The following is a 72089-nucleotide window of genomic DNA, read 5'->3' on the forward strand; positions in this document are numbered from 1 at the left end:
GTACTGACATCACATGGCTGTGGAAATAAGAGCCAAGTCGACCTCTCGGAAAATTCAAAGTGTCGTAGAAATAGTTAACGGTCGCTTTTATAGGAGCTTTCGTCATGTTTCAACTGGCCTGCATGGAAAGTCTTGTCCTAACAAGACCTGTTTACGAAAATCGCCCGAGTAACACCGAATGCATTCTTCCTGATGATCCTAACGGGACAGCCCATCTCTAAATAAATTAACCAGTCAAAGTGCAGCTGCTTCCAGTCTTGGAGCTCTGTCTGCCTTCTCTTTTACAAACGAGACTTTCAGCAGCAGGAAACTACTTTGTACAGATCGCCATATTGCCCTGACAATTAAACCCTGTAAAATGTGGTCTACAGATCGTCAAATACATCCCATGTACTCACCTTGCTGCAGTGCAGCGCCGACGGATGAGATTGCCGCCGTAAGCACAGCCGATGACTGCAGCCACAGAAGCGCATGTCAGCCAGAGAGATGCCAGTCCGCCGTGGACTAGTGCCCACTCCAGGAGGACCTAAGTGGTAGGAGTTCGAACGCTAGCAATACTCCCAGCGCAAACACTCTACTTATTGAATCTTCTCAAATTTCCGCAGAGTATACACGTGACATACGCGGTCGCGAAGGTAATTGGGTATTAGTTCACTATTCACCCACTCAAGGGGAGCCGAGAGCCACATCGTCAAATTGGAAGCTTTCTCTGACTCTCTGAACTGGTGTACAAAGGAAGGGCAAGCACCAGCTCGGAACAAAGGTGTCCACTGAGATGCTGTTTCTGGCCCTGACCTTCTTCCTTGCCGCTACACTTTCCACTGCCATATCAAGACTCACAGGAATATTGGGAACCAGGCACATATTTATCAGTGTAACTACAATGTAATAGGATTGCTGCTGCAGTCTGACTTAGAGTAATGTACTGGAAATGTCTCCTCTTGATAGCCATGGTTCTGGGACGAATCTCAATATCTATAGCGCACATAATGTTCCGTGTAAAAAAAATCTTTCATTCCCCTTACGGGTATCGAAGTGCTGAATCTATAACTTCCCCACGATAGGACACAAAGTCATTTTCTCTGGACATGCTGGAACATAAGCCACAGTAACTTTACATTGCAACATATACAAAAAAAAAAAAAAAATGGCATGCCCACGTTCACACCAGCTACGTGTCTCGATTCTCTTCAGTCCTAGGAAAGTATCTGAAGTTTAAGTTTTCCAGTCAGTGCTTCCGGAAAAGCTGCATCCTCTCAAGACTCTCTCAAACAAGTGCTATAAAGCACAGGCGTCTGGCACTATGTGATAATCAACAACGTCCCCGCGGTCGAAAGGGTTGGAAAGATATCACCGATACGGGTTTTTGAACTGTAATCAGCATCATTGTCGACAATGCGACAAGGAAAACGCGAGGATATGGATGGGGTCCCGGCGGAGGTTCGAGTCCTCCCTCGGGCATGGTTGTGTGTGTTTGTCCTTAGGATAATTTAGGTTAAGTAGTGTGTAATCTTAGGGATTGATGACCTTAGCAGTTAAGTCCCATAAGATTTCACACATTTGAACATTTTGATACGGATGTGGGGTGGCGATGATGGGACGTTGTTTTACAACGATATTACCCGTCCTATTTGTGCACTACAGCAGGTCCAGTTGAGCCGTTGAACTGTTATATTGTGCAGCCGTTTACGAAATGAATCTATCACCCCTTACGTTGGATATATTCATCAATGCGTTGAAGTCACACTTCAACACGTCAGATGTATCCATCCCTTACGACTACACATTCGTAATTTTCTTTTTTACGTGAATTGTAGTATGATTACGTTCCACAAACGTCTGGTGATACATCGGAACATGAGCCACAGTCCCTTTACGTTCAAGCAGCAGCATTACATTTCTGACTATCAGTTATAGTTGTATAAAAGAAGTATGATATGTCCACACTTGCACAAAGCTGGGTGTCGTTTTCGCACTGAAAAAAAAAGCCTCTAGCCATCACATATTTGTCGATGTATAAATGATGTAATACCAGTTTAAAAAAAAGGCCTAGAGTCTTTTCGGCTTAGAGATCTCACCACTTCCACGAAACCTTTTGGTATTTTCGATACTTGTAAATCCAGCCAACACACAGTGGCGTCTTTTATATATTCAGACCGCCAAGTCGGGGTTTGTGTCAGTGCGATCCATGCATAGCTTCCACCAACCAGATCACACAATTTTCCCCTTATTAAGAAATCAATGTGAGAGCCAAGTATACAAAAGTACGTTCATTCGGAGTTAATTTTCACGGGCGGAGTGGCTGGAAAACCGCAAAACTGTTGTAGTCTGAGCGCATTTTTAAGTTCATGTTGGTAAGCACAGTAATTGTTTAACACTTTGGAGCAGGAGGAGGATCATTGAGAGACGTATCTGTTGTTTCAGATGGCGAAATTGAGTTTGTTATTACGAAAAAACAAAAGAGCCTGTTAGAGCATAATACAAAGAGTTTGTTTGTTACATGTGCGAGAAACGGTGACTTAGTGATACAGCTGTGTTTAGATCCTATAAAGTTTGTGTGCGAGCTGAATTTTCAGAAATGAATATCATGTTATGTAGAAACCTCCTGTATACCTGCATGCAAAGATTTCTTTATTACAAGCGTGTAATAGCCTTTTGTTTGTCTCTTTCAGCGCACTAGCTTTATGTAGCTGGATCATCATTATGAATCCATCGTCCCTCAGTTATTCAACTTCAAGTGCGACCTTAATGCGTGTGAATAAGGTAATGTCGTAGTTCTGAGTAGCGGTAGTGAGTGTAGTGTGCAAAGTATGGTCATGCTTTAGCTATCGCTATTAAAGGGGGATAGTGTCTGTGTGCCTCTGCTTGTTCAACAACAGAGCTGTAGCCACACATTAGAAAAACATATTCCATAGTTCTTTCTTCCTTAATATGTTAGTGGCCAAGCGGTTCTAGGCGCGTCAGTCCGAAACCGCGCGACTGCTACGGTCGCAGGTTCGAATCCTGCCTCGGGCATGGATGTGTGCGGTGTCCTTAGGTTAGTTAGGTTTAAGTAGTTCTAAGTTCTATGGGACTGATGACCTCAGATGTTAAGTACCATAGTGCTCAGCGCCAGCCAGCCTTAATATGTTAGGACAATTAACCTTGGGAAATACAGATTAAAGGGAAAAGAGAATGTTACTGCTTACAGCGTGTTTGAGCTTTTAAAATCATGAAAAGCATGTAATGTGCCCTTGGATATTTACATGAAACTGATAACGAGTCGTCGTCAACTGAAAGGTTTTGATTATTACATGTTCCCTACACAACTTGTACCATTACTACGTGATATATATTGTATTTGCCACCTGACGTTTTTCAAAGTATGAGCCACGCTTTAAGCACAATGACTGGAATGCACGATGCCACACTGATGGGCCGCCATCAATTAAGATGTATTGTATTGAGTGTATAGCTGAAAAGATCAATAATAATAATGCCTGTTATCTAGCCAAGTGAGATGGTATTACTTTTTTAATGGCCTATTTTTTACTTCATGGTATCCATGACGATGAGCGTATACAGATAATATTTAAAGATGTAGCGTACACAGAAGATGCAGGAATGATGGAGAGATTGTAAGAAAACATTGCATCACCGACGTCTTTCAAGTATGTGAAGTGTGCTAAGACACGGAATTGTGCAAAGTGGTTAAGATATTTCTACCAAGGAATTCACTGGGATGATCCCGGCATACACCATAAAGGTATGGTGACGTCACTTCAAAAATTCAACCATACGAATACCATCATCTATATGAAGGGGCAGGAGAAGATCTCATGGGTGCGTCGAATCTTTAAGTTTGCTGCTATTCAAGACCTGGAATTCTACATGTGTCCTCCTCTCCATCGACCCGAGAAGAAAAAGGTGTGTGAAAATAGTGTTGCTATGTCTTCTTATGAAAATGTAAAGTTACTTTTAAGTTGGATAAGAAATAAATGAATTTTTACCTCACAACCGCTGTGTTCTTTTTTTTTTTCAATCCTGTTCCCACTTTGACAGTGTACAGTTTCAACCACATTCTATGTCTGCGGTTTTCTATAGGCACAGGATATATTTTGGATGTGTCCGCTATATATCTTTGGAAGCGGACACGGTCGTGCTACTCGACAGAGGTAATTCCATGCAACCATTCTATGTATTTTGTTATGTTCCATCTTAAACTTCACCTCCTTAAGACCACTCATCTTCAACTAAACTAATGTCATTTGAGACCTTTACAGAGCTTATATACTTATACATACATTATTCAATAGGGGATAGGGTTTTTTGTAAATAACAACAACAAAGACGTATGGTGTCTAGTTTTTTCCTTCATTCATTAAGTTCATACATACACAATATAGTACTCATGAGGTATAAATTTACTCTGCTATTCCAATTCAGAAATACTTTTAATTTACACTCTACAACAGTAACACTGGTAGGGAACTTTTTTTTATGAATCTACACTCCTGGAAATGGAAAAAAGAACACATTGACACCGTTGTGTCAGACCCACCATACTTGCTCCGGACACTGCGAGAGGGCTGTACAAGCAATGATCACACGCACGGCACAGCGGAAACACCAGGAACCGCGGTGTTGGCCGTCGAATGGCGCTAGCTGCGCAGCATTTGTGCACCGCCGCCGTCAGTGTCAGCCAGTTTGCCGTGGCATACGAAGCTCCATCGCAGTCTTTAACACTGGTAGCATGCCGCGACAGCGTGGACGTGAACCGTATGTGCAGTTGACGGACTTTGAGCGAGGGCGTATAGTGGGCATGCGGGAGGCCGGGTGGACGTACCGCCGAGTTGCTCAACACGTGGGGCTTGAGGTCTCCACAGTACATCGATGTTGTCGCCAGTGGTCGGCGGAAGGTGTACGTGCCCGTCGACCTGGGACCGGACCGCAGCGACGCGCGGATGCACGCCAAGACCGTAGGATCCTACGCAGTGCCGTAGGGGACCGCACCGCCACTTCCCAGCAAATTAGGGACACTGTTGCTCCTGGGGTATCGGCGAGGACCATTCGCAACCGTCTCCATGAAGCTGGGCTACGGTCCCGCACACCGTTAGGCCGTCTTCCGCTCACGCCCCAACATCGTGCAGCCCGCCTCCAGTGGTGTCGCGACAGGCGTGAATGGAGGGACGAATGGAGACGTGTCGTCTTCAGCGATGAGAGTCGCTTCTGCCTTGGTGCCAATGATGGTCGTATGCGTGTTTGGCGCCGTGCAGGTGAGCGCCACAATCAGGACTGCATACGACCGAGGCACACAGGGCCAACACCCGGCATCATGGTGTGGGGAGCGATCTCCTACACTGGCCGTACACCACTGGTGATCGTCGAGGGGACACTGAATAGTGCACGGTACATCCAAACCGTCATCGAACCCATCGTTCTACCATTCCTAGACCGGCAAGGGAACTTGCTGTTCTAACAGGACAATGCACGTCCGCATGTATCCCGTGCCAACCAAGGTGCTCTAGAAGGTGTAAGTCAACTACCCTGGCCAGCAAGATCTCCGGATCTGTCCCCCATTGAGCATGTTTGGGACTGGATGAATCGTCGTCTCACGCGGTCTGCACGTCCAGCACGAACGCTGGTCCAACTGAGGCGCCAGGTGGAAGTGGCATGGCAAGCCGTTCCACAGGACTACATCCAGCATCTCTACGATCGTCTCCATGGGAGAATAGCAGCCTGCATTGCTGCGAAAGGTGGATATACACTGTACTAGTGCCGACATTGTGCATGCTCTGTTGCCTGTGTCTATGTGCCTGTGGTTCTGTCAGTGTGATCATGTGATGTATCTGACCCCAGGAATGTGTCAATAAAGTTTCCCCTTCCTGGGACAATGAATTCACGGTGTTCTTATTTCAATTTCCAGGAGTGTATAATAAAAACTAATGCGGGGATATTTTCATCACTACAACTAAATTCCACAGCCCCAGTAGCATAGCTTTTACAATAATTGTGATGCACTGTGAAACGCTTAGAATCTGATATCAACGGTCCCCAATAGCAAAGGTTTTTACAATAACATTTCTGATGGACTGTGAGCTATATAGATGTACATACACTTAGAAACTATTCTGACTTGGATGGCTAGAGGCAGGTAAAAAACTTAACTAACTGTTCCATTTACAAGATGCACATGGTGCATATATATATATATATATATATATATATATATATATATATATATATATATATATACAGGGTGAGTCACCTAACATTACCGCTGGATATATTTCGTAAACCTCATCAAATACTGAAATACTGACGAATCGATTGCACAGACCGAACGTGAGGAGAGGGGCTAGTGTAATTGGTTAATACAAACCATAAAAAATGCACGGAAGTATGTTTTTTAACACAAACCTACATTTTTAAAATGGAACGCCGTTAGTTTTGTTAGCACATCTGAACATATAAAGAAATACTTAATCAGTGCCGTTTGTTGCACTGTAAAATGTTAATTACATCCGGAGATATTGTAACCTAAAGTTGACGCTTGAGTACCACTCCTCCGCTGTTCGATCGTGTGTATCAGAGAGCACCGAATTACGTAGGGATCCAAAGGGAGCGGTGATGGACCTTGGGTACAGAAGAGACTGGAACAGCACATTACGTCCACATGCTAAAACCTTTTTATTGGTCTTTCTCACTGACGCACATGTACATTATCATGAGGGGTGAGGTACACGTACACACGTGGTTTCCGTTTTCAATTATGGAGTGGAATAGAGTGTGTCTCGACATATCAGGCCAACAGATGTTCAATGTGGCGGTCATCATTTGCTGCACACAATGGCAATCTCTGGCGTAATGAATGCCGTACACGCCGCAGTACATCTGGTGTAATGTCGCCACAGGCAGACACAATACGTTGTTTCATATCCTCTGGGGTTGTATGCTTATCACGGTACACATTCTCCTTCAACATACCCTACAGAAAGAAGTCAAGAGGTGTAAGATCAGGAGAACGGGCTGGCCAATTTATGCGTCCTCCACGTCCTATGAAACGCCCGTCGAACATCCTGTCAAGGGTCAGCCTAGTGTTAATTGCGGAATGTGCAGGTGCACCATCATGCTGATACCACATACGTCGACGCGTTTCCAGTGGGACATTTTCGAGCAACGTTGGCAGATCATTCTGTAGAAACGCGATGTATGTTGCAGCTGTTTGGGCCCCTGCAATGAAGTGAGGACAATGTTTCAAGCATCAACTTTAGGTTACAATATCTCCGGATGTAATTAACATTTTACAATGCAACAAACGGCACTGATTACGTATTTGTTTATATGTACAGATGTGCTAACAAAACTAACGGGGTTCCATTTAAAAAACGTAGGTTTGTGTTAAAAAACATACTTCCGTGCATTTTTTTATGGTTTGTATTAACCAGTTACACTAGCGCCTCTCCTCACGTTCGGCCTGTGGAATCGATTCGTCAGTATTTGATGTGGTTTACGAAATATATCCAGCGGTAATGTTAGGTGACTCACCCTGTATATATACTACACATACGTTGTGTATTAACAATTAACTCACTACTTAATTTTTTTCTATTTTTGCCTTTCTAATATTTTTTGTTTCTGCTTCTTTTTAATTTATTCCCTTCGTTCACATACATGGTGTGAATATTTATACTTTTTTCCCTTTCTTTTCCACACATACCCTCTATGTAAGTATGTATATACATGTGTACATAATTCACAAAAATATTTACACGAGACACACACACACACACACACACACACACACACACACACACATATATATATATATATATATATACCATGATAAAAGGGTCATACTACTACTCTGCAACTCTCTCTCTCTCCCTCTCTCTCTCTCTCTCTTATTCTCTCTCACTTTTACTCAATCAGAGCCCCCACCTCCTCTCTCACTACAAGTGAGTAGTGTGGGTACGTGAAAGTTTCAATCATGTCATTACAAATGACCCTTTTATCCTCATGAGGCGACAGACCGATTTTAGACTGCAGTACAGTGTACACCTCGTGTCCTCTCAATCGAATACTGGTCTGCCGTACCATATGCGGTGGCTGCGGTGCAGCACTGTGAACACCACTGCACAGGCACTGCAAATAGTATTCAGTAGAGAGGGCTCTCGATGCCATGCGACGAACACCCTTAGCACCTTCAAATGTGTGGTACGCATGCATTTTTGAGCGTAGACCTACAAGCTCCACAATTGGCTATCCATTCGCGCCGTTCTTCATAAGACCGATAACCTTCTTGTTCTGTGGAATAATACCATCAGGATTATCGGCCGTGTATCAGGACGTGTCAAGTTCATTACTGTTGTACATCTTTACTTCATATGGATCGCAGTTCTTCGCTCAATAGACGAAGCTGTCTATATCCATACAAAGTAATTTAGGATCTGCGAAATGAGTTTTCGCAAACTCATAATGAAAGGGGTACATGTGAAGTTTGGACAGGTCTAGTATGCACATCCCCACATAAATAGGTTTCGTAAACTCTACTGCAGTTTTCGCCATCTCCACAGCAACAAAGCTCTTATTGAACATGATGACCAGCTTAAAATTTGGTCTGGCAATGTATTTTCTTACTCCATAACGCTTATCCCATTCGGTTCTAATCAAAATTTCACGTAGTTCCCTCAAATTCTCCATTGTTTTACCAAAAATTGGATTATTCATTGATTTATAAAAATCTTTTTCAAAGTGACACGTCGCGGAAGCTCTCTGTCTCGTATTCAGAGCAATATACTCCTCCGATTAGGGGGACTGCTTGAAGGAGATAGCTTGGGTGATTCTAAGCAACTTCATACCCAAGCTGAGACACTGATGGAGATTACGATAATGAATAATGTTTCTCTGCTTATCCCCCAGCGTTGTCATCAGTTTTGGCAAGGAGCCTCCTCGCGAAACTAGTTGCTCTGGACACAGCGGCAAATCGGCGTGAGCATCATGCAAACTGTGGTAATAGGATATGTGAGTTCTGCCTACACCAGATACCCTACATCAGAATCATCTGCCATACTCGCCATGATTTTTCCACCTAATCCCTTGCATTCATCTTGGGGCACCCGTTGAAACTCACCAATTGGTAGTGATTGTTGCATGGCGTATCCGTATAATTTATTTAGATCCAAGCACATTATGTAACTCGAATCAAGACATGCATTGAACCTGTCACCCTTCCACGGGTTATTTGCATTTGTGTGCCTATGGACACATTGGCAAAGTCCCTCACGGATCTCTCGCTCAAAGAAAAGAAGCGTGTCAGCATTGGTCAATAATTCAATGCTGCACTTTGTTGTCTTGAGCATTGCATCTCAAGACAACCCAGGCACCGTCCGGAATTTCTCGAAAACGTCTGCAAGAAAGGCGCGCCTGTGTCCCTGTAAAGCCGTGCATAGTTTTCTAAAGTAGAGATGTTGAATTCTCGCCAGACATTCACGGCATGCTCATACTCTGCATCCATTATGGCATCGCCTGTAAGGTTGTTGGAGAACGCAGTTATGTCGAGTAGCCTGGTTCCGCTGAGTTTGGCCATAGTATCCACATACTCATTTGGGAGAACCCCCTTCCTAATCACAAGTTGAAACTTTTCCTCGTCGAGAAATGCAGCTCGAGTGATATGCATATCCTCCCGTGGTAGAGTTTCAAAGAGTTTCTAGAGTGGCGCCTGCATAAAATGTAGCGCATCAACGAAACGGAGCGTAATTCTTGGCGTCATTCATTTGGAGAATGAAATGTATTTCTCGACGCTCTCAGGTACGACACTGACCTGATTTTTCTCCCAAGCAAAATCAGCCAAATGCTCAGCTAGAAAGTGAGCCTTAATCCCCTCTCAAATTATGAAAGAAAATGGATGTGTGTCTTGGTAACTGATACTTAAAATTGCACGCATTGTGAGCTGCGCCACAGAACTTCCCCATAAGATGACAGTGGTTCCTACGAGGAGCTTCCACTTTTCTGTCTAACCACAGTCCACAAATATGACAATCAACCGCGTTATTATACAAATCTACATTTCCCTTCGATTTGGTCATGGGAACATTGTTGCTATAAAGATAATCAACCTACATCTACATCTACATTTATACTCAGCAAGCCACCCAACGGTGTGTGGCGGAGGGCACTTAACGTGCCACTGTCATTACCTCCCTTTTCTGTTCCAGTCACGTATGGTTCGCGGGAAGAACGACTGTCTGAAAGCCTCCGTGCGCGCTCAAATCTCTCTAATTTTACATTCGTGTTCTCCTCGGGAGGTATAAGTAGGGGGAAGCAATATATTCGATACCTCATCCAGAAACGCACCCTCTCGAAACCTGGACAGCAAACTACACCGCGATGCAGAGCGCCTCTCTTGCAGAGTATGCCACTTGAGTTTGCTAAACATCTCCGTCACACTATCACGGTTACCAAATAACCCTGTGACGAAACGCGCCGCTCTTCTTTGGATCTTCTCTATCTCCTCCGTCAGACCGATCTGGTACGGATCCCACACTGATGAGCAATACTCAAGTATAGGTCGAACGAGTGTTTTGTAAGCCACCTCCTTTGTTGATGGACTACATTTTCTAAGGACTCTCCCAATGAACCTTAACCTGGTACCCGCCTTACCAACAATTAATTTTATATGATCATTCCACTTCAAATCGTTCCGCACGCATACTCCCAGATATTTTATAGAAGTAACTGCTACCAGTGTTTGTTCCGCTATCATATAATCATACAATAAAGGATCCTTCTTTCTATGTATTCGCAATACATTACATTTGTCTATGTTAAGGGTCAGTTGCCACTCCCTGCACCAAGTGCCTATCCGCTGCAGACCTTCCTGCATTTCGCTACAATTTTCTAATGCCCGTGAAAATTTTTCGATCTCAGTGAGCAACCAAACCACAGGATTATCCCCAACATAAGATTTGTAGTGTTTAAGACTGGAATCATAGGACGATACAGTTTGGTATGCTGACGAATATGGTACGTGATTTTCTGTAAAGGTGGTATGTGAGGCTGTAGAGTCACCTTCACAGCGGGTCACAGGAGGGAGGAGGCATTCAAAGTCAGCGTTCACTACGAACGGGCATCACTCCTGATGGTGAGCATTCTTAAACTTTATGAATTTGATTTCCTCAGTAGGCATAATAACATGTAATGGGTCCTTGGAAGCTGCTTACCACTATGACTACTCAGTTGGGCAGAACGGAGTCTGGACTTGTCTTTGATCCAAACATAGTGATAATTATCACGTTCAAAGAAGAACAGCATTTTTACATGCAACTCACCCTCACCGGTAAATTTTGAGAAATGGAGGGGCCCAATGACAACATGCTTGTCTTGCTCATCTGACCTGGTTTTCTTCTCCAGGCTATAAACATGAACCGATTTTCCGATATTCTGCGCCTCAAATTTAGGTATGTCCTGGATCTTGACGGGGAAATCAATACCATCAAAGTTATAACACTTATGAATGTCAAGGTATCTGCCGTACTGAGTTGTGTGTTGCGGATCTTTTGTCTAATTTCTCTCGCATGCCAGGACTGACCTTGCAAAACAAGCATGATCCTTTCTATCTTCGACTTTAATACATGCTTGCTTATTAGCTATATTTTTAGGTAGCTTGATATAGCTAGACCCTCCATTTACCAGATCATATATATGTGTATGAATGTCCAGATGTAGTATTCGGCTGAGTGCTTTAGCTGACCCTCTAATTTCCACCTTGGAAAACCAGGCTAGTATAGCACTCAAGTTGGATTTATGAGACCACTCGGTGATTGACAGGCTCCGCATTATCACGCCATCCCCCCCCCCCCCCCCACCAAAGATAATGAAGAGTTGTCTCTTCTACACGAGAATCAACTTTGCAGGGGGCGGGGGGGGGGGGGGGGGGAGGGTTCGATAGTTCGATGCAGAGCATAGCACTGCATTTAATGGCAGGATATTGTTGATCATTGACTACCTTGGCTAAAAATGGCTCTGAGCACTATGGGACTTAACTTCTGAGGTCATCAGTCCCCTAGAACTTAGAACTACTTAAACCTAACTAACCTAAGGACATCACACACATCCATGCCCGAGGCAGGATTCGAACCAGCGACCGTAGCGGTCGCGCGGTTCCAGACTTTAGCGCCTAGGACCACTCGGCCACCCCGACCGGCCATTGACTACCTTGAGGAGCTCTGTTTCCACGACAGGAAGGCACGCCCTTAGAAAACCAACAGGGCCGCGGTACCCTCCTGCCGGGTTCGCGATCCTCGTGAACCGGATTCGCTCCTCAAAGGCGTCTGCAATCACCGAGTTCTCTTACTGTAGTATGGTGTCACTGACCTGATGTCCTTCACTAAAAGGATGGGAGAGGAAACTGACACTGGCCATAGGATCTTCTCTATTACTAATACTATAACTATAACTAGTCGATGGAGTTGGCGAAGTGGACAGGGGTATCTAATGCACCTCACGTGATCGGCGAGGAAGGGACGGCGGAGGAGGAGGATACGCTGTGGAATCGGGCCGCTGCGAGTTGCCCGGTTGCTGCAGCCCTGACCCACTAGCTGCTAGCCTGAGGGAGGGCAGCCCATGGACGTCAGAGCGATGCTGTGGTGGCGGCGGCCGGAGCAGGGTTGGGAGCGCGGCAGCGATGGCGGCGGCATCGGCGGCGGCGGCGGGGGAGGCGGCGGTCGCTTCCCGCGCGGCGACTAGCGGCGCTCTTGCCGGCGAAGTATGCCGCACGCGACCTCGTTTAGATGTTATAGTCTTCGCTGCCCCCTGTACCCGAGCAACAGAGTACTTCGGGAATTGTTCCCCAGACGCAACTGCTGCAGAATAATGAAAAAAAAGCACAAGTTCTAGACATCGCCTGCTGTCGCTACTACTGCAGGGAAAGAAAGAAATTTAATTGCCTGTTCACTGTACTATGGAGATGAAAAAAATTAATGGATATATATGCCCTTTTCTTCGAGAGAGGGATCTGTGGGGGACTTTTCCAATGTGTCCATAAGAACATGAAGGGAAATAACCTGTGGAAGGGTGACAGGTTCAATGCATCTCTTGATTCGAGTTACATAAGGTACTTGGATGTAAATAACTTATACGGATACGCCATGCAATAATCACTACCAATTGGTGAGTTTCAATGGGTGCCCAATGCAAGGGATTAGGTGGAAAAATCATGGGGGGTATGGCAGATGATTCTGATGTAGGGTATCTGGTGGAGGCACAACTCACATATGCTGTTAGTTTGCATGATGCGGACTCGGATTTGCCGCTGTGTCCAGAGCAACTAGTTCCGCGAGGAAGCTCCATGCCAAAACTGATGACAAAGCTGTGGGATAAGCGGAGAAACATTTTCATTATCGTAATCTCCAGCAGTGTATCAACTTGGGTATAGAGTTGGTTAGAATCACGTGGGCTATCTCCTCACGCAGTTCCCCTGGTTGAAGGAGTATATTGATTTGAATACGAGACAGAGAACTTCTGCGACGTGTCACTTAGAAAAAGAATTTTATAAATCAATGAACAATTCAATTTTTGGTAAAACAATGGAGAATTTGAGGGAACGACGTGAAATTTGGTTTGAACCGAATGGGATGGGTGTAATGGCGTACGAAAATACATTGCCAGACCAATATATATACTCAAACAATACGAACTTATTAGTCAAATGAAAAAAGAAGCAACGTTTTATCGCTTTCGATCCTCGAAATCATCTACAACCAGCGACAACATATTACGTAAACGATGAAATTTCTTTAGAAAGAAGGTACGTATAAACAAATTATACTACAACAGTACGAAATTCTTAGTCAAAACGTAACATTTATCGATTTTGGTCCCTCTAAATCATCTACAACAACGTCAGCTTCGTTGGTCACAATACATTACATATACAATGAAAGACATGTATACTAATAACGATGATATTTCTGCTGTTCCTGCAGCTGCAGCCACTGCTGCTGCAGCTGCAGCCACTGCTGATGCAGCTGCAACTCCTGTTGTTGCTGCCATTGCTGTTGCTGTTTTGTTCTCAGCTTCATAAATTACCCGCTGGATATATGCTGAAACAATAAGACGTGTATTCATTACGAAATACTAAGTGAGAAGGAAATTACTGTTATCGATTTTGATCTCTCGAAATCATCTACAGACTCGCTGGTCACACCAGTACTACAAAGATCGAATATATAATTACAATGCTGCCGATGCTGCTGCTGTTGCTGCTGCCACTGTTTCTGCTGTTGCAGCACAGGGTTCATTTCACCCATGCTTTGGTGTTGGTGGATATGCGCTGAAACAATAAGAAGAAGGAGAAGAAATGTATTCAATACTACGAAATTCTTAGTGGAAGAGAGAAGATACAGTTACCGACTCGAATTTGTACTTACAAGGTAATTCCACATCGTGCTCGAACGGTCTCTGCCGTTTGCCGCCACTGGCACTGCCGACGGTGCTTGATGCTGCTGCTGAACGTTTCAGTTTTTTCACCTAAACCGGTAGCACGGACGCAAAAAAGGAGCAAATCGACGCTCTCGAACGAGAGAAAGACAATCGATCTCACACTACTGTGGATGACGACAGAGTGAGAGCGACTAGGGTTGGAGTGGTCTTTATATGCCTTCTGCCCCCTCCACTCATCACTTCCCTCAGGGAGCCAATAGGAACGCAGCATTCCAACCCACCACCAGGTGAATGGTGGTCTGAGCACGCTGGACCTGTAGGTGCCGGTCTAACCACGCTGAACAAGTCCGTGGCAGTCTGTGAGCATTGACTATGTTCTGCTCGTTCTGGGATTTTTGCTGTTCGACTAAACGGGACGTAAGATTAAATGTAGCCAATGCTCGCCCCCATTTCGTGATAACTTTATGTTCAGCTTTCAATGTATCTAGGGTGACACAATTACTGTTTGACAAATCGCGACATTTCCATCAAATTGACTAAAAGTGGACGTAATTTGGGAAGAAAGATTGGAGCAAATGCTTCTTTCTGTTACGAACAGCTGCAGCTACGTATTTGTTTACCAGTGTCGCGCGCTAACAATTATTTTACAATTGCTGTTCATTTTGTTATGCCCAACGTCACGCTTTTTGCGGCTTTGGAAACATTGAACAGTTTGGCACTTAGCGTCAAAGTATAGCTCACCGATTTCAATGACATGATGATTTTTAACGGTATGACGGTACATTGCTAATTTCGCTGCTGTTACTAACTGCCCCCACCCCCATTTGAATGAATTTGAAACAAAGTAACTGTCCATTTCCTTAAGTGCCTCCAGATTGAGCTTTACGTCAGTTAAATGATACTTAATATATGCTATTTCCCCAACCACATGCTGCTTCATAGTCATGCCTCCCTCCTTTTAGGTAGAAACATTAGTGTGAATGTTTTTTCTTAGAATGAAAACTTCTGCTTACGCACATTCAGCCGGCTGGAGTGGCCGTGCGGTTCTAGGCGCTACAGTCTGGAGCCGAGCGCCCGCTACGGTCGTAGGTTCGAATCCTGTCTCGGGCATGGATGTGTGTCCTTAGGTTAGTTAGGTTTAATTAGTTCTAAGTTCTAGGCGACTGATGATGGTGGTGGTGGTTGTTGGTATGTTTAAGGGGGACTAAAAAGCGAAGGTCATCAGTCCCCCGCGACTGATGACCTTAGAAGTTAAGTCGCATAGTGCTCAGAGCCATTTGAACCATCTGAACGCACCTTCAGTTTACTTGAAGCAGCCTAACACGTTATTCACAAATTAACCGCTACATATCTCAGAAAACAGAGAATCACGTTGTGTAAAGCTTAAACTAAAGTGACATAAGGGTCGCTGATGGCGTCCCACCAGTGTAGCAACACGCATTCCAGTCATAGTGCTTAAAGCGTGGCTCATACTTTGACAAACGTCAGGTGGCAAATAAAATATATATCACGTAATAATGGTACAAGTTGTGTGGGGAACATGTAACAATCAAAAGCGTTCAGGTGGTCACGAACCTTTATCAGTTTCATATAAATATCCAAGAGCACATTACATGCATTTCTTCATTTTAAAAGCTGAAACACGCTGTAAGCAGTAACATTCTCTTTTCCCTTGAATCTGTACTTCTCAAGGTTAATTGTAGTAACATATTAAGAAAGAAAGAGCTTTGGAATATGTTTTTCTAATTTTTGGCTGCAGCACTGTTGTCGAACAAGCAGATTCGCGAAGATACTATCCCCCTTTAATAGCGGTAGCTAAAGCATGACCATACTTTGCACACTACACTCCCTACCGCTCCTCAGAACTGCGGCAGAACATTAAGCTCACACTTGAAGTTGAATAACTGAATGACGATGTATTCATAGGGATTATTCAGTTACATACAGCTAGTGCGCTGAAAGAGACAAACAAAAGTCTAATACACGCTTGTAATAAAGCATTCTTTCCATTCAGGCGTATAGGAGGTTTCTACATAACATGATATTCCTTTCTGAAAATTCAGCTCCCGCACAGACTTTATAGGATCTAAACAGGGCTGTATCCCTAAGTCACCACTTCCTGCTCATGTAACAAACAAAATCCTTGTATTATGCTATAGCAGGCTCTTTTGTTTTTTCGTAACAAGAGATCCGCCTCACGGTGATCCTCCTCTTGCTCCAAAGTGTTAAACAGATATGGTGCTTAGAAATATGAAATTAAAAATGCGTAGGGACTGATTACCTTAGCAGTTAAGTCCCATAGGAGTTCACACACATTTTAATATTTAAAAATGCGCTTAGACTACAACAGTTTTGCGGTTTCTCCGCCCGCCTGCTACGCCCGTGAAAATTAACTCCGAATGAACGTATTCTAGTATATTTTGCACGCACAATGATTTCTTAATCTGGGGAAAATTGTGTGATCTGACACAAACCCCGACTTGGCGTTCTGAATATATAGAAGACACCACTGTGTGTTGGCTGGATTGACAAGTATCGAAAATACCAAAAGGTTTCGTGGAAATGGTGAAATCGATAAACCGAAAAGACTCTAGGGTTTATTTGAAATAGTAATTATAGAATTTATTCATCGGCAAGTATGTGATGGCTGGAGACTTTTTTTCAGTCCGAAAATGACACCCAGTTAGTGCAAATGTGGACGTATCATAATTCCTTTATACAACTATAACTGATAATCAGAAATGTTATGCTGCTGCTTGAACATAAAGGGATTGCGGCTTATGTTCCGACATATCGCCAGACGTTTGTGGGACGTAACAATACTACAATTCACGTAAAAAGCCAATTACGTATGTCTAGTCGTAAGGGAAGGATACATTTGACGTCTTGAATTGTGATTTCAACCTACTGAGGAATATATCGGAACGTAAGGGATCGTAGATTCATTTCGTAAACGGCTGCACAATACAGCAATGCAGGACGAGCAATATGGTTGTGAAAAAACGTCCGCTCATCGGCACTCCCTAACAATGATGCTGATTACAGTACTCCAACCCTTATCGGTGATATCTTTCCAACCCTTTCAACCACGGGGGCGCTGTTGATTATCACATAGTGCCAGACGCCTTTGCTTTATAGCACTTATTTGAGAGAGTCTTGACAGAATGCAGCTTCTTCCGGAAGCATTGACTGCAAAACTTAAACTTCAGATACTTTCCTAGGACTGAAGAGAATCGAGACACAGAGCTGGTGTGAATGTCGGCATGCCATATTTTTTTGGGTGCTGTACACGTATCAAACTATAACTGCACTGTTTGTCTGTAGTGCGTATATGTTGCAGTGTAACGATACTGTGGCTTATGTTCCAGCATGTCCAGAGAAAATGACTTCGTGTCCTATCGTGAAGGACGTATAGATTCAGCACTTCGATAGCCGTAAGGGGAATGAAAGATTTTTTTTACATGGAAGATTATGTGCGCTATAGATATTGATATTTGTTCCATAATCATGGCTATCAAGGGGAGACATTTCCACCACATTACTCTATGTCACACTGCAACAGCAATCCTATTCCATTGTAATTACACTGATAAATGCTGATGTGCCTAGTTCCCATTATTCCAGTGAGTCTTGAGATGGCCGTAGAAAGAGTAGCAGCAAGCAAGGAGGTCAGGGCCAGAAACAGCATCTCATTGGACGCCTTTGTTCCGAGATGGTGCTTGTCCATCCTTTGTACACCACTTCAGAGAGTCAGAGAAAGCTTCCGGCATATGACGATTTGGCACGCGGCTCCACTTAGGTGGGTGAATAGTGAACTAATATCCAGTTGTCTTCAGGACTACGTGTGTCGCGTGTATACCCTGCGGAAATTTGAGAAGATTCAACACGAGAAGTGTTAGCACTGGGAGTATTGATAGCGTTCGAACTCCTATCACTTAGGTCCTCCTGGGTGGGCACCAGTCCACATCTGGTGGCATCTCTCTGGCTGACACACACTTCTGCGGATGTGGTAATGTTTATGGTGGCAGTCTCCTCCGTCGGCGCTGCACTGTGGCATGGTGAGTAAGTGGGATGTGTTTGACGATCTGCAGACCACTTTTTTCAGGGCTTCATTGTAAGTGCAATATGGCGATCTGTAAAAAAATAGTTTTTTTTCCGCTGAAAGTCCCGTCTGAAAAAAAAGGCGGACAGTGCTCCCACACTGGCAGCAGCAGCAGTTTGACGGGTCAATTCATTAAGAGAAGGGCTTCTCCATTAGGATCATCAGGAGGAACGCATTTAATATTATTCAGGCTAGTTTCGTAAACAGGTCAGGTTAGGACAAGAATTTCCATGCAGGCAAGTTGAGACATCACGAACGCTTGTTCCAAAGTGACAATTAACTATTTGTACAACACTTTGTAATTTCCATGAGGTTGACTCGGCTCTAATTTACATAGCCATGTGATGGCAGTACAAGATTGAGAACCTTTCAGATGCACCTGCAATGGTGAATCACTACACTAACATTTCATGTAGATGCGTCAGCCACGCTGGGCAGGTAAACACGCGTGCACGGCTAGACGCAGCTCGCATGTCCCGTTACGATCGCTAGGAACAATGCACCCTGAGCTATTCTGCGAACATTGCAACAGATATCTATAGCGCTGGACACACAGCTCTGCATCAGCTCACCAAGAACGGTGGCTAGGCGAACATCTACTTCGATATGTATTTCTCAGGTGTCATGTATCAAAGGGATGCCGCCGTCTCATCTTTGTAAACCTAAACTGACACCAGCGCGTGGTTTGGCACCTGACGTCACTTTGCGGGGGCCGCCGGTGCATCCCGACCCCCGGGAGCATGTGTGGTAGCATTCTGTGCAGTCCAGTGGACAGAGGACGGCGGGTGGTGCGATCGAAAGATTTATAACTGTGTGTATTTACGTGTGATGTGTTTCATGACGGTATTCCTTGGACAATTGGAATAAAAAAATAAATGCAAGCGATGTAATTACTTCTCACAAGACTTGCATCTTTCGAAACAGCAGCGAATCATGAGCAAGGGAAACCCAAGCCCTGTAAACTGACTTTTTTATAAAAAAGAAATTTACCCTTGAATTTCCCTTTGTGGGATCCTTCCTTTCCGCCACAAAGCCGCCAATTTCCAGGTAGAGGAGGGTGAGAGAGTTGGAGGATTGTGGGGCAGCGATGAGGTAGCGGGGGTGGTGATCGATTTCCTGAAAAATTCGTTAAAAAAACAAACTGCATTCCATACACTGCCTTGAATCCCCTAAACTGTTTAAATAAAACAATATACTACACATTGCCTAGATTGTTTAAACAATATTCCATACACAGCACTCAGTTTTCAGACAAATTCTGTAACTAAATAAATAAACAATATTCCATACTCTGCTATAAATAACTACACCATATTCTGTACATTGTCTAAATATTTTAAATAATATTCCATACACTACAATCGAATTTTTTTCCAAATGACCGATCAACTGAGTCTTTTTCCAACCAATTTCTGGGAGGGAGGGTGGGATGGGAATGGGGTTTTCCTGGAGAGGGGGGGGGGGGAATGGGACGAATAACAAAAAGTTAAGGACCTGTCAACAAAAAGGATGGATCCTTTTAGCAGAACAATAAGTTAAGGACCTGTCAGTCAGAGGAGAACAAAAGGTTAATGACCTGCCAATCAAAGGAGAACAACATGTTTGAGCCTGAGTGCATACCTGCACCTGATGCAGGCAACCCGCACCAACAAAATGTGCTTGCTCTCTCTTTGTCTTACTACTAACATGTCGCCCCAGCATGCACAATTGAAGTTTGCGTTGAAATGCTCAGTAAAGACAACACTGCGTAGCCTAAGTTGCTTTGGCCTTATTCAAATGTGAGTGCTGGCAAAGGACATGAGACTGATGCCCGTGATTTGCAAACAATTGTATGTCACATACGACTAAGAAAACAGCATATCTTCTTTTGAAGGTTTTTGTTCAGAATCACCAATATTATCATCCCTCAACGCATGTACCACGCTTCCTGATTGACACCGTACATGTGGAGCAGAGACAAACAGGAACCATTCAAGTCATGATACCACAAAATCCACTGACGCAAGCAACTGTGACAAAGGATGGGTTCTTATGATCGCATACCTGGGCTGAGCATCTCAGAATCTGTCGAACTGATCGTTGTTTGAGTCCTATAGTCATGGTCACGTATGGAATGCTGTTGAAGGATGGGGGAATCATGAGTCAGCAATAAGGTACTGGACGTTTCTGCTGTGTCAGAGAAAGCGGACCTGGGGTGCTAGCTGACTCTGTAAAGTATAATGGATGGGACAAGTGTCCCATAACACAAAAAATGACCCCTAAATAATCTTTTGATACCACTGTACTCAGGACTGCAGGAGGCATTTGATCATCGAGTTTGGCCTGTGAATCAATAGAAATGTGTCACCTGGTCTGACAAATCACATTTCTTATTACACCAGGTCAATGGTCATGCCTGGCTAAGCCGCCTGTAGGCGAACGGCTGCTCGAAGCATATATTGCACGATGGACGCAAGATGGAGGGGCAGTACACGCTATGAGGGACATTCAAAAAATGGTTCAAATGGCTCTGAGCACTATGGGACTCAACTGCTGAGGTCATTAGTCCCCTAGAACTTAGAACTACTTAAACCTAACTAACCTAAGGACATCACAAACATCCATGCCCGAGGCAGGATTCGAACCTGCGACCATAGCGGTCTTGCGGTTCCAGACTGCAGCGCCTTTAACCGTATGGCCACTTCGGCCGGCTGAGGGACAGTCACCTGGGCCTCCATGGAACCTGCAGATGAATCGAAGGTACGATGACAGCAGTGGACTACGTGAATATCTTTTGCACCATGTGCATCCATTCATAGTTGATGTCTTCCATGATGGCAATGGCATCTACTAGCAGGATGACTGCTCCCGTCACGACATTGGAATCATGTTAAAGTGCTTTGATCAGCATGACAGTAGACTCAAATTGATGTCTTGGCAATCAACCAGCCTGCAGTGTTCAGGAACAGTACATGATCTCTGTGTAGGCATCTAGTGCCAAATGTCTACCAACATGCTGTATTGCTTCCTGAAGGTGTACCATCAATGTGTGTGTGTGTGTGTGTGTGTGTGTGTGTGTGTGTGTGTGTGCCGGAATGTAAAGGGCATTTTGGAAGAAATTTGCACTTTGGAGACCTTGAAAACGGGAAGGCTGCGGGTGGGTTGCATACATTCATTAGCAGCCTGCATTCAGCGACAAACTTGTTTGATTTATGACCTTCACCTATAGTTATGTCAACTGATTTACGACCCCCTGGGCGTTAATTTATGACTCCCTGTTAATAATCTGTTATTCTTAGAGCCCCCCCCCCCTCCACACTTCCTCCTCCCTCTCCTCCACTCCCAGCACTCTGGGAAGTCCTCTTGCTGAAACAAACACACTTTAGATATCAAGTTAATCGATTAAGTAATTAAATCGATAAATTATATAACCATCCACTCTGTTGGAAATCCCTCAGACTTCCCCTCACATCCAGCACTCCCCCTCCTCTCCCTCATCTGGAAATTGGTACGAGAAGGACTGTGTTTGTGATGGAGAGGAAGGATCCCATAGTACGAAATTGAAGTCAAATTTCAATCACATAGTGGAGGCTATAATGTTTATTAAATAAAATTCAGTTTTCAGTGGCGGCATTCTCTTGATCAGGAAATTGCAGACTTGTTAACTTTCTCTCTCTCAAGAAACTATTTCCTCTTCATGTGGCTGAACACTTCGTGTTTCCTTAAATAACGTAACTATCCGGCGAGCGGTCCGGACACTTACATGATGTCGTCCAGGATACCAAGCAGCCTACATAGCACTCGCCCGTTGGGCATTATGATCACAATAGCAGTACATCAACACGATATCGACCTTTTCCGCAATTGGTAAACGGTCCATTTTAACAGGGCCATCTATCACAAAGCGAAAAAAGTGGTCCAACTAAAACATTCATATTTCTTTACACACTACACGAATATGTAATAAAAATGGGGGTTTCTATTTAAAAAAACCCAGTTGATATCCGTTTAACCTATGACAGCGCCATCTAGCGGGCCAACCATAGCGCCATCTGGTTTCCCCCTTCAAGCTAGACAAGTTTCGTTCTTTGTAATTTTTTCGTTTGACGCTTATTTGGTGAGATATTTGGCCTGGTCACGATCAGTGGACCACTATGTATACTGTAGGAGGACCATATACCAATGACTATCAGTCGCAATGCAGCGTTCCTGGGTACTTCTTTCATAATCATTTTGATACATTGTTTTTCTGCTGCAACACATCCAAGCAGTGTATGACTCCAGCTTTGTACATCACATCACCATACATCTTGTTTTTCTACCATGTCTCTGAAGTCTGTGACAAGTGCGTGGTATTAACACGTTTCGATCGACCAGCTCCCACAGGTAGCCAGAGACTGCATGGTATAAGTTAAGCTGCTCCCACAACACACAGTGTAGCTGAAATAAAGGACAGGGGTGATGTTTCTTTTTTAAAAAAATGTGGAAGACATGACAAAATATATGGAAACTGGAAGAGTTTGTGGCATTGTGCACTGCTTTCAAACAGTTATCTTACCCTACATGTAATCTTATCTTCCACGGTGACAAGGCAGCAGATGTCTCGGTGTCCTGTTTTTGAAGAGACTCAGATCACTGATTCGTCACGTTGGTGTTGCATATTGGACACAGGTATGTGTATTGCTGTTTTAGTCTCCCAGATGGTAGTCATACTGATGCCCAAATCTTTGAACACTTCACAGAATGACAGTTACAGTATTGGAATGAGAATACAGGTCTATATCACTGGTCAGCACAAGTTTGGAACACTTGTTATACTCTTGTGAAAGTAAAATATTGAAGTGTGTTGAATATATTTAACTCAGCTCTGTTCCTTCGAATGTAGTGGGTATAGTATCTTCCTGCTTCTGGTTGGTTCCAAATTAAATCGGAGACCAAGTTGCAGAGAGGGTTGGTGAAAGACAGAGGAAGAGTTATGAGATGCATAGAGAGAAGCCATCTATAGTTTTCTCAGGGTCATTAGCTGATAGATTCAACTAAAGGGTAGCTGCTTCCGAAATAGTGGACAGAGTCTGTGACTTCATCCTAAGAATGTGAGACTACCTTGTGACTCCTATCCACATACATGTAGAGGTAAATTATTTTAAATTTAAAAATTTAAAAATGTGTTTCGTCTAAGGAACGTAATTTTTGCCTCTCCTCTCTGCTGATGGCTACTTCCTACAATAACAAAGAGTATTTGTGTGATGTAATGTATGTGGTGAAACAGGATTTATGTTACATCCACATGTATATGACTCTTGTAAAGTTATTGAGGTGGTGGTTTAGCAATGATACATAAATTAGGAACCACGCTGCAGTATCACTGGCTGATACATCATGGGATCGATGTGATGAGACATTTTGTTGGCATGACATCTCGTCAAGAGGGGTGGTTTCAAGTTCTAGTAATTGAGTAAAATGTTTTGAAATTGTGCAAAACCTAGAAAAATTACGAAAATTTATGGAAAATACCTAAAAATCGATGAACATACGACAAAAAAGTGTAAGGTTGAGAGTAAATACATTATGTGATCAAAAGTATCCAGACACTTACAAGTCCGTGGCGCCTTCCATCGATAATGCTGGAATTCGGTATGGTTGATGACAGCTTCCACTCTCATAGGCATATGTTCAATCAGGTGTTGGAAGATTTTTTTGGGAATGGCAGCCCATTCTTCACGGAGTGCTGCACTGTGGCGAGGTATCGATGTCAGTTGGTGAGGCCTGGAACGAAGTCGGCGTTCTAAAACATACCAAAGATGTTCAATAGGACTCTGATGAGGACTCTGTGCAGGCCAGTCGATTACAGGCCGTGCATTATGAACAGGTGCTCGATCTTGTTGAAAGATGCAGTCGCCATCCTCAAATTGCCCTTCAACAGTGGGAAGCAAGAAGGTGCTTAAAACATCAACGTAGGTCTATGCTATGATAGTGCCACGCAAAACAACAAGGGGTGCAAGCCCTCTCCATGATAAACATGACCACACCAAAACACCACTGCCTCCGAATTTTACTGTTCGCACTACACACTCTGGCAGATGACGTTCACCGGGCATTCGTCATACCCACACCCTGCCATCGGATCACCACATTGTGTACCATCTTACAACAAGCGAGGTGTCGTCTGGCATTTACCTACGTGATGTGTGTCTTAGAGCAACTGCTAGACCATGAAATCCAAGTTTTCTCACCTCCCACCTAACTGTCATCCTACTTGCAGTGGATCCTGACGCAGTGTGGAATTCCTATGTGATGGTCTGGATAGACATCTGCCTAATACACATTGCGACCATCTTCAACAGTTGGCGGTCTGTGTCAGTCAACAGATGAGGTCAGCCTGTACGCTCTTGTGCTGTGTGCGTCTCTTTACGTTTCCACTTCACTATCACATCGGAAACAAAGGACCTAGGGATGTATAGGTGTGTGGAAATCTCGTATACAGACATATGACACAAGTGACACCCAATCACCTGACCACTTTCGAAGTCCGTTCCACAGAGCACCCCATTCAATTTTCTCTGCTGAGAGGCCAGAAAAAAAAAGGTTCAAATGGCTCTGAGCACTATGGGACTTAACATCTATGGTCATCAGTCCCCTAGAACTTAGAACTACTTAAACCTAACTAAGCTAAGGACATCACACAACACCAAGTCATCACGAGGCAGAGAAAATCCCTGACCCCGCCGGGAATCCAACCCGGGAACCCGGGCGCGGGAAGCGAGAACGCTACCGTACAACCACGAGCTGCGGACGCCACACAAACGTGTGGTTCCTGAAGAGGGGCAGCAGCCTTTTCAGTAATTGCAGGGGCAACAGTCTGGATGATTGACTGCTCTGGCATTGCAACACTAACTAAAACGGCCTTGCTGTGCTGGTACTGCGAACGGCTGAAATCAAGGGGAAACTACAGCCCTATAGCCGTCATTTTTCCCGAGGGCATGCAGCTTTACTGTATGGTTAAATGATGATGGCGTCCTCTTGGTTAAAATATTCCGGAGGTAAAATAGTCCCCCAATCGGATCTCCAGGAGGGGACTATTCAAAAGGACGTCGTTATCATGATAAAGAAAACTGGCGTTCTACGGATCGGAGCGTGGAATGTCAGTTGCCTTAATCGGGCAGGTAGGTTAGAAAATTTAAAAAGAGAAATAGATAGGTTAAAGTTAGATATAGTAGGAATTAGTGACGTTCGGTGGCAGGAGAACAAGACTTTTGATCAGGCGAATACAGGGTTATAAATACAAAATCAAATAGAGGTAATGCAGGAGTAGGTTTAATAATGAATAAAAAATAGGAGTGCGAGTAAGCTACTACAAACAGCATAGTGAACGCATTATTGTGGCCAAGATAGACACGAAGTCCACGCCTACTACAGTAGTACAAGTTTATATGCCAACTAGCTCTGCAGATTACGAAGAAATTGATGAAATGCATGATGAGATAAAAGAAACTATTCAGATAGTGAAGGGAGACGAAAATTTAATAGTTATGGGTGACTGCAATTCGATAGTAGGGAAAGGAAGAGAAGGAAACGCAGTAGGTGAATGTGGATTGGGGGTAAGAAATGAAAGAGGAAGCCGCCTGGTAGAATTTTGCACAGAGCATATCTTAATCATAGCTAACACTTGGTTCAAGAATCATGATAGAAGGTTGTACACGTGGAAGAAGCCTGGAGATACTAGAAAGTATCAGATAGATTATATAATGGTAAGACAGAGATTTAGGAACCAGGTTTTAAATTGTAAGACATTTCCAGGGGCAGATGTGGACTCTGACCAAAATCTATTGGTTATGAACTATTGACTAAAACTGAAGAAACTGCAAAAAGGTGGGAATTTAAGGAGATGGGACCTGGATAAACTGACAAAGCCAGAGGTTGTAGAGAGATTCAAGGAGAGGATAAGGGAATATCTGACAGGGATGGGGGAAAGAAATACAGTAGAAGAAGAATGGGTAGCTTTGAGGGATGAAATAGTGAAGGCAGCAGAGGATCAAGTAGGTAAAAAGACGAGGGCTAGTAGAAATCCTTGGGTAACGGAAGATATATTGATTTTAATTGATGAAAGGTGAAAATATAAAATGGCAGTAAATGAAGCAGGCAAAAACGAATACAAACGTCTCAAAATGAGATCGACAGGAAGTGCAAAATGGCTAAGCTGGGATGGCTAGAGGACAAATGTAAGGATGTAGAGGCTTATAGATAGATACTGCCTACAGGAAAATTAAAGAGACCTTTGGAGAAAAGAGAACCACTTGTATGAAAAGCTCAGATGGAACCCCAGTTCTAACCAAAGAAGGGAAAGCAGAAAGGTGGAAGGAGTATGTAGAGGGTCTATACAAGGGCAATGTACTTGAGGACAATATTATGGAAATGGAAGAGGATGTAGATGAAGATGAAATGGAAGATACGATACTGCGTGAAGAGTTTGACTGAGCACTGAAAGACCTAAGTCGAAACAAGGCCCCGGGAATAGACAACATTCCACTAGAACTACTGACAGCCTTGGGATAGCCAGTCCTGACGAAACTCTACCGACTGGTGAGCAAGATGTGTGAGACAGCGAAATATCCTCAGACTTCAAGAAGAATATAATAATTCCAATCCCAAAGAAAGCAGGTGTTGACAGATGTGAAAATTACCGAACTATCAGCTTAATAAGTTACGGCTGCAAAATACTAACGCAAATTCTTTACAGACGAATGGAAAATCTCATAGAAGCCGACCTCGGGAAAGATGTTTGGATTCCGTAGAAATATTGGAACACGTGAGGCAATACTGACCCTAAGACTTATCTTAGAAGATAGATTAAGGAAAGTCAAACCTACGTATCTAGCATTTGAAGACTTAGAGAAAGCTTTTTACAATATTGACTGGAATACTCTCTTTCAAATTCTGAAGGTAGCAGAGGTAAAAAACGGAACGAAAGGCTATTTACAATTTATACAGAAAGCAGATGGCAGTTATAAGAGTCGAGGGACATGAAAGGGAAGCAGTGGTTGGGATGGGAGTGAGACAGGGTTGTAGCCTCTCCCCGATGTTATTCAATCTGTATATTGAGCAAGCAGGAATGGAAACAAAAGAAAAATTCGGAGTAGGTATTAAAATCCATAGAGAAGAAATAAAACTTTGAGGTTGGACGATGACATTGTAATTCTGTCAGAGACAGCAGAGGACTTCGAGGAGCAGTTGAATGGAATGGACAGTATCTTGAAATGAGGATATAAGATGAACATCAACAAAAGTAAAACGAGGATAATGGAATGTAGTCGAATTAAGTTGGGTGATGCTGAGGGAATTAGATTAGGAAATGAGAGACATAGGTAGTAAAGGAGTTTTGCTATTTGGGAAACAAAATAACTCATGATGGTCGAAGTAGAGAGGATATAAAATGTAGATTGGCAATGGCAAGGAAAGCGATTCTGAAGAAGAGAAATTTTTTAACATCGAGTATAGATTTAAGTGTGAGGAAGTCGTTTCTGAAAGTATTTGAATGGAGTGTAGCCTTGTATGGAAGTGAAACATGGACGATAAATAGTTTGGACAAGAAGAGAATAGAGGCTTTCGAAATGTGGTGCTACAGAAGAATGCTGAAGATTAGATGGGTAGATCACATAACTTATGAGGACGTATTGAATAGAATTGGGGAGAAGAGGAGTTTGTGACACAACTTGACTAGAAGAAGGAATCGGTTGGAAGGACATGTTCTGAGGCATCAAGGAATCATCAAGTTAGTACTGGAGGGCAGCGTGGAGGTTAAAACTCGTGGAGGGAGACCAAGAGTTGAATACACTAAGCAGATTCAGAAGGATGTAGGTTGCAGCGGGTACCGGGAGATGAAGAAGCTTGCACAGGATGGAGTAGCATGGAGAGCTGCATCAAACCAGTCTCAGGACTGAAGACCACAACTACAACAACAACAACAGTGTACATGCTCGATTAGGTGTAAGAAAATCATTCCATTCCGCCCCTAGTGGTACTGCCAACTCATGGTGCAAGCTATCATGGGTTTAAATCCTGCAGAATACCCACTAGTTCCATATGTGATAATGCACTGTATGTCATAAAGGTGGAAGATGCAGTGTCCTAAGATTTGGATGTCAGGATGACTACCACCTGGGAGACCAAAACAGCAGTCACATTTCTGCGTGCAATATGCAACACCAATGTTATGGGTCTTTTGGACAACAGAACACGGAGACATCCGCTACCCTGTCACTGTGGAAGATGAGATTAAATGTAGAGGTCCTCACCTTCAGATAGCCGTTAGAAAGCACTGCACAGTGCCACAAACTATTCAAGTTTCTATATATTTTGTGATGTCTTCCACATTTTTGTCTATAAGAAACACCACCTCTGTCTTTTATTTCAACCCTCCTGTGTATTGTGGGAGCAGCTTAACTTACACCATCAATGTCTGACTCTCTGTGAGCGATGATGGGTCGAAATATGTTAATACCAATTCAGCACTTGTCACAGACCTCAAATTCATGATAGAAAAACAAGATGAATGGTTTTATAGAAGGTTGTAGTCATACACTGCTTAGATGTGTTACAGTAGAAAAACAATCTATCAGACTGCTTATGATAGAACAACACAGGCTCTCTCTCTTGTGATTGATAGTCTATGGGATATGATCTTCCTATAGTACGGGGGGACAAAACCTTACACAGGCCTGTACAAGCCGCTTGGATCACTCTCCACCTGCTCCAGTGGACCAATATGGCACATTTAATTTGCTTGACCTCAACATCCAGATGGAATTTGTTTTTGATGTATCAGATGAGAGGGGTGTGGTAATATCTTATCAAGTCCTCTACTGGGTGGCATTAGCGAAATTTTTATAGTTCGTAGTTTTCGTCTTTGGACGGTACAAAGTAGCAGAGAGACTGAGAATGTTTGGGTGACAGGCATGAATGCTCTCTGAGAGATAAAGATCTCCTTTGGACTGCTGTACCTGTCTGTAGTTCAGAAATGCACCGCAGAGCAGTAGCAAAATCATCATCCTTCTCCCATTTCCCATTTGATGTAATATCTACTTAATTTTTCTGGTAAAAAACACGACTGTAACTGCTTGTCCTCTCTTGTCCAATACCTCGTGCTGCAAGCCGAAAGCTTCATTTGGTCCCGGCCTTACACACTGTACACCATTGGCAGAGCTATGAGAACATGTTCCCCTTTGCACCGAGTGGTCAAAACACGGTCCTGTCGCATTAACTCAGTTCAGCCTGTTCCTACATGGGATGCAGAAGGTGGTAGATATAGCGCTCTCCGCTTTCCGCTCAGTTCTGACTTAAACTAGAACCATCACATAGACAAAGCTGCAGGAAGGGAGAAGCTGAGACTGAGGAACAGTTACAAATTGCAGAGGGACTGTCTAAAACCACGCTGAGTTTTTATGTGTGGGCCCTTAGGAGGTAGGTTAGAAAAAGGTAACTCGTTTTGCGATATGAGAGGACCGTGAATATGAATCACCAGAGGCTGCAACCATTAAAAGATATCTCCATAGGATCCAACGTAAGTACGTGGTTGAATGGTGAGGCTTGATCCAAATCGTGCACAGCGTTTCTTCCAGAAAGTGTAATACTTTAGATATGAAAAGCCAAAATATTGGTCATAGTACTTTGTACTTTTCTTACGACTTCAATCTAGTGTTGCATTTTATAAGTGATTCCTCACGTAGCATACAACTTACTGTATGTTATGGTCCTCAGTCAACCATCATCCTCCCTCGTCTAAAACCCCTTCGTTATATCGCAGAACCGCGGTTACACTATATACACGGCATTGAGATAGATGGTGTTACAAACACTGTTTTTATGTAGCATCGGCATGAGTTAAAACCAGCCCAGAGTAGTGGGGCTACGCGTTTCTGCTACAGCTTCCACTGTTGCCAAATTTATCCAAGATGGTTGTAATTTCAAATTTTGTGTATTCACCTTGAGTTTCAGAGACCAACTGTCCTAGTTCACAGTATTACAACAAGAGGCGCTGTAGGTCCTATAATAAGTTCTTGTGATCGTTACATAGCTTTGGTTACTGATAATAACTCGACACCAGTGCCTATGAGTTTAATTTGTACACTACAGCAGTGAAGATGATCACTATGTGATTGAAAATCGATTTTGCTGTCAATAAACCATCAACATTATGGCCAACGCTGACCTTCCTTCTAATTTCACGTATATGGTCGTTGTGCACACAGCACTCTATGGAGTCGCCAATCAATATTCGATAATCCCAAAACAGTTGGTGATGGATAATGCAGACCTCATTATAGCATTCTAACAAGACAATTTGAAATTAAAGCACATTTACCTAGTGCATGTAAGCACTGATACGTCATTTAATGAAGTTGGAAAGATATGGGGAGATTTCTGGAATGTAACGGAAACACAGTGTCCATCGTCGTAGTCACGCCTATGCACCAGGAAAACTTGCGTAAATCCTGTGGTGTCTTGTTTGGCGGTGTTGTAGGCAAACGTCACGAAAGGTAACACCTCATCCCAGTTGTTCTTCTCAACATTGACGAACATTGATAGCATGTCGGCCAAGGTCTTATTAAGGCGTTCAGTAAGCCCGTTAGTTTGCGGATGGTAGGCAGTCGTCATGTGATGAGTAATGTTGCACCGACGGTTTATCTCTGTCACAAGATTCGATTGAAAAACATTCCCTCGATCCGTAATTAACAACCTTGGGGCACCGTTTTTATAACAATGTATTCAAAAAATGGCTCGGAGCACTATGGGACTTAACATCATGGTCATCTGTCCCCTAGAACTAAGAACTACTTAAACCTAACTAACCGAAAGACATCAGACACATCCATGCCCGAGGCAGGATTCGAACCTGCGACCGTAGCGGTCACGCGGTTCCAGACTGAAGCGCCTAGAACCGCATGGCCACACTGGCCGGCTAACAATGTATTCTACGATGAATTTGGCTACCTCGAATGCTTTGGCTGTTTTCACGGCTTTTGTAGTGGCATAGCGTGTCAGATGATCAGTGCAAACAATAATCCACCTATTGACACTAGCAGACTTTGGAAATCGTCCGAGGAGGTCCATCCCAACACGCTGGAAAGGCGTTTCGGCTGGTGGAATTGGTACGAGTCGGCCGGGTGGATTCTGAGGAAGTGCCTTTCTCCTCTGGCATTCTCGACAGTGTGACACATAGTGACGGACACTCTGAAATAAACATGGCCAGAAAAATCTGTTGCGGATCCTATCGTACGTCTTAATAAATCCTAAATTTCCGGCCTCAGGTGTTTCATGGATTTTCTGTAGAATGTCTAAGTCCATGTGTTTAGGAATCACTGGAAGCCACCTCTTTAGAAACGGATCAAAGTTTTTCTTGCAAAGTAATCCATTAACTACCTTAAATTGTCCTTTCACATCCTCTGGCCGGTTTAAGGCTAGCATAATTTGAGATATCTTGGCGTCCTTCTTCTGCCCAGCAGAGAGATCCTGGAGTGCGGCGAGACAGCCTCTATCTCCATCAAAGTCTTCATGGTCTTGCACAGTGTTTCTTGAGAGACAGTCGGCATCTTGGTGTTTTCCTCCACTTTTGTACACTATAGTAATGTCATACTTTTGAAGAAGTAGTGCCCAACTAGCGAGTCGTCCTCTTGTATCCTTAAGACCTGTCAGCCAACAAAGTGAATGATGGTCTGTAACAACTGTGAATGGCCTTCCATAGAAATACTGTCGAAATATACAAATGGTCCAGATCACAGCAAGACAATCTCTCTCTGTAGTTGAGTAGTTTCTCTCGGCTTTTGTAAGTGCCCTAGAAGTATAGGCTATAACCTCCTCTTTCCCATCCTAAATCTGCACTAGAACAGCACCTATCCCACTGGCATCTGTGTGTAGTTCTGTAGGTGCTCTCTCATCATACAGACGAATTACGTGGTCAGTCGTCAGAGTTTTTCGCAGCACATCGAAAGAATCTTGTTGAGCACCACACCAGATAAATTTAGCATCGGCTTTCAACAACTCTTGCAGTGGCCTGGCTTTGATACAAAAGTCTTTGATAAAACGACAGTAATATGAACATAATCTGAGGAAGCTTCTCACATCTCTAATACTTTTAGGAATGGATCTCACCTTTTCTGGGTCTGGCCGCACACCTTCGTTTGACACAAGGTGTCCAAGTATTTTGATTCCTTTTGCTCCAAAGAGATACTTTCTTGTATTAGGTCTCAGTCCACCTTGTTTGAGACACTTAAGAACGGCCCTTAGTCTCTTTATATGCTCATCAAATGTCTCTGAGAACACTATAATGGCATCTAAATAACAAAGACACATCGTCCACTTTGTACAGTTTGGTTTTAGAAATGGTTTAACAACTGAAAATGCTATATTCTCTTTTCTCTGTGAGGTTTTGGACGGATTAAATAAAAGGTTGCGAACGCTAGGTGTTTTCTTTGATTTAACGAAGGCTTTTGACTGTATTGACCACAAAATATTACTGCAGAAGTTGGACCATTATGGAGTAGGGGGAGTAGCTTACAATTGGTTCGCTGCTTACTTTAAGAACAGAAAGCAGAAGGTAATTCTCCGCAATATTGAGAGTGGTAGTGATGTTCAGTCCCAATGGGGCACTGTTAAGTGAGGCGTTCCCAAAGGGTCGGTGCTGGGGCCAACGCTGTTTCTTATTCATGTAAATGATATAACTTCTAGTATAATAGGTGATTCAAAAATATTTCTGTTTGCTGATGACACCAGCTTGGTAGTGAAGGATCTTGTGTGTAATATTGAAACAGTATCAAATAATGTAGTTCATGAAATAAGTTCATGGCTTGTGGAAAATAATTTGATGCTAAATGACAGTAAGACTCAGTTTTTACAGTTTCTAACTCACAGTTCAACAAGAACCGATATTTTGATCAGACAGAATGGGTATATTATAAGCGAGACGGAACAGTTGAAGTTCCTAGGCGTCCGGATAGATAGCAAGCTGTTGTGGAAAGCCCATGTTCAGGATCTTGTTCAGAAACTAAATGCTGCTTTATTACCAATAGAACAGTATCCAAAATAAGTGACAGTTCAACACGAAAAGTAGTCTACTTCGCATATTTTCATACGCTTATGTCGTTTGACATTGCCCTCACAGTATATATGTTCTTTAATGTCGTTTGTTGTTAGCAATATTAGCTTATTCCCAAGAGTTAGCAGCTTTCACTCAGTTAATACTAGGCAGAAATCAAATCTGCATGTGGAATGCACTTCCTTGGCCCTTTTCAATAAGCTACCACAAGAACTCAAAAATCTTAGCAGTAGCCCAAACACTTTTAAGTCTAAACTGAAGAGTTTCCTCATGGCTCACTTCTTCTATTCTGTCGAGGAGCTCCTGGAAGAGCTGAAAAATTAAGCAAATTCCAATGTTACATTGTTGATTTTCTTTATTTAAACTTACGATTTGTCGCCTGAATATGTTTCTTATATTTCGTTTTATCTGTTTCTACTGTGTTGTTATAATTTCATGAATTGACTCGTTCCATGACCGTGGAGACGTCTCCTTAATTTGGTCCCACGGAACAATAAATAAATAAAATAAAAAAAGGTGACGTAGAAGATTATCCATCATCCGTTCAAAAGTTGCTGGTGCATTACACAAACCAAACGGCAATTACTTTAAACTCATACAGACCCTCAGGGGTGATGAATGCAGTTTTCTCACGATCAGCCTCATCTACTTCGATTTGCCAGTGTCCCGAGTACATGTCCATACATAGTTGAGAAAAACTTAGCCCCCTTCAGACAATCTATTCTATCGTCAGTTTGTGGAAGAGGGTAAACGTCCTTTTTAGTTATCTTATTAAGCTTCCTGTAATCAACACAAAAGCGCCAACTGCCATCCTTCTTCCTGACGAGAACCACTGGTGACGACCATGGGCTCTGCAAAGGCTCTTCATCATTTTCTCTACCTCGTCACGAATTATTCGACGTTCCGTTGCTGACACACGATATGCTCTCTGGCTTATTGGTTGATGGTCTCCAGTGCTATTCCGGAGCTTCGCCGTCGATTTTGTCTAATTTGCTCTTCACCTGTGGATTGAAGCACTCATAGAACTCTTGAAGAATGGCAAGTAGCTTCTTCTGTTGTTCCTTTGTGAGATCTGGTGATAGTCGAACTAGAAGATATTGTCTCGTAGTCGCACCGCTCGTTTCGTCCACAGACTCGGCATGGGAGGTTTCTATGATGCTCCGCTGTTCTTCAATTAACGTCTCAGCGTTTGCTATGCACATGCCCTTGGAAGGATCTGCGGTTCTCGCTGACAGATAACTGTCCACAATTCACCGAACCCGTTCTTAAACGAGACCAACAGAGGCTGGGATTACCAAGTTATTCTTCGGTGGTATGCTTCTCGTACACTCCACTAAAAGATCCACGGGTGACATGACACATGACAGTTACCTTTCTAGTTCTGACTGCAGGAATGATAACTTCATCCAGCACACACAGTCTCCACACACTCGGATGTGCATCTTCCTGTCCACAGTATCTCATCTCGTCTAGCATAATCTGCGAGCGACCACAAACTTTCAAAAAGTCCCATCCAAGAATGACGTCCTGACTACACTCTTGTAAGACGATGAATTCTAAGGGCTGTGTATGGCCACTTATACCCACACGAATGGTACATCTTCCTGTTGGTTTCACATATTTCCCATTAGCCACCTTCAGCAGAGATGTTTTTCTGTCGAAGAATACGGTTTTCTGCAACTCGTGACGGTACTTCTCCGAAATGACTGAATATGATGCTCCAGAGTCCACAAGAGCTTGGGCTCGTCGGCCATCCACGAGGATATCGACGTAGTTTCCTAACATTTTTGTAGTGATCGACGGCAGAGGATTTTTCTCTTTATATGTTCATCAAATGTTTCTCTTCGGCGGCCTCACCACCGAGGAAGGTCGCACCCTTTAGTTTCCCAGGTTACTGCGTCTAGGTGATCGCCTGGTGCTTCTAACCGGCGATGGAGACTTTGATCTGGTGTTGGAGAGCGTCCTCTCCAGCGGGTAGCTTGCGGCGACGGTGACCTACGTCGTCCTGTCCCACATCTTCTTGTTCATCTTCGACGTACAGGAGTTGACGTCGGCTAAGATCGGTCTGCTGTGTTCTGGCGCGGGCGTCATCAAATATCCGCCGCCTTTCTCGACAATAGCGCACCACATGCCCAGTCGTCCACAGTGGAGAGGTACTGGTTGGTTATCTTGGGTCCTCCAGACGCCAGTCTTCCTTGGTGCCCAAACAGGTTCCTCATGCGGCATTGTAGGAACGTAGCTCCACCTAGGTCTCGAATATTTCACCGTTTTAAAGAGAAATGAAGGACGAGAGAGATTGGGTTCAATGTCTGTTCCACTTCCTCCCTTATGACCTCTTGAAGCGTCTCGCTTTTATGCTCGCCGTGCAATCCAAGTGCCTTCTGAACTTCCTCTCTCACTATCTGACAAAGAACACTTGTGAAATCAGTTGCTTCCTCCATCACAGACATCGATATGGCGTTTGGAAGCCGTTCAAACTTCTTGCGTGTAATTCTTTTTTGATGCATTGTCTCGTTGTACTGGCACCATTTTATGAAGTCGTCTGCTGTCGAAACCTCCTTCAGGAGTAGGGCTTGATACATGCCCTCAGCAACACCCTTCATGAGATTTGCAACCTTATCTTCCTCCTTAATTCTAGTATCCACTATTTTACACGGCTCCAAGATGTCTTCAATGTAGGATGGTTTAGTTTCTCCTGGACGCTGTGCCATGCACTTTAATTTATCTTCAGCCTTGCACGTCTGTCGTCGTGTTTCGTCGAAATACACTACTGGCCATTAAAATTGCTACGCCACGAAGATGACGTGCAACACACGCGAAATTTAACCGACAGGCTTCTACAATGGCAGGTTATCAAGATTTAACTGAGATTGAACCAGGTGTTATAGTCGGCGCATGAGTGACGTGATACAGCATCTACGAGGTAGCGACGACGTGGGGTTTCCCCGTACGACTATTTTAAGAGTGTACCGTGAAAATCAGGAATTCGGTAAAACATCAAATCTCCGACACTGCTGCAGCCGGAAAAAGATCCTGCAAGAACGGGACCAACGATGACTCAAGAGAATCGTTCGGTATGACAGAAGTGAAACCCTTCCGCAAATTGCTACAGATTTCAATGCTGGGCCATCAGAAAGTGTCGCGTGCGAACCATTCAACGAAACACCGTCGATATGGGCTTTCGGAGCCGAAGGTCCACGCATTGTACCCTCGATGATTCCCCAACACAAAACTTTACGGCTCGCCTGGGCTCGTCAACACCGGCATTGGACTGTTGATGACTGGAAACATCTTTTCTAGTCGGACGAGTTTCGTTTCAAATTGTATTGAGCCGATGGACGTGTAGGGGTATGGAGACAACCTCAGGAATACATGGACCCTGCATGTCAGCAGAGGACTCTTCAAGCTGTTGGAGGATCTGTAATGGTATGGAGAGAGTGCAGTTGAAGTGATATGGGGCCCCTAATACGACTCAGACGGGTGACACTAATGTAAGCATCCTGTCTGATCACCTGCATCCATTCCTATCCATTGTGCATTCCGACGGACTTTGGCCTTTCCGGAAGTCGAATGCGACACCCCACACGTCCAGAATTACTACAGAGTGGCTCCAGGAACACTCTTCTCAGTTTAAACCCTTCCGTTGGCCACCATACTCCCCAGACATGAACATTATTGAGCATATCCGGAGTGTCTTACAATGTGCTGTTCAGAGATCTCCACTCCCTCGTACTTTTACCGATTTACGGACAACCCTGCAGGATTAGTGGTGTCAGTTCGCTCCAGCACTACTTCAGACATTAGTCGAGTACATGCCACGTCATGTTGCGGCACCTCTGTGCGCTCGCGGGTGTGCTACACGATATTAGGCAGGTGCACCAGTTTCTTTGGCTCTTCAGTGTATAAATAAAATACGAAAACTTTACTGACTTAGGGGATTCGTTTCTAAGCAGCACACCGTCCTGTAATATTGAAAAGAAGGGAAACAGCGGAAATATGCTCCTGTCAGAGCCCAAGGAAGGTGAGTATGTTCCTCTCTAAAAGACTCTGACGGAAAAGTGGGTAACCAGCTGCGTCAATCTTCGTTCCATCTTCCTCAGCAAAAGTTTTGGCATGCGAAAACATTGGCGCTTTTTTGTGCTGAAAGAGAGTATCAGAGAGACAGTGACGTTGGAAGAGACGAGATACTGTGCCAGCGGCAGATATAGTGATTGAGGAGGCAAAGAATGTGGATTGTTCAGTTCTGTAGTAATTTTCGTTTTACCTTTTCTCCCCAATGATGTACAACGATGCCTGTGTGGCGACGGGGGCTATTCTCTCTTCGTGTTGACTTCGTCTACGAAGAGCTTCATTTAAAAATGCAAGCCCTCGTCACATCGAAAGAAGGAAATTAGGATGTAGCTCGGAAGTAGCATGAAAACTTGCGACTCCCGCATATTATAACTTTTACTGAAGACTATACTGACACATTGTAATCACATACGACTTTGTCGCACCAGGTCAAAAGACCGACCGACACCGAGACCGGCTAAAAGGAAGAAGTGCGATACAAATATAGTTTTGTTCTTCAATTTTCTGTCAACGTAAATATAATCACACCTCCCTATGATATATTTGCCGCATGAGTTCGGCGCGAATGTTTATTTTATGTGTAGGTCATTTGAAGAAACTAAACAACTGCTTCCCTCCGCTCCCCCCCCCCTCCTTCAAAAAAAAAGGTTCAAATGGCTCTGAGCACTATGGGATTTAACTGCTGTGGCCATCAGTCCCCTAGAACTTAGAACTACTTAAACCTAACTAACGTAAGGACATCACACACATCCATGCCCGAGACAGGATTCGAACCTGCGACCGCAGCGGTCGCTCGGTTCCAAACTGTAGCGCCTAGAACCGCTCGACCATTCCGGCCGGCCCCGTCCTTCCTCCCTCCCCCCCCCCCCCCCCATCCCCCACCCTCCACGGAATACTGGCGTGAGCCGTATCACCGGACGTCAGCATACAATATTGCTACAGTACAGTACTTGCCCCTTTTCTGTGCTTTAAACTCTTGGTCTGTAAGGGTACTGGGGCCTTTATTCGTGGCAAAGTTAAGGCGTTTCCTCCCTGAGAATGTTTTTAGTTTAATGTACACTCTACAAATTATTACTACGACTATTTACAAAAAAATTTTTAAAGGTTGCGTTAACAGGTGCATGATTATTGGATTCTAACCGCTGCTATTGCGGCATCGTCCTGCGCGCACCTCAGGTGACCTACACTGCGCGCGCTCTTGAGTTTATTAACGCTGCAGTTACGTTGAGATCACTATGAGTGTACTACAATTTCACTGGTTTACCCAAAGTCAATAAAAGTGTTCATCCCATTGCTGCAACGTGGTGTTCTGAGGCCTGTGCATAGTGGAACAATCGATGATGTGGCGAGGAGGTTCATCATTTACGGCCCAGGCATTTGTTCCTGTCGTAATCCACATGTTTCTGGGGTTGAACTAGATTCACGCTGCCAGCAGCCCGATGACACTTGAATGGGTTCAAGGTAAGTCTCAAATGACTGTATTCGTTTCCATACTTTCTGTATGGGAGAATGTCTTGTCGATACCCGAGTCCACCGAGGATATAAATGTTCGTCACTACCCAGCACTGGCACACTTTCTTCCGGGGACACACGGAATTACAGGTAGCACGTTTACAGTTATTAGTTCACATATGCAGTCCTGGAAAACATTTTCAGCTTTACATTGTGTCGTTGATTTTAGATTTCGTCTTTGTTACAATAACCTAAGTATTTACATTTTACAGTATATTGACACGCCGGGTTGCGTATTTCATACTCCGTACATATTCATTTTCAAATGGCATTTACATTTCTTTACATAAATATTATACAAAACTTTATAAAACACTGTACAGAAATTGTACACACACGACAGTTAATATTACGTATATCTCATGTGACATTATGTCACGTAACATCTTTCAGTTCTTACACTATATTTTAATCACATTTTGCTCTAAGGCATTACCAGTTGGAATGCTCATTTGTGAGCAGTCTGTATTCATAGTGTCATTTTACTTCAACATTACACAGGTTGTCGTTTTTTAAATGTCATTTTCCAGTATTAGAAAATATTTGCATACCACATGATCACATAAAGTTCATAAGTTTTGGGTTCATACACTGCACCTGACGCTAGCATCCATCATTACGGAAGCGTATCAAAGACAATTTCATAACATGAAATCGCGATAAGCCTACATAGCTACTCTTAACTACGCCCCTGACAAGTTTGTTAGGATTGGTCTCCTGGCCTACAGGAAATATTACGAACAGAAGAAGCATTCATTTTTACTCTACTACTGCAATCCTTCGTTCATCGCGAGAGAATTACTGAATACATGATTTCATGACTATCAAGACGTGTTAATCCACTTGCTTCATGGTTACTGTCTACTGATACATTCTAGCATTATAGTATTGTGTTATACAACTGTCATCATCGACTGTAAACAGTGTACTTCAGTGTCGGTAACTTATACTTCCTTTGCTACATGATGTCACTATTGTGTATTCTGTTGTGCATGAATAGGTCTCTATGAGAATTGTGCCAATGAACAAGTGCAGAACAATCTTGGGACAACTTGTGTTCGTGTGCAAATGTACTGTAATAACTCTTGCTTGCGACTCTTCTCAGTTATATGGATGTGTAATGCGTGGTCTGACCCCTTTCCACTAGGTAGCACACGATCTAAGTTCGACAATTTTATACATCTGGTATACTGTAGCTTTTTCATACACACATTCACACCATCACACTCACAAGTATTTTTATACGTATAGTTAGTCATTTTCGGTGCAGCCCTTATGCGTTGGTACCGGACACGTAACTATAGCGCTCCCTGTTTTACCCAAGACGTGAGTCTGCATCGTTTGCTGGATGTACACTTAAATACTAATTTAGAACTAAGTGCATATTTGCACGCTCGCTAATAATGCATCACACTTTCAATATTCATATATTCGATTTCTGTCAGTATGCAATTCATTCATTATCAGTTTATTTTATGAGTTGTAAGAGCACACATCTTCGTTCTGCATTTGTCGTTTTGACTCACCTTTTTGCATGTGGAAAGAAAAGTGTCGTTGGAGGCGGGGCACAATCCAAGACTTAATTTATGTTCCTCCATTTCTCATGTAGCGTGTAAATAGCCACTTATACCAATGTAAATAGCTTGTACATAGTATCACAGTGTGTAGCTGGTTTCCTGTTTATAGTTTTTGTTTCATCCTCTGTATATATGTATAATCCTTAGCTTAGTTCTTCCCAATTTCTTAATCTTAGTTTAGTTCTGTGATGTTGATGTGTTGCTTCCCTATCAGTGAACACCTATTATAAGGGTTTCTCTAAGTGTAGATTGCTTGGCGTTTCTTTGCTAAGCTACAATTGTCATCTGGTGGCGATCCATCAGCTTACCCTGTGCTGTGCACATGCATGGAGGTTGTTAACCTTAAAGGTAGCTACTGCATATGCGCCGTTCTGTCCGCACTCTATATCACTATTACATGCAAAAAAAAAAAAAAAAAAGTTCAAATGTGTGTGAAATCTTATGGGACTTAACTGCTAAGGTCATCAGTCCCTAAGCCTACACACTACTTAACCTAAATTATCCTAAGGACAAACACACTCACCCAAGCCCGAGGGAGGACTCGAACCTCCGCCGGGACCAGCCGCACAGTCCATGACTGCAGCGCCCTAGACCGCTCGGCTAATCCCGCACGGTTATTACATGCACTGCGTCTCAATCGCAAGCCTACTGTGTGTCTAAACAGTACAGTGTCGGATTAAATAATTTCTTGCATTCAGCATGGGTAGTGCTTTTTGAACTTTTCTGGCCCATACACATACAATAAAAATCTTACATAACTAAAACTTACATCCGAATAAGGCAACACACATGAAATAGGCAAAAATGAAATATTTCCTTAATGCTAAATATCGGTTGTAATAAGTACATTCAAGTAGGTAATCCCTTATATACACTTGAGAGAGGACAAGTTACTCTCTCACCTATTTTTCCTATACGAAAAATTATTAAAGATTTTGTTACAACCTTATGCACCATGAGCGAGACCCTAGAAAGTTAACGGCATGAGGAGACATTGCTGGAGCCTCGTAGGGTGCGTAAAGCATGAGATATTTTTATGGTTCTTATTTCGTAGAAACAGTATGTTGGAAGTTGAAAGCAATTGGCGGCGAGCCCACCCCTCAGTAAATCTTGCCGGACAGGCCCACAGCCATACAGGGCAGACAGAGCAGCCCCTAGTCGAGACAGGTCTCCAGCAGGACAATGTCGCTATAGCAGCATTGGCGCCAGCCGAAGGCTGGGCTGGGGGTGACGGACTGAAGGGACGTGTCTACACAGTGGAGTCATAAACCAGGCATTGTGTGCAGAGTCATGCGTAATAAAAATTCACAAGCTTTCGTGTTTACCGATACTGCAAATAGGCCTCTGGCTCACTTCCATCGGCCACCTTGGTCGTATAAGAGACTCCGCCGTCTGAGAAACGTTTAGAGATAGAATCTTTGTTACATCTCATAGCAAGGACTAACATGCTCCAAGGCACAGGCAATTTAGATAAAGGTCTTTATGATTGTATCTGTTCACTTGTTGCCGCAGGAAGTGACGCAACTTCGGAGAAAAATATCTTTCCCCCCCCCCCCCCCCCCCTGCGAAAACTTAAAAAGAGAGTAATTGGCGGTTTCTTTCTTTCCAGAGATACAGGTTTCTTAACTCTTGCGCTGGTTCAACATGAGTTTGTGCTATCGTGTAGGAGAGGAAATTAGCGCCTCTGAAGCCCTGTGTTCGGCTCAAGAGCTGCAAGGCACTTGGGTTCTGGACTTCGATCTGGAAGGGATTTTCTGGTCGAAGTTTTGGCATGTGTGGCTGGTGCCTGGGACCTGTCCTGAGACTAAATTCATATGCACGTAGTTAGACTGGAGAGCCTGTGGTGAAGTTCTTACTGAACCGACAGTGTGACTTCGAACGTCTTGAACTACTCGTTTGCCAAAAGCACACTTATTCGGTTTTGGTTTACCTGTCTTGACGTTTGGTATCCTTTTCCGCTCTGTCATACAAGTGAACCAAATTTGTCCTTGGTACGACCAGCGAACCAGTGTGTCACACACTGAAATCTACCGTGATTTCAGGGCTCCGGTAGAGAGTAAATTGCGATCCGTCTGCCTGATCGCTAGACCTTGAGATTTTGCCTTTCTTTCGTTGCCGCGATCGATTCACAGGTGCCGCCTTACGCCTCGCCTCCGCCGCACACATCTCACCAGCTGCAAGTTACATCGCTGCACGAAGCAAGCAGGGTAATGTACTGCAGTTCTGGCCTTGTCAGGGTGTACAGATCTCAATCGCCACTTGCTCTCAGCTGCACTCCTGTAGATTATCAATCAAAGTCTGCTCAGCGACAGATCAATTCAGATTGCGTTATTCTTATTTTTGGGGCCAAAGTACTTAAATCACTTCTGCCACCCAGGTACCTTGTCCATTGTTCTCTTAACCCAACTGTTAGTTAACTTTCATTGTGGCGCCCCATGCCCGGATAGCTTTCATTGTGGCGTCCCTGCCAGAATCTCGGATTGATGGCACCTTCTGTGACCGTTAGATGGAGTTGCCTAGCGTAGTCATTCAATTTGACGTCCCTTGCGCAGAATTGTGAATTAATGGCACCTTCTGTGACCATCATGTTGTAGATAGTGTTGCATAGTGAAGTTTCTGTTTCCCAGGTTTAATGTGGTGCACTGGGTAGAATAGGATCGCGTTGCTGGCGCCTAGACATAGCACTAATATTTAATTGTTATACGTGTGTATTTTCATGCTGTGGTTGTGACTTCTGTGTCACTTGATTTTTTGTTTCTGACGGCGAACAGCGTTGTGCTGATTTGTTAGGACAGATTGAGATTTTAGTTTCTTAGCATAGAAAAGCGTGCTGTTATTCGAATTCGTATCAGGATCTAGGAATCAGTAGCTCACGAGAGCGTGATTTAGAGTAGAATCTGTGTGGCAGAGGAATGTGTAGTGTTTAAATTCGCTTGGGTCAGAATTAGAGTGTATGCTTACAAGAAGCAAGGCACGTTTGCTGCAGAGTAGTGGATGTAATTGTGTTTTGTCCACGTCAGATTATTAGCGATGGCTAGGCAGATATTACGTAAATGCAGTTGCAGACCGGGCAGAGAAGTCGAACGTAGAACCTGCAGAGTATGTCAACATGTCTCCGTCAGGTGAGAGAGCGCAGCAGAACGAAATGTTGGTGCTGCTGGTACGAGACACAGCATCAGTGAAACTAGCAGACCAGAACCATGAATGAAACCTCACGGAATTATGGAATCTCGTTCATCTAGTCGGGAAGGTGTTAGCGGTGGATCACAGTTTGAGGCTCTCGTGCAATTCATGCAAGAGGCAGCATGGAAGAGACAAGAGGCAGAGAAAAAGAGACGGGAGGAAGAGGAGGAACGACACAAATAAGTCATAGAATCCAAGAAGAAATAGAGAAAGTCAAGAAAACGAAGGCAGAAACGCGTGAGGTCGCGGACCAGACGAAGTGCGACGCCAAAACAGCGCGATTAGTAGCGCAAATAGCACAAAAGGACGCATCAGTGGACAAATGACAAGTTAAACTGGCAAGAACCGAAGTGTGTAAGATAAAAAAGCCACTTGCAACTCTCCAAAAGCAAGGCAAAAATAGTTCAAGGAACGCAGTAAAAAATAAATGATGCGACGAAGCGAATCGAACAGATAGAAATCAAACAGGCCGAAATCTCTGAAGTTAAAGATCAGCAGGACCGAGTCGCCGCGCAACAAATCGAGATGGCTAAGAACGTTCGGCAGGCACATTAGCGGGCCGCGCAATTGCAAACACAAACTCGTCCGGTAGAGCGCCATTGAGAGGATCACAGAAGTCAAGAAAATGTTTTGCGACCTTCCGAACCGCTATATGAGGACACACCCCCTGCACATGGGCCGAATGCAGCAGGAATATGCTCCTACCGCGGCGAAACGCGTAATAGAACACGCTCCGTCGGTAACATGTCAGAGACCGAGCCGCAAAACAATTGTACACGTCTACGGTGGTCAGAAACGTTATTACGTGAATCTGAAAACACGACGGTACACCATAACAGTGCACGAGGTTCGTTTGGGCACGGATAGATGGAATCACGCGCTGCAGACGAGGTGGAAAATTCGTACGGCGGATACGTCGAACCTTTCGACCACAAACTTTTCTTGACCACCCAGAATTTTCAAGTCTCGAAGGAGGCAAACAACGCTTTACATCTAAAGACCTGGATGGCACAGTACGATCGCGTGCTACCAGAATCTTGGCCACTGAAGTACAAGCTCCAGTTTATCTGTGGTTTCTTAGAAGGGTCGATTGCAGGACATATGCGTGGAGTTGCAGAGAGTTGTCGCTCCTACCAAGAATTTAGGGACGCATTCCTTAGCGCATACTGGTCGCAAGACACACAGGACAGGATAAAATAGGAGATCATGTTAGGAAAGGATTTAGAAGTGTTACGATTCCGCAGTCCTGTCAAATTCTTCGAATCCTTGTTCAAGAAGAACCGATTCTTGGATCAACCGTATAGTCGCAAAGAAATTATGAGGCACTGCTACGTTAAATTACCATTACGTTACCAGCAACTGCTCATCCGTAGATGCAGCGATTCAATCGAGGCTTTCAAAAGCTCGCACTGTGAACTCGAGTGCGTGAATGAGATTCACAACTAGCGGGAAAGAAGTAGAAATAATGACCGTAACTGGCCAGATTTGCCAGAGCGGAAGGAGGATGGACGAAATGGGGGAAAATATCGATCGAATCGAAACCAAAATTCAAACTTCAATTGAAATAACCAGCCATCATGGGAAAATAGAAGAAGACGAGGAAATTATAATCATAGCATCAACAACAACTACCGACGAAACAGAAAATGGAAAGAGCAACAGAACTCGAACCAGGGCCAACAGGATTCTAGGGGCCAACAGCAGAGCAATAGCAGAACATACAACATGTCAGGTCACATCCTGAGAGGCACAATAATTTTATTTATTTCTCATGCATTGAGCACAAGGCGGACACTATCATCTGATTTGCTAACGGCCAAAATGGGGCTGCAGTATGGAGATAAGGATGGTCGTATTATTACCCAGTTTAGAATTCTATTGATATCTTTCTTCACAGTCTCCTTCTTGGCCCGTGGAATGGGGTAAGACGAAAAGAAGAAGATTTTGTGTGTGTATAACTCCATTTTGTATTTTTATCCTTTGATGGTGCCAGAGTGTCGTTCAAAAACATGAGCATAACATATTAAAAGCTCCTGCAGTTCTTCCTCTTGTTCTTCCGTAAGACATGCTAAATCACTTATTTTATATAATCATATCCACTACGATACATTTGCCACAAGAGGACGGCGAAAATAGTTATTTATATGTGTAGATCATTTAGAGAACCTACACAGAGAGAAAGAGAGAGGAGACAGTGATGGTGGGAGAGAGAATGTGGCAGTGCAAGAGCAAGAGAGATAAATGAAGACAGTATCAAGGTGAGCCAAAAAGAGAGAACAGTGAGAGATAGTGGCAGTAAAAGAGAAAGGATGGTGATAGAAACAGTGGCAGCAATAGAGAGAACAGACAGTGGAAACGGAAAATATGGAAGGCTGGAGACCATACATAGGTTTGGAAGTCTGGACACACCCAGACTGGTGAACTTTAACACGTAGGTGTAGCGGAGGGAACGAAATTTTACACATATGAGAACAGGGGAAAAATATGTTGGATCCCCAGAATTTTTCAACTGCTGTCAGTGAGACAGTAACAGTGGGAAAGAAAAACGAAAGGAGGCAATGTGAGTGAGAGAGGAGACAGGCGGTGGGGTATACTGTAAATCAGTCGTAAAAGAGGAGACAGTGAGAGAGAGAGACAGTGGCAGTGAAAGGGAGATGGCTGAATGTGAAGGCTTCACTACAAAGAGAAACTGGGTAAAATGATTTAGAATGTTCTGGGTTAAAACAGCAGAATATGTTGGCAGGCCAGGACTTTTGGGGAGGATCGGTATGAGTACTGAGGGACCTGGTTCCCCACTTTTCTTTTAGATTATGTTAAAGAGGAACATATTCGCCTTTCTTGTGCTCCACCGGTTGTTAATTATAAAACTACATTTTTCGAATTGACATTGTTTGCACATACATTCTCCTGGTGAGACATTCAGAGAACAAAACTGATTTCCCTAGGAACTCCAAGTTTTTTTTTCGTTTCTTCATTCATTTGCGCTACAAGTTCTAATTTATATACAACGTGACTAATGCTCTTTAACGCGCGTGCGTTTCTGCTCACACCGCAACAGCAGGCCATAGTGCTGACACTCGAAACCTGCGAGTTGTTAAGCCCCACTTTACGTGATACAATGGCTTTCACTTTGTGTGGTCGTAAGGAAAAAGTTAACTTGCCACCGTTAACACAAAATTTATTTTCTCCACTGTATCAAGAATTCATTTCAAATGATCGTCCTTTCGTGCTCTTTTCCCCATAGAGGTAATGCAATCACTAAAAATCTGCGTAGCGTTAAGATATGAACTAAGAATCTGCATATGCACAAATTCCAGTTTGTTATATAAGAATATTTGACTTTCGTTACTTTTAAACACAATTGTTCGAATATCGACCACAGACGATATTAGTTTCATCAAACACATTGAAAAACGTGTTGCTGACTCAAATTGAGGTATGGGGACGGCATGTATAAAGAAGAAGGTGAAGAATACAACGGTTGCATGCTCTCACCAGAGTCGATGTCGGTGACAATGCGGTCCGTGCTGCCTCGCAGCCACGAGGTGACAATGACGTAGTCCCTGACGAAGGACGGCACGTGGCAGCGAAGAACCGCAGTGTTGCCAACCATTACGTACTCGTCGTACACCTGCACTTCATAGTACTGCTTCATCACCGCTGCAACAGAAAGGTAACAAGTGAACACTTGTCCTTCATTCATGTGCTATCATTATCTTCTGCATTGCTAATCGTAAATCACAGACCATTAAAGTGAAATCACAAGTACAAAAATGAATTAGCAAACAGAACACAGCATGTTGTTCTCAATAGAGAGACGTCTACAGACGTTAAAGTAACCTCTGGCGTACCACAGGGGAGCGTGAGGGGACCATCGCTTTTCACAATACAGGGTGAGTCACCTAACTTTACCGCTGGATATATTTCGTAAACCACATCAAATACTGACGAACCGATTCCACAGACCGAACGTGAGAAGACGGGCTAGTGTAATTGTTTAATGCAAACCATACAAAAATGCACGGAAGTATGTTTTTAACACAAACCTAAGTTTTTTTAAATGGAACCACGTTAGTTTTGTTAGCACATCTGAACATATAAACAAATACGTAATCAGTGCCGTTTGTTGCATTGTAAAATGTTAATTACATCCGGAGATATTGTAACCTAAAGTTGACGCTTGAAACCTCCGACGTTCCGTTGCGTGTTGTAGCAAACACGGGCCACGGTCGGCGAGCAGCATCTGCACGGACGTGTTTACGATGACGACCGTGTTTACGAGTGTGGCTGTAGTGCACTGTTGTGGTTTGGTCTAGCTGTCGCAGTGTCCGCAGGTAGCGCTTGCTGCTATTGTTATTCTGCATTCGTCTCCGCACGCAGACCAACTGTAGTACACCGCGTTACCAGACGTCTGTGATAGTGTAGTCATGTAGGAACTGTGACCATGGTGTATTCGAACTCTGAAAAGGCGGATATGATACTCATCTATGGCGAGTGTCGACGAAATGCAGCTGAAGCCTGCAGGGTGTATGCAGAACGGTACCCGGACAGAGAGCATCCAACGTGCCACACATTGCAAAACAACTACCGCCAACTGTATGCAACAGGTACGGTCGTAGCACGCAAACGGGTCCGTAACAGGCCCGTCACAGGAGAAGCGGGTGCAGTTGGTGTGTTAGCTGCTGTTGCCATGAACCCACACATGAGTACACGGGACATTGCGAGAGCCGGTGGACTGAGTCAAAGTAGTGTCATGCGCATACTGCATCGTCACCGCTTTCACCCGTTTCATGTGTCGCTACATCAGCAATTACATGGTGATGACTTTAATCATCGAGTGCAATTCTGTCAATGGGCATTAACAGAGAATGCGTTGCAGTTCTACCTGTTTACCGATGAAGCGGGTTTCACAAACCACGGGGCAGTGAATCTACGGAACATGCATTACTGGTCCGTGGACAATCCTCGCTGTCTCAGACAGGTACAGCGACAGCGACCGTGGACTGTAAATGTATGGTGCGGAATCATTGGCGACCACCTCATTGGTCCTCACTTCATTGCAGGGGCCCAAACAGCTGCAACATACATCGCGTTTCTACAGAATGATCTGCTAACGTTGCTCGAAAATGTCCCACTGGAAACACGTCGACGTATGTGGTATTAGCATGATGGTGCACCTGCACATTCCGCAATTAACACTAGGCTGACCCTTGACAGGATGTTCGACGGGCGTTTCATAGGACGTGGAGGACGCATAAATTGGCCAGCCCGTTCTCCTGATCTTACACCTCTGGACTTCTTCCTGTGGGGTACGTTAAAGGAGAGTGTGTACCGTGATGTGCCTACAACCCCAGAGGATATGAAACAACGTATTGTGGCAGCCTGCGGCGACATTACACCAGATGTACTGCGGCGTGTACGACATTCATTACGCCAGAGATTACAATTGTGTGCAGCAAATGATGGCCACCACATTGAACATCTATTGGCCTGACATGTCGGGACACACTCTATTCCACTCCGTAATTGAAAACGGAAACCACGTGTGTACGTGTACCTCACCCCTCATGGTAATGTACATGTGCGTCAGTGAAAAAGAGCAATAAAAAGGTGTTAGCATGTGGACGTAATGTGCTGTTCCAGTCTCTTCTGTACCTAAGGTCCATCACTGTTCCCTTTCGATCCCTACGTAATTCGGTGCTCTCCGATACACACGATCGAACAGCGCAGGGGTGGTACTCAAGCGTCAACTTTAGGTTACAATATCTCCGGATGTAATTAACATTTTACAATGCAACAAACAGCACTGATTACGTATTTGTTTATATGTTCAGATGTGCTAACAAAACTAACGAGATTCCATTAGAAAAAACGTAGGTTTGTGTTAGAAAACATACTTCCGTGCATTTTTTTATGGTTTGTATTAACCAATTACCCTAGCCCCTCTCCTCACGTTCGGCCTGTGGAATCGATTCGTCAGTGTTTGATGTGGTTTACGAAAAATATCCAGCGGTAATGTTAGGTGACTCACCCTGTATATATAAATGACCTAGTAGACAGTGTCGGAAGTTCCATGCAGCTTTTCGCGGATGATGCTGTAGTATACAGAGAAGTTGCAATATTAGAAAATTGCAGGAAAATGCAGGAAGATCTGCAGCGGATAGGCACTTGTTGCAGGGAGTGGCAACTGACCCTTAACAAAGACAAATGTAATGTATTGCGAATACATAGAAAGAAGGATCCTTTATTATATGATAGCGGAACAAACACTGGTAGCAGTTACTTCTGTAAAATATCTGGCAGTATGCGTACGGAACGATTTGAAGTGGAATGATCATATAGAATTAATTGTACCAGATTGGGTTGACGGAGGAGATAGAGAAGATCCAAAGAAGAGCGGCGCGTTTCGTCACAGGGTTTTTTGGTAACCGTGATAGCGTTACGGAGATGTTTAACAAACTCAAGTGGCAGACTCTGCAAGAGAGGCGCTCTGCATCGCGGGGTAGCTTGCTGCCCAGGTGTCGAGAGGGTGTGTTTCTGGATGAGGTATCGAATATATTGCTTCCCCCTACTTATACCTCCCGAGGAGATCACGAATGTAAAATTAGAGAGATTCGAGCGCGCACGGAGGCTTTCCGGCAGTCGTTCTTCCCGCGAACCATACGCGACTGGAACGGAAAGGGAGGTAATGACGGTGGCACGTAAAGTGCCCTCCACCACACACCGATGGGTGGCTTGCGGAGTATAAATGTAGAATGTAGATGTAGATGAAATAAAATTTTGACTCAGTTATCTTTATCGCTTATGTGTCAGCAGTAGATCATACATGCAGTAGCAGCCAGTTATCAGGTGATAAAGCACACTGTAAATTTCACAGTAAAGTTATGCCAACACGCTTCAAATCCATATCTGAAATCTCACTATTATTACGCTATTTCTCATCGAATGCGTGCTGGTCTGTGAGTAAAATGGAGGAAAATTGTCTTGCAGCGCTCTCACTACGATGACTGGCAACAAATGTCGAGTCCTTAAATGATGTCGAGCCACACTACGATCAATTCAGAGAAGCGGCACACCTCTCTGTTTTCTACTTCACTTGCTCTCACGTGGCATCATCCCTCCCGGCACTATCAGTTGTGCCTTGCTCACAGCACCGGGTCAGTCTGTTTCTTTGAAATTGCGTATGGTGTTACTGTGCAAGCGTAGAGTATGATGAGTCTTTAAAAGCACCGTTGCAATGACTCCTCTGTGTGGTCTAATGCATAAATTGCTAATTCGTGGATCTGGGATCGATTCCCACATATACTATGATTCTCCCTTTTATTTTATTTTGTTTCTCGCAATTTTAATATATTAATTATAAAACTTAAATATGTTCAAATAGTTCAATTTATATACGTAAAATTAATAGATTCAGTTCAATTGTGACTACTACCATTGTAATTCAAAAGGCTACAGGCCATCACATTGTAGTATATTAGTATAATTTTGCATAAGCCACCACCGCATGCATAAATTTCGTAGATGTGTAATTTATGACAGGTGGTAGACCACGTGCTTGTAAGCAGTGACCAGCACCTATATTCGACACCAATGCACAGCAGCAACGCACAGGTGGCAGCACTAGCAGTGGAGCGTAACACCATCGGCAATAGGGCTGAACGATGACTGAGGAGATGCGTATGGCCTAACAGACGTGGAACTGTTAAAGAAAACGCTACCAACAATGTGTCCTGAATGATCCATGACCGTTCAGCGAATGTTGATGCATATGAACCTCCACAGACGGCACATGCTTCATGCACCCATTATGACTGCTCTTCACCGGCGACTAAAGCTGGAATTTGCACGCCAATACCGCAACTGGACATCCATTGAGAGGCGATAGATGGCGTTTCCAGATAAATCACATTTAATGCTCCACCCAACAGATGGCCGTTGGCATGTATGGCGTGAAACGCCTGAAAGCATGACCCCTGCAACAATAATCGGAAAGGTCAAGGTCAGAGGAGGGAGTATTATAGTCTTTGTAATGTTTTCGTGGCATTCCCTGGGTCACATCATCATTCTGGAAGGCACAATGGACAACACAGGAGTGCATCTATCCTTGGGGACCATGTACACTCCTACATCCAGTTTGTTTCTTGTCGCCCTGATGGCACCTACCAGCAGGACAATGCAATGTGTCACACAGCTTTTAATGTACGTGCGAGGTTCAGAGAGCATCAACATGAGTTCACCGTACTCCTCTGGCCACCAGACTCCTCGCATTCAAACCTAATCGAGAATCTGAGGGGACACTTCCACCTCGATCGGGCTGTTCGCGCAGTAGATCCTCAGTTGCGAAATCTATCGCAGTTATCCCTGACAACTGGTGTCGGTGTGACCCCACATCCCTGTCGGTGCCTTTCAGAACCTCACTGACTCTCTTCCTGAACGTCTCACAGAAGTCCGCCCTGGAAAAGGTGGCTATTCAGGCTTTTGACAGATGGTCAGTTTAACGTAACTGGAGACTGTCAATTGATGTATAGTGCGTTTTAAAGTGACTGAAAAATTGCGGAGTTTATTTCTTGTGATTAGGTGACTAACACATTCGAAGGTGCTCAGTAGTAGCATATTAAGACTACCAGATGCATACTAGTACCTATGGCATAGCCGGCCCGTGTGGCCGTGCGGTTCTAGGCGCTTCAGTCTGGAACCGCGTGACCGCTACGGTCGCAGGTTCGAATCCTGCCTCGGACATGGATGTGTGTGATGTCCTTAAGTTAGTTAGGTTTAAGTAGTTCTAAGTTCTAGGGGACTGATGACCACAGATGTTAAGTCCCATAGTGCTCAGAGCCATTTGAACCATTTTGAACCTATGGCATCGATGTCAGATTCGTCGCGACTTGCTGCGCACCAGTTGCGGAGTAAACCTTTACAGACATTCATTCGACTGGTGTAGTCATTAGCTCATTCTAATATTTACGTCAATAGGCGTTTTATCGCACTGTTTCTCTTACAGCAAGAACTAAATGAATTGAAAAATAAATGAGCAATAACTCGACATAACGGAAATGGCAAGTGTTACTTGGACAGTTTAACTTTGTTGTGGAGCTATTCATATCTGAATCCAGAATTAAAATGTACAAGTCAGGTAACTTCCCCTCAGAGTTGGTGGTCGTCTGTGTCTCTGTGTCACTCTACTCCGCCCAAGGAGCAGGATCGTTGCAGCGCGGAAAAACTATACCAAAATCCGCACTATCGAAGATTGGTGAAGAGACTGCGTGTTCATCCTGAACGTCAATAAATGTTACATTTTGGGCGAAAACAGACGCTGTTGAATCACTCGACTGACTATAAATCACTGGAAACAGCCACAGCCGTAAAATATCTGGCACTCTGGAGTGAGCTAAAGCGGAACGACCACAAAAACTGGTCGAAGGTCAGACCGAGATTCACTGGAAGAGTCTTGTATCTCGATACACATTGCTTACCAAACACTCGTTCGTTAGATTTTGAAGAGAAACGAAGACATCAGCCACAATTAGGCATCGAAATAAATGCAACGGTGACAAGTGAATGGAACTCGAACCCGGATTTTCTGTTATACGCGAACGATCCCTCAACCGCCTTTTCGTTATTTTTCTTTCTTTTCTGATCTTATTTTGTTCGGTATTGTTCAATGTATTTGTTCGGGGTGGACGTCCCTTGACATCTGCTCAAGTTCATCGTTTATCCGTTCACTGAGTTTTCTTATTACTAGCCCTCTGACCGAACACACTGAACTACCGTACCGGCAGCGCCTCGGCTATCTGGACACGCATTCCGTCCAACCCTAACCTCAACCTGTCGCACGATAGCAGCGCCCACTGTCCATTAACTCCTTTTAACTCCTTTGCTTGCAACTTTTGGCTGAAGCCCACAAGAGTTCGGAGGTAGTATACACCCGCACTGAAGTTACTGTGAGTCGTATATGCTCACAGATATTACTTTATACAGGGTGATCAGAAACAATATAAATATATTGTATGGGTATTGCAGGGGAGCTTGTGCTGAGAAATAATTGTTAAGAAAATAATTTTGGACGTTGTGCCATTTTCGAGTTATTTAGCACTGAAGTTAGCCAATCAGGTCGTCGCTTGCGCACCATCGAGCAGCCTGCCAGATGCGGTGTCGCCAAACTTCTTCTTCGTTTAGCTTCCTCAGACCGATAAACGTAGTTTTTCATCACCTAGCTTAACCTTATAACTTTCGAGAAGGGAACAGTTTAACTGGTAATGAGCAGGGGAACACACAAACAACCTCTAAATTGAGGTATATCACGAGAGCACCAGCAACGCGCGCTCTTGCGTTATCTCGTTGAAACGAAACGGTACAGACACTTCGAAGTTAGGGCTCAACAACCAGGCTTAACAAGTCATAAAAGTGACGGCTGCTGCCCAAATTACCGCCCTCGATAATGAACGGTGATCATGTTGTGTAGCCAAGGACACGCTGTACGATGACACTACCGCGATGGCATTTTTCGTTGTTGTCGGAGCCTCTACACAGGGATACACCCTATGCTCTTCGCAGAAATGGGTCTCGTCTCGACAGACGACGTAGTGCACTCCTCTGTCCATTGTTGTCGGAGAGGGCAGCTCTCTCCTGCTGTGATGTCGAGAGAAGCCGCGACCACGCTCGCTGTGCTGACAGGCCGTGCTGGTGCAGACGTCTGTGTCGAGTTCGAGAGTATCACGGAACGAGGCTCCCCAAGAACTGACAACGAAGTCAGGAGGACAACGAGATTATACCAGAAATGTTGCACTGCAGAAGAAAGAGCTCCCTGACTAGGCAGACTAAGCAGCAAGAACAGAGAGCTGGAACCGATTTGTGGAACAGAACTTACATCTTGACCAAGGGGGTACGCCGTATAAAATGGTCTGCCAAAAGATAAACTCTCCAACAATGTTATTAACCCCAAATCGAGCAGACAGCAGCATTAAGTAGTTACGGATGGACACTCTGTTTCCAGATGATACCGCAGAGGAGGAATCTGAAGCAGAGAACTGCGGAACAAAAGTAGGGGAGCACTGCTGTGATGGGGGTAGTTTCTCCATTTTTAGAATAGGTAGTGAGAAAAGAAATCCTGGAATATAAAAGGAATAAATCACGTGGCCCTGACGGCATCCCTGCTGAAGTTCTACAAGCTTTCCGTATGCACATAACTTTATACAGTGACGGAAATAAAAATCGCAACTCCAAGAAGGAGTTGTGTGACATAAACCAAAGGCGATAGCCGTGTTTCTGCATCTGAAAGATGATCGCGGTTCGTACAGTATTTCACGCCAGTCGCAGAGGACTGGCGCTGGTAGCCCCACTACGAGGATACAAATCAGGTTTGATTTAAATACACGCTATAACGGTCGTGAGCGTTAATTACCTTTGAGAACGGACGCGTTGAGTTTATATTAGTTGAGAACGCTTTTAACTCCACAAAGACACCATTATCAACACACCACTGAGTTTGGACGATGTCGTGTAATAGAGCTACGAGAAGCTGGATGTTCCTTCTGCGATATTACAGAAATGCTTGTGAGGAATGTAGCCACAGTACATGATTACTGGCTGTGGTGACCACGAGAATGTACGCTCTCAAGAAGACCAGGCTCTGGGAGGCCATGTGGCACTACCGAGACGGAAGATCATCATGTTCGGCGTATGGCTCCGGCGCATCGTACTGCATCCGCAGCAGCAATTTGAGCAGCAACTGGCACCACAGTGACACAACGGACTGTTACAAATCGACAGCTTCAAGGACAGCTCCGCTCTGGACACTCTGTAGTGTGTATTCCACTGACCCACCCCACTGCTTTTTGGGCTAAAGTGGTATTAAGCTAGAGCTCATTGGAGAGCAGGGTGGGGGCTTGTTGTATTTCCTGATGAAAGCTGGTTCCACCTCGGTGCCAGTGATGGCCGCGTGTTGGATACAAATAGTCCAGCTGAGGTCCTGCAACCAACTTGTCAGAGTATTAGACACGCTGGACCTACATCTGGAGTTATTGTCTCGTTCGCGATTTCGTGCGGCAGCAGGAGCACTTTCGTGGTTATCCTACGCACCCTGACTACAAATTTGTACGTCGATCCGGTCATTCGACTGTTGTGCTGCCATTCATGAACAGCATTCCAAGCGGTGTCTTCCAACTGGATAACCCTAGCCCACATACACTCCTGGAAATTGAAATAAGAACACCGTGAATTCATTGTCCCAGGAAGGGGAAACTTTATTGACACATTCCTGGGGTCAGATACATCACATGATCACACTGACAGAACCACAGGCACATAGACACAGGCAACAGAGCATGCACAATGTCGGCACTAGTACAGTGTATATCCACCTTTCGCAGCAATGCAGGCTGCTATTCTCCCATGGAGACGATCGTAGAGATGCTGGATGTAGTCCTGTGGAACGGCTTGCCATGCCATTTCCACCTGGCGCCTCAGTTGGACCAGCGTTCGTGCTGGACGTGCAGACCGCGTGAGACGACGCTTCATCCAGTCCCAAACATGCTCAATGGGGGACAGATCCGGAGATCTTGCTGGCCAGGGTAGTTGACTTACACCTTCTAGAGCACGTTGGGTGGCACGGGATACATGCGGACGTGCATTGTCCTGTTGGAACAGCAAGTTCCCTTGCCGGTCTAGGAATGGTAGAACGATGGGTTCGATGACGGTTTGGATGTACCGTGCACTATTCAGTGTCCCCTCGACGATCACCAGTGGTGTACGGCCAGTGTAGGAGATCGCTCCCCACACCATGATGCCGGGTGTTGGCCCTGTGTGCCTCGGTCGTATGCAGTCCTGATTGTGGCGCTCACCTGCACGGCGCCAAACACGCATACGACCATCATTGGCACCAAGGCAGAAGCGACTCTCATCGCTGAAGACGACACGTCTCCATTCGTCCCTCCATTCACGCCTGTCGCGACACCACTGGAGGCGGGCTGCACGATGTTGGGGCGTGAGCGGAAGACGGCCTAACGGTGTGCGGGACCGTAGCCCAGCTTCATGGAGACGGTTGCGAATGGTCCTCGCCGATACCCCAGGAGCAACAGTGTCCCTAATTTGCTGGGAAGTGGCGGTGCGGTCCCCTACGGCACTGCGTAGGATCCTACGGTCTTGGCGTGCATCCGTGCGTCGCTGCGGTCCGGTCCCAGGTCGACGGGCACGTGCACCTTCTGCCGACCACTGGCGACAACATCGATGTACTGTGGAGACCTCACGCCCCACGTGTTGAGCAATTCGGTGGTACGTCCACCCGGCCTCCCGCATGCCCACTATACGCCCTCGCTCAAAGTCCGTCAACTGCACATACGGTTCACGTCCACGCTGTCGCGGCATGCTACCAGTGTTAAAGACTGCGATGGAGCTCCGTATGCCACGGCAAACTGGCTGACACTGACGGCGGCGGTGCACAAATGCTGCGCAGCTAGCGCCATTCGACGGCCAACACCGCGGTTCCTGGTGTGTCCGCTGTGCCGTGCGTGTGATCATTGCTTGTACAGCCCTCTCGCAGTGTCCGGAGCAAGTATGGTGGGTCTGACACACCGATGTCAATGTGTTCTTTTTTCCATTTCCAGGAGTGTACCTATGTTGTAACCCAACACGCTGTACAGAGTGTCGACATGTTTCCTTGGCCTACTTGATCACCAAATCTGTCTCCAATCGAGCACATACGGGACATCATCGGATAACAGTTCAGTGTTATCCACAAACAGGATTAACCGTCCCTGTATTGGCCGACCAAGTGCAACACGCACGGAACTTCATTCCACAAACTGATATTCTGCAGCTGCACAATACAATGCTTCACTTGCGCACCTGTGATCTTGCAATATTAATCGCTTAAATAGGTTACCTAAAAAATGCATTCCCGAAATTAGGTACTGTTCGTTAATTAATGTCTGGCGTTGCGACATTTTTCCGCAAGCGCTTTTATGTCACTTCTACAAAGCGTGTTTTTGCGGAGGAGAGTACCAGATACATCGAAGGAATCAAATGTGATTAACTTGAAAATGGTTAGGAATGCGGTGTCGTCCGCCATCCGGTCGGGCGCAGTTAAAACAAGCACCCATCACGCTGCCGCCATCCCTACAGCCGCAGCCGAGGCACGGGGCTGCTGCCACAAACGATTACACCGCTCTAATAAAAGCCGATTCCCACTAGAGCAAGGCAACGGCACGTGTTTTCCGCGGTGACGTGGCGGCTTGCGGAACTGGCGTTCCCATCTAGAAGCGGCGGTCACTAGCGGTAGCCAATGACGGATCACCACTGGGGAAACGCCCGGTGTATTTCATTAACTATACTGTGAACCTACATGAAGGAATGCAGAAATTGGATGAAGACATAGCAATTTTTTATTCTTTTTTACGGTGTACTCTTTCACATATTTCATTATTCATGTTTTGTTATTTCACCATAAACAAATTTCATGACTACCGTTCATGATTGTTCACTATCTTACTAGAAAACCGGTCGCCCCATATCAGAAACTCATTGTTACTTACACAACAGCTTTTAGTATTGCAAATCGTAGTACCTAAACGAAGTTTACTATAATGATAGTACACTACCTGTTATCTGACAGTCATTTGTCTATAACTGAAAATGTCTGACAGTTGATCCTCAATATTTGCTATATTAAGATCATGTATTTTAACCGCTCTGTGAGTGTTGGCTACTGAAACCAATGAGGTAGTATCACAATACTCTAAACTGCCATTAACATTATCATTTCCAAGATGAACGTGACGATAACACTTACACCACAGTCATACAAGTTTACATGTCTACGTACACCACAGGCGATGGACAGATTGAAACAATGTACCATGAAAGTGATTACTCAGATAGTTAAGCGAGACAAAACTTTTAAAATGTGATGAGAGACTGGAATTCGGTAACAGGTATAGGAAGAGAAAACAGTAAGAAACTATAGGCTTGGGGGAAGGGATGAAAGGGAAGCCACCTGACAGAATTTTTCACAACGCATAATATAATCATCGCCAACGCTTTGATTAAGGATAATACATATTTGGAACAGAGTTTCCTAAGCCAGATTATAAATTGTAAGACATTTCCCAGTGTAGACGCAGACCGACAATAGTTTATTGGTAACAGATGCGGCTTACAACTAAAGACACAGTAAACGGTAGCAGATTAAGGAGATGGAACATGAATAAGGTAAGACCCAGAGATTTTCGGTAATCTTAAATGTAGAATAAGGTAAGGACTGACTGATACAGAGGAAGGAATCTACTACAGTAAGAATGGATATCTCTGAGAGAAGAAGTGGCGAATGAAGCAGAGGATGTAAATGGGGAAAAAGCTACAGTAGAAATCCTTGGATAGAACATGATATATTGAATTTAATTGACAACAGGGGAAGATATATAAATGCAGCATATGAAGTAGGCCATGGGGAACAGAGACGTCTAAAAATGAAATGTTAGATTCCCGTGAAATGTATGAACACGGGAGGCAAAACTGATCCTACCACTTAACTAAGTAGACAGACTGAGGAAAGGGAAACCTGCGTTTATAGCATTTGCACATTTAGAGAAAGGTTTTGACAATATTAACAGAAAGACACTCTTTGAAGCTCTGGAGGTATCAGCTATAAAACACACGGACTCAAGATTATCTACAACTTGTACAGAAACCAAATTGCAGTTCTAAGACTTCAGTAACTTGACAAGGAAGCAGTAATTGAGAAGGCAGAAGCAGAGAGGATATAAAATGCAGACTGTCAATAGCAAGAAAAGCGTTTCTGGAAAAGAAAATTTACTCAAGTCGAACATAAATTTTAATGGTTGGTTAGTGTTCTATAAAGGTATTTGTGTAGCCTTGTATATAAGTGAAAAGTAGTCGACGAATAGTTCTGTCAGGATGACAATTTACACTATCAAAACATGGTGATAAGGATGAATGCTGAAGATTAGATACGAAGCTCGTATAACTAAAGAAGACGTACTGAATTAAACAGACGAGGAAGAGGAAAATATGGCACAACTTGCCTAAAATTGGGGTCAGTTGACAGGACATATTATGAGGCATCAAGGAATCGTCAGTTTGGTAATGGAGGCTAAATTGTAAAGATAGTCCAAGGCTTGCCAACGGTAAGAAAACTAGAATGGATGTAGGATGCAGTAGTTACGTAGAGATGAAGAGGCCTTCACAGGAGAGACTACTGTGCAGTACTGTATTAGCATACAGACGAATTGTATTTCTTGTTAACGCAGCCCAACAGCAAATAACATCACCTTTCCTCAGGTAGGTCAGTTGCGTATTTATTCCAGAATATTTGCTTAACATAGCCTCTAGCACATATAGTTGTTATGTATTTGTATATACATCTCTATTACTCTAAACAAACAGCCTTATGTTAAAGATAAGTTACAACTTGAATGCAGTTTTCTTCTGGCAACTGTCAGGACTGTCAGGAAATGATAAAGTGGAATTACTGTTTAGGCCACTCTAACATTTGTAACATTTTCCAGTAGACATGTATTCCTTCATCAAACAACAAGTAATCACTGGTTACGTGTTTTCCATGGCTTCCGAAAGCACTGGAAGTTCTCAAACTGTGTAGAAGCAACACCGCCTCAAAGGAAGGCCTCGGCGCTTGTTGGTGACGTCACGTCAGCCAGGCACGGCGAACGCCAGGTCTGTTGCAGGCATACTCATAATGGTGGTGTCTCTCTCTCTCTCACACGGGAAAATGTGAAACTATTGGCGGTGGTTGACCAACACACATTGTTCTGAGAGATTTCTGCAATCAATTAATTGTGCAATTCATTACACTTCTTAACAAATAGTGTACTCCTGAACTTAAATTTCCACCTGTTTTAAGGATTGACATACAAAAGACCTTCATGGCCCAGCAGCAACAGAATTCATGCTTCTTTACCTTATTTGTAAATCTGGATTGCTTTTACAAGAAACTGTGAACATATTGGTGCTCTTCTTTAGGTATGTTGGTTGACTATAGGGTGAGGAGCACTGAATGTTAATGAAATATCTTGCGATTGTACACGTTGGGGGAGGGGGTGGGGGACAGAAGAAGAGGCAAAAGAGAGATACTTGTTTTATCAAAAAAAATTTTATCTTATGAAGTTTCTCCTTTCAGTTGCAAGACGGGAGTATTTATCTTTTCTAATGTGCATGTCTAAAAAAGTTTAAGCTCAGCAGTATTTTCGATGTATGAAGCAATTTTGTTTCCTGTTTAAAATTCCTTTGGTTGAAAACGACTGTAATCTAATGACTGGCAACGGTTGGACATTTACACATGTAAGTTAGTTCACATTTACAGTGACAATGTCAAACGAAAATAAATAAATAAAAGAAACGCGTTAATTGTAAGGGGGTTGGGGTAAGTTTCGATAACAAAATGGATCAAGCAAATATAGTTACTTGAATGTAAAATTTCCGAAGCTTGCAATGGGGCAAAGCATCTTCTCATACTGATCTACGTTTGCTTCTACAGGATTCAGTAATACAGAACTATGATCTTCATTTGTAGCTTTACGATAGTAAGAAAATCTTTCATCTAAATAAAACTGCAGAATCCAAAACAGTACCAAACATTTTGTCCAAAAGTAAGAGATTTATAGTGATAAGCACGCCCAGGCGTTTCTGCCTGCAACAGACCTGGTGTTCGCCGTGCCTAGCTGTCGTGACGTCACGAACAAGCGCCGAGGCCTTCCTTTGAGTCGGTGTTGGCAGAAGTCAGCGGTGGAAGATGTATCGTAATGCAGTACCACATATGCTGCCACATGTTTTTTGTGTAGTAGAGGCTTTTGCGCTGACTTCAAATATCATATGAGCATCCTCAGGCATATTAAAGGATGCACTAACGTTGTATGAGACTATTTCCAATTGCCGTTTGTGTCGGGGCAAGCAGGTTAATCAAAAAATAAATACGGCATTTTGGCAACCAAATATATAACCGGCAACTGGAGTATAACGCCTAAAGGGGTAACTGTGAAACCAGTTATTATGAGTGGTCCTTCATAATTACTTGCAAGACAGGGATCAGTGAGGCTTTATGGATATTGAAGACGATTCACATTATTCACATTTGGTACTTTATGCCAAGGTGTTTGACACAAAGATTCTATCAAAGATATAAAAATCTTTAGGTAAAAGAAATCTTTTTATCAGAGGCTATATATCCTGCTTGTGAAGACTGTTTTAGCGATGCTGGAAAAGTAATTGGCAATCTGGTGTTATTACATGTAATTATAAAGTATTCTAAACGTTGGAAATATACAAAATGTATTAAAGCAAAACTAAATAATTAATAACAAGTTTGCTTACGTGTCAGTCACCATCAGCAAGCACAGAAATATTCGTTTTGTAAATAACGAACGCCATTTTCTTCCTGTGATGTATTTTATTTGTTCTAGACGCTTTTTATTTTAAGGCATGTCCAGTGGAATATTTGCGATATTAGTAGATTATGAAACAGTTCACGTCTCTTTTCATGTGAATAAGTAATTTCTTACAGTTAATCGAGTTTTTGGCTGGCATCTGCGTTTCCTATATCATTTGGTCGCAGGCTGTAGGTCGCACTGCAACTCCACTTAAGAGACATAAGCACATTTTCAACTTACAAACTTTTTTCTTCATAATTTTCATGTTCTTTGCGAATCTGTGAGGAGCACAATTCATCTTCTGTCACTGGCTGCCGATACGACATCTAAAAATGATTTAAAGTAGTAAATACTGTGTGCTCAATTTACCTCTCTCCTTATTTGCTTTGTTAATGTACATGCTGCCAACCTAACGAAGTGTCTATTCTGGAAAGTGAGGTCTGTTCATTCTGTTTACCTTATATCTGTTTACATTTATGTATGTGTGTGTGTAATTAATTAGGGTGAGTTGTATGTGAATGTAATATCTGTCAGAGCGTAGTTGAAAGTTTTAGTGTTCAGCTGATTCGAGTTTTGGTCTAAATATTTTGTGGAACAGTTCATATAAGAGTGAGGGCAAAGGGGTTGAGTGCGTGTGTTCTCATAAAAATCATCTGTTGAAATGTTATTCTACTATTTTATCTGTTAATGCAAACAGAGAGATTACTCCTACATGAACCCCTCCACAGAAAAATTTAAACCAAAACTCAAATCAGCTGAACACCAAATCAGCTCTGACAACTACTGCGTTCACATTCAATTTCCTATAACTCGCACTGACTAGCAGTACACACATACGGATACAAGGAGAACAGAAATAAACAGCCGTTAATTTTCAGCATATAATTCGTAGGGCTGGCAACATGTACGTAAACAAAGGAAATAGGAAGAGACATAAAGTGAACACACTGTAGTTATGGCTTTAAATCACAATTTTCGGTAAAATGTCTACAGCTAGTGACGGAACGATAATAGTGTTCCACACCCATTATCGCAAAGAGCACGAAAATTGTTAAGAACGAAAAGCGAAAGTGAAAATGTGCTTCTGTTCCATTAGCTAAGTTTTATTCAACCTGCAGCATGTGATCAGGTGAAAGGAAACGTAGATATCCGTCAAAAACTCGATTAACTGTAATTAATCATTTATTTATGTAACAAATAAGATGTGATCTGTTTTACAAACTACAAATATGTCATATCAAAACAAAATTGAATCATTCTAGATTCCACCGAAAACGTCTTAAAGGGGGGACTTTGAAGAAAAACACACACTATTTCAAAAATGCACCAAATCCACAGTTTTGGAGATATGGCAGTGAAATTTTGTACCACGCTTTACGTGAAGGTAACACATTTACATATAAAATCCTTTTCTTATTATATATATATATATATATATATATATATATATATATATTCATGAAATTTGAAGTTTTATTTAAAAAAAATGGTGTATGTTCCTTTACATTAGAAAGTAATCAAGAGATTTCTACAGAAATTTCTCTGTTTCATCTCTTTATATGTTGTAAGTTTCTTTCATGAGGTTTTTGGAATAGGTCGAATGAGAGAATTTTCATAATTTTTTTAATTCCACAAGTACAATTTGGAATTCATGCAAAATTCCAAACACTTTACCCCATATCGCAGCTTGCAATCAGAATTACAAAATTTTCTCTTGAGACAACGTTTATTAGGTTTACAGAAATATGTGTACAAAATTTCATAATTCTAGCATTCATAGAATCTGAGGAGAAGGTACATAAACTTTAAAAGACAAACTTTTCAGGAAACGCAATTTAAAGTTCAACCTAACTTTTTTCTGTATGTCACTTCTTCAGAAGGCAGCACATTTCTACTCTGGGTTGTCTTTCCCTTCAAGGCTTCTCTTCTGGTTTCTTGTTGTCTGTCTTCTTTCCTTTTGCAGGTTTTCGACTGACTTTTCAGCTGCAGAGACGAGGTGTAACTCTATTTTTGTCAGGATGTCTTGAGTAAAATTTCCTACCTTGAAGCCTTTCCTTTCTAATACCTTCATCCTCCCGATGTTCCCATCATTAAATACAATTACTGCATCAAAAGTTGCAGTTCTCACAACTGTAGCAGATGCAAATGTGTTTTTAGGGCATCGTTTCCGTATGAGTGAATTTAGAGACTCATTTGGATTTTGGATTTTGCCATGAACACACTTTTTGAGAAGTGCAGGATCGGCCAGAAACCTGTAAGTGGGCTTGACAAGAACCAGGATACAATTTGGAAGCCTCTCCTTGTGAATGTAGGGGTTGTTATCTCTCTGAGCTTGGCGTGACAGGGAGGCTGCGTCACACCTTTAATTACTTTTCAGGCACTTCGGATGCGAGTTCCACATTGAAACTTTGGGAACTTATTGTCCATGAGTTGTACTAACAAATAAAAAATAAATCGAAAATTGACATTTTTGGTCAATTTCATCAACGGCCCCCCTTAAAGTAAAAGGTGAAAGGCGTCTTGAACAAATAAAGGTCATTGCAGCAAGAAAAAAGTGTTTGTTACAATACGAAATAACCAATAGCTATAGATACTAAGCAAATTACTTCTTATGACATATCAGCAAATTAGTTTCGGTTTAACTTCTGTGTGTCCATATAGAATATTGTATATGTTAATATGTTTCATGTGATTATAATTCTCATTTCACATGCTATTAAATGCAGTTTAAGAAAATTCATCGATCCGTTTGGAAAACTGTAGTTACTTTGACATCTCGATAGATAAATAGATTTTGTATACTTGTCATGCGACGAAATACATGACTCTTTATGAGCTGTCATTTGCAAAAAACCACGTTTCGATTTCTTGAACCGTGTACAAGATTTGAGGCTGATACAACCACACGGCTTACGACGAGCAGGGCGAAGTATCGATCGGGTCGCGAGCGACCCGCGCGCGGTCCGTCTGCCGACATGCTATCCTATATCTCGATAACGGTGATAGCTGTCGTTCTGCTCTCAACTTTAAAAACAATTTGGATATGTTGACTAAATTTCATATGCAGTAATGTATCACCTAAAATGAACTATACGGAAAACCACGCAATGCGTTTTTGTCTCAGCACACTCAATAAAATTACGTGCAATGGTTTACATAAAAGTGTACAGCAAGTAACTACGATGAATAACGAAGAGAAATTCAGTCCTTTATCAAGCGATTATATCAGACTGTAAAGTGCAGAAGAACCAAATTTTTCGCCACATAGTTTCCCTGAAATCGGATGAGAAGTGTTTCATAGCTGCTGCAGCGCACGCGCAAGCCCTTCGGCGGAAGTTCGTATAGCTGGTAGCTCTGTACCTGACGTCACGCTCAGTGCGTTCTGTGGTCGGCGACACAGACGTGCACCGCGGTACGCGGCAGCGGTTCGACATGGCCAAACCGCGATGCACAGCTAAAGGGAACTGAGTACGTAGTATTTTGAACAGGAAACCATGTTCGGAAACGTCATCCAACGACCCTATAGAGCGTCAAAGTTATAGTAGCCGGTGCCTGTAAACGTATGTATATACATTATGATTCCTTGATGATGTTACGAACTTTCAAGGATGAAGGAAAAGAATAAATGTATGAATCTGAGGTAAGGAACCCTGTACTGGAAACGAAGGAGTTGCAAGGGAAAACCATTCTGATACCTCTGACAGTGGAATATATGCACTTGTACTGTTGTGGCTAAGGTTATAGGGTATGCCACTTTCAGAAGTGGTAGTAAGGATCAAAATAAATAAAAATGTCCGGCAATCATTGACTGTAAAATACTTACCTTCAGTGCTATGAGCACTCATTAAATAGAGGAGATGTGTTTCGTACGAGCGAAGACGAAAAAGACTTAAGGTACTAGGGAAACTACGCTTACATACGACAGCCTACGGTAGTTTTACAACTCTACATGTTAGTCACAAGTGAACGACGTTTGTTACCGCGCGGAGTGAGAGAAAACGTACTTCTGTCGGTCGGTTGGCACGACAGCGGCACACGAGGCACAGTTCATGGGGCGAAGTGGTGGAGCGGTCTGCTGTCTGGAGGTTGGTCGGTTGGCCAACTCGCCTGGGCACGTCCAGTTTCTCGGTCGGCCAGTCGGTCGTTTGACCCGTTAAGCCAGTAGCTCTGGTCTGGCACAAGGATACCGGAATACACGGTAGGGATCACGAGGCGTACGCACAGTACCAAGCTGCGCCGCTGACGTCAGAGTGAACCCAAAGAGCTTTAAGTAGCCCACAATTACCACAACGTATTGTCCCTTAATTGCGTTACGAGCGAAAACAGTATGAATTTTTATTAGTGACTGGCGATTGAGTGGAGAGTTACGTCGTTATTATCAGTGTATTGAGGGATTTTTCAGCGTAAGTTTTGAAGTACAAAATAACGGTTGCTGTGCGATTGTCAGTTGTACTAACCGGATCAGAGAACTAAGTAAGTTAAGAATTAAGTTTCATGCGTTTCCTAAATACAATGAGACGAAACGAAAATGGATAAATGCTTGTAAACGTGTACATTGGTTTTCAGTCGAAAATGCTCGTGTCTGTCCAGTACATTTTACTGATTAAGATTAGGAAAGTGATTTTAAAAGTGAACTGCTGAATATTTCTTCGAAACGCAAGTTGAAGACTATTGCTGATCCAGCTCTAAATGTACCAAACTCCAGAGCTGATTTAGGGGGTAGTATTGAGCCTAACAAGGAGAGAAATATTCCGCCACAAAAACGAAGAAGAAGATATTTTAGAGGTATATATATTGCCAACTAATGAAGAAATTACTATTAGAAAAAAACGTTAATCGTGAAAAAAAACCACTGCTGTGAATGCGACACTGCGTGCTTACGCCAGCAATTAGAAATACGGAAACAGAAGTAAAACAACTTCTGCAATAGAATGCAGGTTCAGAGGATCGTCTCTCTCAAAGCAGCGCTGAGTTACTGAAAATAAAACATGGTCAGAAAGTGGTTCAGCGCTCTTCTTCACTCTGTCAACAACAAGTGGTCAGGAATGGACGGTGTACAAACTGGTCATCTGAAGGTGTTGCAAAGGCTGCGACTTTACGTTGCCGATCTTATAAAGCGTTACCTTTTGTCATGATTTCGGTGTAATGTGTTCCGTAATGACACGCACTTTCGTCAGCATGAAAGCTATCAACGAGTGGAAGAAATGCGAAGGTAGTAAGCGAAGTGAGAATTAACGAAGACGAAAACTGAAAAAAATTAAAAGAAGTTGTAATACACTACTGGCCATTAAAATTGCTACACCAAGAAGAAATGCAGATGATAAATGGGTATTGATTCGACAAATATTTTATACTAGAACTGACAGGTGATTACATTTTCACGCAATTTGAGTGCATAGATCCTGAGAAATCAGTACCCAGAACAACCACCTCTGGCCGTAATAACGGCCTTGATACCCCTGGGCATTGAGTCAAACAGAGCTTGGATGGCGTGTACAGGTACACCTGCCCATGTAGCTTCAACACGATACCACAGTTCATCAAAAGTACTGACTGGCGCATTGTGACGAGCCAGTTGCTCGGCCACCACTGACCAGACGTTTTCAATTGGTGAGACATCTGGAGAATGTGCTGGCCAGGGCAGCACTCGAACATTTTCTGTACCCAGAAAGGCCCGTACAGGACCTGCAACATACGGTCGTGCATTATCCTGATGAAATGTACGGTTTCGCAGGGATCGAATGAAGGGTAGAACCATGGGTCGTAACACATCTGAAATGTAACGTCCACTGTTCAAAGTGCCGTCAATGCGAACAAGAGGTGACCGAGACGTGTAACCAATGGCACCCCATACCATCACGCCAGGTGATATGCCAGTATGGCGATGACGAATACACGCTTCCAATGTGCGTTCATCGCGATGTCGCCAAACACGGATGCGTCCATCATGATGCTGTAAACAGAACCTGGAGTCATTACAAAAAATGACGTATTGCCATTCGTGCACCCAGGTTCGTCGTTGAGTACACCATCGCAGGCGCTCCTGTCTGTGATGCAGCGTCAAGGGTAACCGCAGCCAATGGTCTCCGAGCTGATAGTCCATTCTGTTGCAAACGTCGTCGAACTGTTGGTGCAGATGGTTGTTGTCTTGCAAACGTGCCCATCTGTTGACTCAGGGATCGAGACGTGGCTGCACGATCCGTTACAGCCATGTGGATAAGATGCCTGTCATCTCGACTGCTACTGATACGAGGCCGTTGGGATCCAGCACGGCGTTCCGTATTACCCTCCTGAACCCACCGATTCCATATTCTGCTAACAGTCATTGGATCTCGACCAACGCGAGCAGCAATGTCGCGATACGATAAACCACAATCGCGATAGGCTGCAATCCGACCTTTATCAAAGTCGGAAACGTGATGGTACGCATTTCCCCTCCTTACACGAGGCACCACAACAACGTTTCACCAGGCAACGCCGGTCAACTGCTGTTTGTGTATGAGAAATCGGTTGGAAACTTTCCTCATGTCAGCACGTTGTAGGTGTCGCCATCGGCGCCAACGTTGTGTGAATGCTCTGAAAAGCTAATCATTTGCATATCACAGCATCTTCTTCCTGTCGGTTAAATTTCGCGTCTGTAGCACGTCATCTTCGTGGTGTAGTAATTTTAATGACCAGTAGTGTATAACCTCCCAGGATAGCAAATAATCCTGCTGATACAGTTAAAGAGTTTAAAGTGTCATTACAGAGGATTTCTCCGTATTACGAGTCTATATGGTCTAAGCCTGTGTGAGCCTCTTCCCCCAGGAAAAAGAGTCCTCCGAAGTGGTCAAAGAGGTTCTCATTCGGAGGATTTACACTGTCATTTCGTCTCGATTGCAACCATACCTGCATATGTGTTAAACAGATGTGTGCCGTGTCTCCAGTGTGTGCCGTGTGCGTGTAAGCTTCAGTGTAGTATGTCGTAGCGAGAGGCATCAAGGTGACGTCACAGCTCGCAGCTCGCTTACGTATGACCCCCACCGTGTATCGTAGCACCCGTGGTCTGGGCTACAGAGGGCGATACCTTCGCTGCTGTACTTCATCTCGCCTGACTCACATGCTCAGTATCATTCACAGGGGCTGCACGGCCAGACAAACAGATCCGACTGGATAGCCAATCGGTGACTGTACTTTAGGAACAGACGCCCAGCAGTCTGGTTATGACCGGCGACAGTGGACAACAGCCTGCCATCATCTTCGAAGGCTGCCGCTCGCCCACCAACTCATCACTTAGTGATTGGTCTTCGAACAATTTCTTGGGACTGTTAAATTTGTACCTTCCCTCGTATCGCTTCCAGACGAGAGTTAAGTATTGTAGGCTCACCAGCCAAAACATTATGAGCACTGATAACCACAACATTGGATACTGAGTGGTCGCTTTGCGGGCACGAGACTCTGTGGTGTTGCCTCCGTCTTGCTTCCTTAGGTACATCGATGACAACTTCCTGATATGGCCTCACGGTGAAAATACACTGCAGGAATTTGTGGATCACATGAACGATGTACATCCCATCATTAAGTTTACCGTCGGGATGGAGAATGGTGGCAAGCTACCGTTCTTAGATGTCTTAGTTGAGCGGGAGGCAGGAAGCCGGTTTTCATTCAGTGTATAGGAAACCGACACACGCTGATCGATATTTGAACGCCGGTAGTTTTCAGCACCCTGTGCACAAGAAAGCGGTCCTGAACTCGTTAATACATAGAGCCAAAGTTATTTCTGACAATCATCACCTACAGTCTGAATTGTAGCACTTGTGAGACGTATTCAGGAAAAATGGCTACAGCAAAAGACACATTGCAAACGCTTTCGGGTGTCACAGAAGAAGGACACCTTGTGAATCGGCAGAAGAACCCAAGCCGGCTGCTTTCCTGCCATATCTGTGGGGCAACGAACAGCAAGTCAGGAGGTGTACTGCAGAGGTATGGATTGAGACAAGTGTTCCGGCCCGCCCCAAGATACGATATATGTGGCACCCTTTTAAAGACGACATAGCTCTTCGTGTTCCCGGTGTGTGTGATGTCCCTTGCTAGTGCTGCAGCACCTATAGAGGCCAGATAATTTGCACAGTTGTAGAGTGTTGGACCGAGTACAAGAAACATATTAAGCAAATGGAGCTCGACAAGTCGGCCACAGCTGAACATTGCTCGCAAACGGACACAAAACACAGTTTGAGAGCACAAGAGTCTTGGCTCATGCGTCAACATACTGGGACTCCGTTATAGAATAGGCGGCTCAGATCAGAACGAAGAGCAAAAATTTCAACAGAGACCAGGGCTACACACTGAGTACGGCGTGGATGAGGTCTTTGGATGTTGAAAGGAAGCAACGGCGGACGCTTAACGCTTGCGGGGAGGCGGGCGTTTCGAGCGTGGTGCCGGCCTCTCGCGCCACCTGACGTCATTCGGTCCTGGGGCGGGCTGGAGCTGCTATGAGCTGCTCAACTCACCTTCCTCGAATGCGTCGTTTCAGCCCTCTCTGGTTGGTGCCAGCGCCCGTAATAGTAGATATATAAGCGGTAAATAGTGCTAGTCCCCGCGTTGGCGGAACTGAATGCCCACCCCGCTCTGGAAACCCGCTCATCCCAATGGATCTATAACAACCTATGTTCCTGACACGTGAACTGAGCCTGCCTCCTCCATAGATCACCTCCTCATTGAGGGAGCCCTGATTTTTAACTGTCGCCACCCCGTTGACCCCCTCCCATTTCCTCCTCAATCGTACCACTATCAACACTATCTCCTCTACAATGATCACCTCACCTAAAACTGCAAAAACCCGCCCACATGCCCCCACCGTAAAGCCTTCCACTTCCTCAAACAGTGTCCTAATCTCGCCTCTCCTGCTTCCCGCAACGAATCCTGCCCCACCTACTCCTCCAAATGCAAGACCAAACTACCTCCCACCAACCCCATTCTTACCATTCAGGTTCGCCCCATCGATCAGCCCATCCACCCGAACGATTCCTTCCACCCAACCCCTACGGCCAAAGACATCATACATTTCCTCACCATCGTCATCCAGAACATCCACCACTTTCAACGCCCTCACACCCTCCAGCCGATCTCCGTTTCCGCCCACTACATCATATATTTGAACACCTCCCATAACCAGGCCCACTTCACCTTCACCTGCCTCAGCGTCCTCATTTAAGTCTCTCTCCTCCTCCCTTCACTCCCTTTCCCCTCCAAACCCTGGCATGCCAACAGTATTATCTCCCATACCTAAACATTCAACCCCTCCTTGCCAACAAATACCTGTTCATCCGTACCCTGTCCGAGCACCAGGTCGACTACTTCATCCTTAATGAACCCTTCCTCCGACCTCACCATTTTTTTCCGCACCTCTCCCTACTTTCTTCACCAACCAGACAATCCCCTTCCCATAGCGCGAGGTGGGTCGCTATTGGCCACCTCATCAAGCATATTCCTATCTGGCCACAACTCTTGCTCAATGACCCGACCGAGCACCTAATCCTCAGCGCCTTTTTTCCGTCCCTCAGCTCCACCTGTGCGACTATCTATGTCAATCCAGCAACTCCTCACATCTACTAATTCATCTTCCATGATGACCGCACCTTCTTCACCTATGTGATTGCCGCAGACCTCAACATCAACAGCTGCGAGCGTGCCACGCCTTGATGGTGGCCTAAGGTCCTTGCTACCCTCCAAGGTTACCTACATCTACATCTATATCTACATCTACATCTACATGGATA

This window comes from Schistocerca piceifrons, chromosome X, assembly GCF_021461385.2.
Source record: "Schistocerca piceifrons isolate TAMUIC-IGC-003096 chromosome X, iqSchPice1.1, whole genome shotgun sequence".
NCBI lineage: Eukaryota > Metazoa > Arthropoda > Insecta > Orthoptera > Acrididae > Schistocerca > Schistocerca piceifrons.